Source organism: Orcinus orca, chromosome 5 (assembly GCF_937001465.1).
Source record: "Orcinus orca chromosome 5, mOrcOrc1.1, whole genome shotgun sequence".
NCBI lineage: Eukaryota > Metazoa > Chordata > Mammalia > Artiodactyla > Delphinidae > Orcinus > Orcinus orca.
In genome coordinates, this window is record NC_064563.1 from 120,145,489 (window position 1) to 120,212,297 (window position 66,809).

The 66,809-nt window shown below is 36.1% G+C and overlaps 1 protein-coding gene and 1 long non-coding RNA gene across 2 annotated transcripts; one reads left to right on the forward strand and one right to left on the reverse strand.

Annotated features, from left to right (window-relative positions):
• Window positions 1–541: 541 nt before the first annotated feature.
• HSPA13 (heat shock protein family A (Hsp70) member 13) lies at window positions 542–11,195 on the reverse strand. The gene is made up of 5 exons (XM_004280420.3): window positions 11,084–11,195; window positions 9,176–9,516; window positions 6,541–6,754; window positions 4,636–4,803; window positions 542–3,677 (listed from the first exon to the last, which is right to left on the reverse strand). Exons 1-5 carry the CDS (start codon window positions 11,106–11,108, stop codon window positions 3,010–3,012), a joined length of 1,416 nt encoding a protein of 471 aa, XP_004280468.1. The 5' UTR covers window positions 11,109–11,195; the 3' UTR covers window positions 542–3,009.
• A 119-nt stretch (window positions 11,196–11,314) lies between these two features.
• Window positions 11,315–31,557, forward strand: LOC125964551 (uncharacterized). Its single transcript, XR_007477677.1, has 3 exons — window positions 11,315–11,429; window positions 25,772–25,965; window positions 27,290–31,557. It is a non-coding gene; the product is annotated as an uncharacterized LOC125964551 (long non-coding RNA).
• Window positions 31,558–66,809: the final 35,252 nt, after the last annotated feature.

Below are 66,809 nucleotides of genomic sequence, written 5' to 3' on the forward strand. Positions count from 1 at the left end.
ATCATATATCGCTTATATGTGGAATCCAGAAAAATGATACAGATGAACATATTTGCAGAGCAGAAATAGAGACACAGACGTAGAGAACAAACATATGGACACCAAGGCGGGAAGGAGCGGTGGATGAACTGGGAAATTGGGATTGACACATATACACTACTATGTATAAAACAGATAACTAATGAGAACCTACTGTTCAGCACAGGGAACTCTACTTAATCCTCTGTGGTGACCTAAATGGGAAGGAAATCCAAGTAAGAGGGGATATATGTATATGTATAGCTGATTCACTTCACTGTACAGCAGAAACTAACAAAACATTGTAAAGCAACTATACTCCAATAAAAATTAATTTAAAAAAAGAAAAGTAAGTAGAAAAGTAAGCAATTCCAGGGACATTCAGGATGTAGGGAATTAGGTAATAGCTGCTGAGGTCACGTGCCGTGAGCATCAGATCAGCTCTATTCCCGTTTCCTTTCTTATTTACATACCTCAAATATGTACTCTGGGCATAGTCCAGAATAGAAAATGAAGGACACAATTTAAAAAACAAACTGCAAAGTGGTATTTATTTACATTAAAATGTGAAATACCTGTATACACACAAATCTAAGAGGCACAATCTGTTATGCACAATAACTATGATCTTCAGAACATGTTATACACAACAGTATCTGCTGATACATAAGTGGTTCCAGTGAAAACAGTAAATACCAAAACATTCCTGACACAAAATAAATTATTCATTCACATATTCTAATCATACAAGACAGTTAATATTTTAAAAGTTATGTACTTCAAAAAACACTAGCAAGATGTACAACCAAAATGTATTGTTTTATGAAAAATGTCTTCAGATTATTATGCATAAATGATCCCTTTCAGAATGCATTTTTACCTTTTAAATAAACTACATTGATTTCAAGACTATTTATATATAGCCCCCTAATATGATTGAAGACATTTTTTTTAAAGGTATAACTATACTATAGTTATGCTTTTCTAATATGCTAAACTAATGTCCCCCAATTCCAACACTGCCTATTTTTCAGAAACAATCAAATTATTTAAATTCCAATTTTAGAGTATGAGATTAGCTGCCCTGTTTTGCAAATTGTTTCCTCTAAGGACTGTTAACAGATTGTCCTGAACTATCTCATATACCGGAAAAATTCAAGCTTTTTAAAAAAAAGTCTTAAAATGCTTTAGGTTAAAGCTGGTTACTATCTATGGAGATTTTGATAAATTGAACACTTTTCTCTTAAAGACCTTTGCAAAAAGATATTTTTCAATTTTAAAATCTAGTAAAGATTTTTATAAAGTCCAAAAGAACACTTGAATATTTTCAGAACGCAGTGAAGGATTCCTCTTTGGCATTTCTCCATTTAGTTCTAAAATAAAACATGTCAACATTTTATATTTTTCTATTTACCTACTACAGACATTTTCTGTACACAAAAGTATTTGATTGAAATTGTTTTAACAGCAATTTCATTGCTAAGAAATTTTTCGTTTTTAGGATCTGCAAAAAACACTCAGATTTTTACTATGAGAAGCAGAAATGTTTTGATGTTGCTGAAATGAGCTTGCTTATTTCTCTTTTTCAGTGGTTGGAACTTCAACATCCTTTCAAATTCAACAATGGATAAAGCAGACATATTTTATATTAGCAAAACTGCTGACCAGAGTTTAATTTTTGAATATCGATAGGAAGTAGCCTCTATTAAGGAAAAAGAAAATCTTCAAATAATAGGGGCATCACATAAATAAAACTACTATATTTTCTTTCTTGGTTCCTGCATCTTTTCTAAAAGGAAACAAACCAAAACTACTACAAATATGGATTTGTGGACATTTTTTTCACATTGTCTTCCACATTAGATTTCCACATTATTTCCAGTATTCACAAACTTTTTGCTCTCATCACACACTAACCTTAAGGCTAAAAACAGTCCAAGTCTGATTAGTTTTAAATGATGGTAGGAAACAATAACAAGGTTTTTACAAATGAGTACAATTTTCCTCATTCAAAACTAAATACGGGTAAAAATCTCAGTAAAACTGAATCAAATGCAAGCTAAATTCTCCAGGGCTTACTGAAAATAAACAATGAAACAAAAACATAAAATAAATACTGTACCTAATTACTGCTGTTTATCAATGTCTACAAAGGTCTTAAATAACAAAACAAATTTATAGTAATGACGGCTTTATTGTGACATTAACACATTTTTAAAATGTAATTAATAATTCTCTATTGTTTTCAAACCATGCAGAATCATGGAAATCCAAGCAGAGAATGACACATAGCAGATGAAGGAACGAAAATATAAATTGGTAATGAGACATTTGAATAAATCTGTAGCTATTTTAGAAAGAGAATAAATTGATCCAGTAAATATATTTTGAAAGTCTGGAGAATGCAGGTTATAGGAATAGGACACAAAATGGGATACTGAGTTTGTGAAAGTAATTTTGTTATATATGGCAGTTACTGAATATTATATATGCAGCTTATATTAATAACACTGCTATCTCCCAGCCACTGTAAGTACCTGACATCAACACTGTCCTTCAAGTATAGTTCAAATTTAAGAGTTACATGTGATAACCAAGTAAATAAATTACCAGCTCCTGCTAATACAATTTAGTAAGAACTGGGAATCCTATAATTGGCACTAGGCAACGTTTATAGAAGACAGTTTTAAGTGCACATGGATATCTACTTCCAGAATGCAGAAAATACAGTCACCTATGCTCCTATAAGAGTTTTACCTCAATTCTTTCACTTTAGAAGTATTTGTTGAAATGGGATCTCTCCAAGATCAAGGATCAATCTGGCCACATTCAATTCTAAAACAAAATGTTCTGTAAAATTTCATATATATAAATGTTACCTTTTAGGTAAATGTGTGAGATATTTTAGAGACTTGATTTAGTGGACAGAGGTGGTCTGATAAATAGGAAGAGATCAGCAGACAAGATCTCAAATGACCATCCCTGCATAATTCAGTTGAAGTTGGTCTTTTGTAAATGCTTACTGGGAATTTCTAACGCACTGACTTGGAGAGGCCAAGAGCCTCCATCAATCCCTGCTTGGATTGCCACTCCTGTCACCACTGCCAAGTCAGGGTCTACAGACGTGTTGGGATCCTTTCCAAAGAACTCTTGAATGACTTGGCGGATTCGAGGAATTCGAGTTGAGCCCCCAACCAAAACCACCTCATCAATCTCAGTTTTTTCCAGGTGGCCTTCTTCTAGCACTTGCTGAATGGGTACTAGTATTTTCTGGAAAAGATCTTCATTAAGGGTGTCAAAGAGCTTCCGTGATATTTCTGTTTCAAATAAAACCTGACTTTCTCCATTTTTCTTTTCAGGAAGGCTAGCTCCAAACATGCTGTTCACATGGGGGCTGTCTGCTGGGGAAAGTTCGTCCTTTGGTAGTTCAGTGTCACTAATCTGAGGTTCCTTCCCGTCCTTTTTCTCCACCGTTAGTAATACCGACATCTGGGCAGTCTGATGAAGAGTCAGGTTTAATTTGACCATTTCTACAGCTTGTCTTAATCTGTGGATTTCCTCTTTCCTAGAGGGTAGGAAGCCATATGTTTGATAGATCTGTTTATATAAGTACTGAAGCAATCTTTGATTGAAGTCTTGTCCTCCAAGTTTGTTGTTTCCTAAGTTAAAAATTTAAAAAGTTTATATTATATTTATGAATATATGTGTATGTGTGTACATATATACGTGTGTCTGTGTAGTATGTATGTATAAATGATATTCTGGGAATAATAAGTCCTTATTTAATGTATTAAGATTTTATTCATACAAAGACTGATTAAAAATAACTGGATTAAAATGATTTTAATTCAAACGTGTACTATTAAAATACAGTGCACATCCGGGTTTAAATGATGTAATAGGAAGTATCTCAGTGATGTCAAATACTTTTGCAGAAAGTAAGAAATTGAGAACACTGACCGGCTTTTAAGTAGCAATTTAAAAACACTAAATGTCATTATTTTCAACAGAAGGAAGTCCTTCTTTTAATTAAAAAGTACCAGTAAGCATTTTCTTTTTTAAAAAATCCTTTTGTTTAAATGATTAAGGGCTGAAAAGTAGAAAAAATAATTTAATTAGGAAAAGAATAATGCAATATAAATGCCCACCACTGACCTTGGTTCTAAATGGAGTCCAGTTAGGCCACCTGTAACTTAAGCTCCACAGGCTTAATTCCTGAAACTAAATTAACCTTAAAAAAAAATTTAGAATGCAAAATACTATTATTAGATTTCCTAAAGATATCTATTTTGTGAAACAGATTATTAAATGAAATAAACCGATCGTCCTTCATTTTAAAATAATTTCTTTCCTTCTGTTCCCTTTACCATGGAGGTGAAAACTACTGGCTCAGTTAGCTACAAATGGCAGTATATTTATTTGACTTACAGGATGTCCAGTTATTTTTTGAGACTTAACTTTTTGCTATAAATACAATAAGTGGTGGCATAAGATTACATGTACAGAAGATTACCAAAATGAACGCAAAGAATACGGAAAAATTTTTAAATGAACACTTTACACATTAGATATGTTAACGTGCCTCAATCTCTTTAACGCTCCCTCTATTTTTCTTACCAGACATTGCTCGGGTTAAAAACATTCCTCCTTGTTTATTCAGCAATGACACATCTAGAGTTCCTCCGCCCAAATCTATCACCAAGACGTGAAAGACATCAGCTTTGTGGAGACCATAGGCCATAGCTGCTGCTGTGGGTTCATTTATTACTCTTAAGATCTTCAGTCCTATAAAATTGATTGGAGGGAAGAACAATCATGAGAGGACACTATTAAGAAATTTCTTCTCATTTAATCTTACAACACATTAGTATCTTCTCTTATGTGAACTCCACTGAGTACACAGTCACAAACCCAATAAAAATAATGACATGGGATGGGTAAATATACGTTCTTCTAAACGGGTGTCATTAAAATTATTCTAAAAGAAGATTATAGTATAAAGAAATAAAGGCCCAGATTCACGGAATACATCATTCTATTATTTATTAATACTTAATTTTTAAAAATCTCTCAGCCTCTTCTAATTTTCCTATTTTACTTGGGAATATATGAGCAAATAAACTTTAGTCATTATGCACTGTAACAAACTGCTATAGAAATGAGGTAAGCTTAGTGTGCTCTTCTTTTAAAAATGACTTTTTGATAAAAAGAACACATGAATAAACAGAGAAGAAATGATAATAAAATGAAAATTCCAGATGATAGGCTCCAATAGCTACAATGACACTTTTAAAAAGTACTTAAGATGCAAGACCCTTGAATGCAAATCTGAAATATACAGCAAAATCTGACTTCAAGGTAAAGTTAAACAGTAAATGTGCAAGCAAAAGATCAGATTTCCTTGAGCAAAACTCCTGCTTTAAGCTAACTGCCACACATAACGAGCGGCCGTGAAAGTCGTATGGCTTTATGTATCACGAGCCATAGAAACTAGTCAAACTCTGAAGAATTTATTCAAAGACCATAATACCTTTCCCTTAGCTCTCTGACTTCATCACTCACTCTGCTCTGGCCACACTGACCAACTTCCTATCTTCTTATGTACCAGCAAATTCTCATTTTATGGCTGCTACACTGGCACTCTCTCTCCTACAACACAGTTCCTCCATATATCTGCTTGGTTCACAACCTTGCTTCCTTCAAATCTGCTTAAATGTCACTTTCTCAATGAGGTCTACCTGACCACTCTCTTTAAAACCTGCAAATCCCCCTATTCTCTGATCACCCACCCTCTCCCCTTATCCTGTCTTTTTTTCTACGGCAAGTTACTTTCTGACATACATTGTATCAAGGCTCTCAACCAGAGGTCATTTTGTTCCTCTGGGGACAATTGGCATTATCTGGAGACATAAAATTATCACTACTTGGTGGGGAGAGTGCCACTACCTTCGAGTGTGTACAGGCTAGGGGTGCTTCAAAATGCCCTATAATACACAGGACAGTTCCCCACAGCAAAGAATAATCCAGCCCCAAATGTTAATAATGCTAAGTAAGAAATGCCATAATATACTTATCTTCAAGGCTGATTTTCTGTTCCCTCCAATAGAATACAAGCTCCATGAGAAAACGGATTTATCTGTTTTGTTTACCTAGGCACTTAATACTTGCTGAATGATGTTGAATGAATTTTCTCCCACCTCAGATTTTTAAAAAACATTATATTATATTCATCTTAACATTAAAAGAATTTTAGAAGAAAAAATTCCTCATTGCTAACGTGTGTCCATGTTCTTTCTTAGCCTTTCTCATACGCCTGATAGGCTGCTGTCATAATATACACATTTTACATTGTACAATGGGGCTTTCTAAATTGTTTGTAAACCTATATAAACATCCATCTGATTTATCACCATATAGTTTGTCTAGGTGCCTAGTTACGTGGTTTGCAAATGATACACATTACTACAGATTTTCAGCCTAACAAAATTTTGAGCAAAATGTAACTCAGGCAAGTGATATTACCTGCAAGGTTAGCAGCTTGAATTGTCGAATTTCTCTGTTTTAGATCAAATTCTGCTGGTACAGAAATAACAGCATTGGCAACTGGCATTCCAAGATATTCCTCTGCCATTTCCTTTAATTTCAACAACAGTCTAGAGCCAACATATTCTGGGGAAACGGTGATCGTCTCATTACTTGTCACAGAAAACTCAACCATTCCATTTTTGTTTAAAACCTGTGAATAAGATTTGCAAAGATAAAAAAATATATATATAAAACTGTGTGTGTATATATCTACATATACATACATACACATACGCTAACACACATACATATGGAATGTATTCAATCAAAACTTACCTTTAAAGGGTCATAAAATTCATTTGTTATCTAGCAAGTGCATTTACTAAGATTAGAAGTTATTAAAAGTCATACTTTAAAAGCTATAAAATGAATCCACTCCACAGTTCTCAATAAGAGCAGAAAAATAAAATTCATTACTAAGCATATAATTGAAACATAGAAGATTCTCCATATATATCTGTTAAATGAAAGAAAAGATGAATGATAAAATAGAAGGAATAACAGTGGCTAAGTCATGTTTGTGACTCAAGATCTTCTTTTTTAAAAAATTAATTTATTTCCAAAAGTAATAGATAATTGAAAGAATGTTCTGGTACATATTAACAAGAATAATTTTAGTACTTCGATATGTTCTTATCTAAGAATCAATATCACTCACATTCTTGTTTCCATGGAAACATGTATTAGCATCTGTTTCCTGCTAATGTAGTTGTACATTTGTACATTTAAAAAATTAGACTAATTCTAAAACATACTAGTTTCACCAATAGTTTGTATTAACATCAATAGTAAAAGAGAATTAGTCTGTTCTAAGAAATTATAAGAAGTTTACCCCAATCATTCAAGACTACATAATTAGTTTTCAATTAAGAAAATTTGACCTTCCAAAAAGTATTTTACCTGCCTGGGGAAAACAAAAACAAGCTATGAACACTTAAAATAAGGTCCTTAAAATAAGACCCAAATATACCAGTACCTTCAGAGTGATCATGAAACAGAAACAACAAAAAAACATGATTACTTAGAAACTTAAAACAAACAAAAAAAAAACCTTTAAAATAACTCTTGGATCAATAAGTAATGTACCCAAAGCTGTAATTTAGAGGAAACTGTATAGCTTCATATGATTTTATCATTACATAAGAAAAATTACAAATTAGTAAAGGGTCTTAAGAAAGAAGCTAAAAGAGAACAAAGAAGTAAACCTAAGAAATGCCTGGAGAGATTGTTTTTTTGCTCCTTTGAAAATGAATAAAAATTTGAGAATTTTTATGATGCGTTAATCAATAAGCAGCACTGATACCACTATTTTAAAATCTATTTATTTAGAATCTCACTTCATAATTAACCAAAAGGGTGGGGGGAACCCTACATGGAATAAACATTTAAATGTTTAAAAGAAAAAAAAAACCCAGCAAAACCTAAACCTACAAATACTTATATAAAAGCATTAGAAAAAAAAGTACAAGTGGATAGGATGGGAAAGGCCACTGTAAGCATGGTAAGAGTCCAAAAACATTTTTAAAAAATTATTAATAGATGATTTTACCACATAAAAATTTAACAGTCTTGACAGTTCAAAAATAAAATTATACGTCAGTTTTATTAAAAAAAAGGAAAACATACTGAAAACACATCACAAAGGTATTTTATAGTCATTAAGGGAACGATAAACACCCCAAAAGAAAACAGGACAAAGGGTAAGAAGTGGATCACTAAAGAAAATGAAAATGCCAATAAACACATTTTTAAAAGTCTGACCTCAACAGAAATCACAGGAATGCAAATTAATACAAGATACCATTTTTTATTTATCTATTGGCAAAGATTGAAAAACAATAACTAGTGAAGATATAGGCAGTCTAAAAAATAGGTAAGGGCACATAAACTTTTCGGTGCACAATTTGGCAATACAAATCAAAACACTTAAAAACATGCAATCATTTGGCCTATCAATTCCAGTTCTTGAATTCAAATTTAGGAAATTATCAGAGAAGTGTAAAAACATACATGTACAAGGATATTCACTGAAGCTCCAATAATAGTGGAAAACCAGGGAAAAAATAAAACTTACACTGACAGAGACTGGACAATTAATTGGCGGAACAGTCGTTTCACAAAACCATGAAAGATAATGATGTGAGCCCACTGACTAACTGTCCATGATATATTGATGAGTTTCAAACAAGTCATTACACAGCATGCCTAGTATGATCTCTTTTTATGTATATAAATATGTATACACACAAACACAGGAAGAATATCTATTTATCCATCCACCCATCTATAGGTACGTGGGGCTTCATTAGCCTACGGCTACAATGAAAGAGCTGTGCAGACATTCTGAGGATAGCAGAGTGAGGAGATGGTAATGTCCTAAGTCCTCAGTAATACTGTGGGACCACTGAATTAGCTAACCCTGGAGCTGCTGTGGGATTGTTTGTTATATGAGATAATATAACTTCCAGGCAAACTGAGTCTGTTGAAATAGAATGTTTTGTAACTTGAAGCCAAAGCATTAATTGAAACAGTATTCTGAACTAAAGTTAAAATAGATTTTGGCTTCACTTACCTTAAATGGGTATCTGCCAATTTCAGCTTCTAGCTCTTCTGGGGTAAAAATCTTGCCTATGAATCTTTTAGCGTCATATATTGTGTTCTGAGGATTTGAGTCCGCCAGCTCTAAGCTTTCATACCCCACATAAACATCGTTGTCAGTAAAGGACACCATGCTGGGTAGGCTGACGTGCCCATTTTCATCTGGAATGACCTTTACTTTTCCTGTTCCAGGAAAAAACACCCCAACTGAACAGTAGGTAGTGCCAAGGTCAATTCCAATCACCTTAGGAGTAGGCAGTGGTAAATACTGTTGCGCGAAATAGCCAGCCAACAGGAGAGTCAGAACAGCTGATCCTGAAATACAGGCAAATTACAAGTTGCGTCTTATCAAACTAGTACAATGTGCAAAATTACAACAGTAAAATCCCTTTACTATCACGCTTCCATACTAGACTAAAAATACTGTCCAAATATTTTCTTTTATAGTACTCACGATAACATTTCTCAAACATCAAGTTTTTCATAATGCAAACTGACTATAATACAATTAAAATGAAGTAACAACAAAAACAAACAAACAAAAAACCCCCTGTATGTTTGTGTGCTTCACTTATGGGTGAGTAAAGGAATAAAAAATAAAAACATTTCGATAATAATTGTGCTAATGCTGAAGGAGAAGTCATTCATCTGGAGCAAAAGCTAGAATATAATCCAATTCTTGATCAAATGATATTTAGATTTTATAGTTTTATAATTAGCTTTAGATATCATTATTAAAAAGAAACTAGCATTAAAATTTCCACAGCAAAAGCTCTGTTATTGTAAGCGTGAAACTCTTTATATCCCCTCTCTTTTTTCCTTTCAAAAGGATGAAACGGATAAACTGGATTAAAATAATTTTGGAAATTGCTTAGATATTTTTAAACGGTCACTTCATAACAGAACATAGTTAACTTTTTCTGTATTAAATACAGAAAACGGTGATATTTCGGAGGTGATATTTCGGAGAAGAATTAAAAGTGTGTAACCCTGATGATAACATAAATGGAAGCTCTTAGAAGTCAGGTTTTAGTCACGCTGCATCCCCTGCACCAATGGTTCCCAGCCAGTAGATGACTGTTCAATAAATATTAATTGCTGAAAAAGCCAAATACGAACAAACGCCACGCAGACTGTAAACATAAGTGATGGAGAAAGAAGTCAATTCGTATTTACAGCTAACCTGTTATTTGGTTTCAGGAGGCTGTGCTATACACCTGTGTCCATCCACGTTACATACAACTCAAAACACCAATTTGTAGGAGTCGGCTTTACTAATTATTAGGTCATCCTCATCAACATAATGAAATGACATCAGGTGCCAATCCCACCTTCCTCTTGCCCCTACGTACACATTTTCGGAAGCATTTCATCACCTTCTCCTCCGGAGAGGGTAATTCCTACCCGGATTGGTGGAAAGAACACTGGACTATACATCAAAGAGGTATCTGGCTCTCTCAAAATCCAGCATCCCATGAGTCTACAGTTCGGGATGCTGCTGCTGTTCCTCTCCCTTCCTCCACAAAGGGGTCTAGGGATCTAGGAGATGCACATTCTGGCAGCCTCTCAAAGGCCCCAATTCAACCAACGATTCAAAAATCGACGTTGCGTAGGAAAGAACCCTTCCCGAGGCCCAACGTCCCTGGGATGTATGCAGAGGTCGCCGCCGGCCTTACCCGGGCCTACTGCGGCTCGGGCCTTCCTAGAGGCGACCCCCAACCCGGCGTCGCGAACAGCCCCAAACCGCCTCTGAGTCACCTTTCTGGCGCCCTACCCGCTGCGCCAGCGGGATCCAGCAGATGCAACAACGACCCCAACACCCCGGCCTCCCTCAACCGCTCAGGTGCCCGCAACAGCGCAAAGGACCCTCCTGATCACTGACCTAAGATCGTCATCTCTCCGGCCATCACAGTCCCGCCGAAGAGGCTTAGGATGACTGTACCGGACGTGAGGCACCGCCCCCACGCCGCCCGGCAGCCCCGCGCTCCTCTGGGAAATGTAGTCCTGTTGCTCTGACGCGGCCCGAGAAGCTACATCTCGGACCAGAGAAAGGACTTCCTTTACCGTGAGGACGCGGGCATGAGGGCCCCCATTCAACCGCTGCCAGGGGCGCCCGAGCCGCCCTCCCACGCAACGGACTACAGAGCCAATTAGGCTGGGGTGGAGGAGCGCTAACAAGAGGGACTGGAGTTTCTAACCAAACCTGTAGCGCCTGGAGCCAACTTGAGGTAAAAACAGTGTTTTTAGCACCGCCTCGCCGCTTTGCCTTCTGGGAAGTATAGTTACGGCCTGACCCCTTCGCCTGAGGGACAGTGAGCACCATTAGGTTATTGCGTTTTAGGGTGATGTCCCTAACCAGGCCCAGGATCCAGCGTTTGTTATTTCGTTCTTTCTACCTTTTAAAGCGTTCTCGTTTGCCTGCGATCCGGATTCCAGATTGCGGGGGGGGGGGGGGGGGGTTGTCCCAAACATTCCCCCCGCCCCCGCCCCTCGCTCCAGCATCCCTAGAAGAGCCCCTGCCACAGTGCGGGCGTAGAGGGAGGCAGGGGCTGGCGACCCTGGAACTTGGATACGATCCTCACTCCTGTGCTTTCGTTTTGGAAAAAAGGAATTCGAGGAATCCTCAGTTAATGCGATTTATCCAAAGGAGCAGGGACACATTTTCCTCTATTGCTAACACTGAAGAGGGCCGTTGAAAAGAAAAACGTAAACGAAATACCTTAACTTTCTCTTGAATTAAGTTATAAGTGGCAGGAATTGTTTTCATGCACAAATCACTTAACATGCAATGGCCATTTAGGACACTTGTGAACTGTTTTTCTGGTTCTAGTCTTAAATAGACCCGAGTTTTCTCGCTTCTTGGTCCCTAGTGTACTTTATGTGTGCTCTCCACTTTCGTGTATATTTTAAATGTGTCATAATGTAAAGAATAAAAAGCATGTGTGCCTATAGTGAGTAGTGTTCACTACCATTTCCTTATGAAGAATGCATAATTCAAACACTCAGTTCCTGAATATTACTGGGTATAATGATCATGTTAACATTTATTGAGCACAGTGTTAGCCACTAGTAACAACCAGAAGGAGAGACAGAAGATAAACACATAAATGTAATTTATTATGGTGTGTAACATAATTGCAGTATGGCCATAGGGCAGAAACAGGATTGAATAAAGGCTGTATAATTTTACCTTGAAGAGAGGACTTGGTGGAAGATAATACGTCTAAGCAGTACTTTGAAGAGTAAAAGGGAGCCACGAGATGGGTTGATGGGATAATAAGAAGCAGTTGGCTGGAGGTGTTCTAGGAAGAGGGAACTGAATTACCAAGAGTGTGGAAGCAGAAGGCAATCTCATAGAAGGCTGCTGGATCATAAAGCGTGAGGTGGAAGTTTCAGAGATAGAACTAGAGGTGTAAACCAAATCAGGAGGATTAGTCATTTGTGGCAGGCACTGGTCATTGCCATTCTCCTTGCCACCCACCCCTTCCTCCTTGCTAATAGGAACAAAAATTACTGGTAAGACTATCCCAGTTGTTTCTCAGGGGTATAGTAATGTTATTAAGAACAGAAAACACCGGAGTTGGGAAATAAGGATGAGGGCAGGGATATGGAAAGAAATGTGGATATACTGATTTCTTCATTTTTCCTAGCAGGGAGTTAATAGGTATTATGTAGAATGGCGAATTTCAGAAATAGAAACGTAAGTAGATCATTTAAGTTTATGAAGGCAACTTCCTGAAGGACCAAAAACTGATAAAACTTATAGAAAAAGGAATAGGTTATTAAGAATAAGTGGGATAAAATTAAAATGTACATTTTTTCAGTTTTTCACGGAGGAGTGTCAGTATATATAATTTAAAGTTAAACTTTTAAAATCTATATAGCAAAATATATCAACAAAGGAAGCAGTAAAACCAAAAAATATATCAGATGACAGATTTAAGATCAATTTTTATTATATTTATAAATATAAATGGGCTAGACTAAAAACTGGCACATTGTCAGATTTTCTTTTTTTTTTTTTATGCAGTTGTAGCTATTTATGAGAGAATTTTTGAGTGGATAACTAAATGAAGTTCATAGCTTGAAAATATCCTAGAGGGCAAGGTGGACCTACCCCTTATTTACAGAGAGAAAAATAAAAGACCAAGAGAAGTCAAGAAAATTATGCTCTCAATTAGCATTCATTCTCTTAATAAATTAAACCCTACCTTCAATTTAGTGATTAGAGGTAGGTAATCTTTAAAAATAGTAGGCAGAGTGAAAATTGTCTAATTATATATCCCAGTAATTCACATTATTATTTCAGAAATGTGCTCCATTAGGAAACTCATTGCCAAATAATTAAAATCTTACAACATATCAATGTAATTCAGAGGACAATTGCCCTTGTTGTTGTTTAAGAAAAATTCATTCAATGGAAAATTGATCCAGTTCTCTGCACATTCATTAAAAGAGTAAGCGTATTGAAATTACAACTTACTGTGCATTACATTTTTAGACTGTATGAAACACTATAATATTTGAACATAAAAAATTATTCCTTTGTTAAAATTATGCCATAACAGGACAAATCTCATTTAATGAACCGGAATATGTGTACTTTTTTTTCTTTTACTAGAGTGTTATGGCTTCATATATTTCTATCTTCTGGGGACTGAACATTTATTACATGAAGATTTTTCATGTAGAGGTATAGTAAGTAATAAATTTGGTTTGTAACTAAAAAGCTGATGCCAGTGTTGTTTTTTCAAAGAATCTATTACACTTCAGAATCTTTGATAAATGTATTTGCTATTTAGTTTGAAAATATCTTTTATTTTGGATATTGCCTATACGTTTCCAATGAATTTAAATGGAAATATATATTACATATGTCCCCAAAAAGTAACATATTGTCTTTTAAAAATATATTTCTGATCAAAGCAAAACATAATAAAAACTTAAAGGCATAAGAAGGCATTAATACTTCTTACATGATCAACAATATATATCCCAAACAATAAACCAGACAAAACTTAGAATTATTACCAGTAAAACTGAGAATGAAATAAGTATACCCATTTACAACTATTATAGAGCATTGCTCTGGAGTTAACAGCCAGTGCAAGAGAATAAAATAGAAGTATAAATTTGGAGAAAGAATAAAGAAGAAAATGTATGATTCTTTTCTAATATAATTATTGTCTTAATTCAGACAACTGTAACAAAATGCCACAGACTGGGTAGCTCATAAACAACAGAAATTTACTTCTCACAGTTCTGGAGACTGTGAAGTCCAAGATCAAGGCACTGGCTGATTTGATGTCCGGGAAGAACCTGCTTTCTGGTTCATAGAAAGCTGTCTTGTCTTTGTGTCTTCACAGAGTGGAAGGGACAAGGGAACTCTCTGGAGTCTCTTTGATAAGGGTACTAACCCCATTCAGGAGGGTTCCACCCTCAAGATCCAGTCACCTCCTAAGGTCCCACCTTATAACACCATCACACTGGGGATTAAGTTTTAATATATGTATGGTAGGGGCACAAACAAACATTCAGTCTATAGCAATTATATACATGGCAAAATTAGCACACCAAAAATATCTGAGAAACAATAAGAATTGAATAAGGGGCTCCTTTAATAATATTGTGCACAAATAATTTTCCTATATGCAAACAATAACCAGTTAGAAAAATATGGCAGGAAAGATCCTGTTTAATGTAGAAACAAAAAGGTAAAACCCATAGAATTAAATTTAAAAATAAAAGGAGAAACTTTCAAACTCCCCTAAGACTAGAACAATATATTTAAGTAAATGAAAGATAAAACCTTCTTGGATAGGAAAACTCAATAAATTTATTATAGAAAATTTTAAACATACATAAAATAAATTAATTACATGTACTTTATCCAGATTCAATAATTATCAACTAGTGACTAATCATGTTTCGTATCTATTTCCACCCATTTCCCAATCCATATTAGTTTGAAACTAGTAGAAAATAGATATATTTTTTATCTTTAAATATTTCAATAAATATATTTAAAAATTAATAATTTGCAAATACACACACATTGTCAAACCCAAATATTAAAAATAATTCTCTACTATTAAGAATCTAGTTAGTACTCAAATTTCCAATTGCTCCATAAATATTATATCGTTTTCCAGTTTGGTCCATTGACTTAGAATTCAAATAAAGTCTACAACTTGCAGTTTTAAAAAAATTGTCCTCCAAGGTTTTGTATAGTCTGAATTTTGCTGATTACATCTCTATGGTATAAACATGTTTGTTCCTTTTGTGTATCCAGTAAAGATTGTTAGTTGGATATGGTGGTTTGATCGAATTTAGGTTCTTTTTTGTTTTGTTCTTGCAAGACTATTTTGTCTTTGGTCATGTGTTTTTCTATTGGAAGGCAAATAATACTTGGTTGTCTCCCTTTTAGTTGATGATTAATGCCCAAGCTCATTAATTTATTAAGCATTGCAAAACAATGATATTCTATTTTTCCTTCTTTGTTAGGTGGAATATATTTATAAGCAAGAACTTCTCTCATTTACTATTTGATTACCTAGTGGCATAGTTTATGTAAAAAGGCAAGATTAACGCTTGATTTGTTCTCTTTACTTTCTACTTTTAAAAATAATCAGTTAGCTTACTTGCATCCTCCAGTGGTGACCAGTTAATTTGTTGTTATTGTTATTGTTGTTGTGTGGTGGTATATGTTCCAATCTATTTTAATTATTATCCTTTTAATACTTAGATTTTCTTAACTTTGGCCAGTGGCAGCCTCTTCAAAATTCACTGTTAAGTGCTTTTACCACAACCCTAGTAGGCTTTACTTATTTCCTTGCTACTTGCTCTGAAAAGATGCCTCAGGATCCCCTTATTCTTTTTTTTGACTCATATTTATTATTAGCCATACCTCCAAGGATCCCTGCTTGGATTTGGTATTTAGAGACCATAATTTGTGAGATAGGGAGTTACTATTTTAAAGATGCAGTTCTCCTTATATTTTTAATTTCAATGAAATATCAAATACAATGCCAGAAGGATATTTTATAACTTGACAAAATGACAATAAAACTCATTTGGAATATTTAGGAATAAGAATTTAATGAGAAAGCCCTTTCACATGTTAAAATAAATGACAAAGCTACAAAAATCAAAACAACTTTATACTATAGAGGAAATAGAAAATAGACCAAAGAAGAAAGTGGCATTTCCTTTAAAATGAGGAGAAAGGGAGAGATGGGTTATCCAATAAGTTTTATTGGAACAATTGGTTATGTCGTTAACCACAGAGATATTTTACTTTAACATCAAAATAAATTCCAGATGGATGAAAGATTTAATTCAAAAAGTATAGGTGGTTTTATTCATTAACTTGGGATTTGAAGAGGTATTTCAAATTAAAACTTAAAACCCAGAAATTGTGAAGCAAAACTATACAAAAAAAGAGAAATTTCATTATATAGAATTTTAAATTATTCATATATAAATATATATGAAGTCAAAAGACAAATGACAAGCTGAGGAAATATTAAACATACATGAGATGCAAGAGAGATTAACTTCCTTACTTTACAGAGAGCTCCTCTAAATATAAATATTTACAACCTAATTAAAATATCATAAAAGTTATTAATAACCGATTAATAGAAAGAAAATAAAAATGCAAGTGCAGAGTCCACACCAGAGAATCAGTGTCTCCTTAAATTTTGCACTCTGGTTATGGCCCTGTGACAAAGTAGACTCCGAAGCAAGAAGTATTATTAGATGTAAAAAGGAATATTTCATGATAATAAAGGATAACAGCAATCTTAAATTTGCATTTGCCTAAAAAAAGAGCTTTGAAATATATAAAGCTAAAATTGACATAGCTTTAAAAACACATACAGGAAAAACAGTAAAACCCAGAACCATAGATGGACATTTTAGCATACCACTCTCAGTAACAGAACATGACATTATCATCATATGACATTTCTCTGTGTGTCTCAGTGTATCTTTAGTTGGCCATTTTCTTATAAGGACATCAGTAATATTGGATTGAGAAACCACTCTACTCCATTGTGACCTCATTTTACCTAATTACATGCGCAACAATCCTAACTTTCAAATAAGGTCACACTCTGAGGTACTGAAGGTTAGGACTTCAGCATATCTTTTTTTGGGAGGGGGACACAATTCAACTTATAACAGACAGCAAAAAGTCATGTTACTCTTTTGATTTATATTTATTTAAATGTGATTAGAGTTTCTTTCCATTTACCACTCCTATCCTTGAACTATTGCTATGTTATATTTTGTACATAGAGTATGTTATTAATCCCACAAGGCATACTTATTATTACTTTTAAATCATAAATATGCATTTGATTTAACTTTAACTTTTATAGTGTTCATTTCTTTCATCTTTGACTATTTTCTTTCAACTTGAAAATATTCCTTTCATGGGCTTCCCTGGTGGCGCAGTGGTTGAGAGTCCGCCTGCCGATGCAGGGGACACAGGTTCATGCCCTGGTCTGGGAAGATCCCACATGCCGCGGAGCGGCTGGGCCTGTGGGCTATGGCCGCTGGGCCTGTGTGTCCGGAGCCTGTGCTCCACAATGGGAGAGACCACAACGGTGAGAGGCCTGCGTACCACAAAAAAAAAAAAAAAAAAAAGAAAATATTCCTTTCATGTTTCTTATAGTGCTGGTTCACTGGTAACACATTCTTTCAGGTTTTTTAAGGAGGGGCTGAAAACATTGTTAATTCACCTTCATTTTTGAAGAATATTTTCATTGGATATAGGATTTAGTTGGCAGTTTTAATTTTTTCTTTCAGTGCTTTAAAGATGTCATTCCATTACTTTTGTCTTTTATTTATTTTGGAAAGTCAGTCATAAATCTCATTCTTACTTCTGGAAGGTGATGTGTCTTTTTTTCTCTGCCTGATTAAAAATGTTCTTTTTCTCTATAATTTGAGCATTTTAACTGTGTTTTTCGATATACAGTTTCTTTGTATTTATCCTTCTTGGGGTTGGCAGAGATTCTTGGATCTCTGGTTGATGTCTGCCATCAGGTTTGGAAAAATTAGCAACCATATCTTTTCAAATATTGTGTTCATCCCTTTTCTCTTCTTCTGAGATTCCAATTACACATATATTCATGTCCTGCATTATTTATTGTCCTATAGTCTAGTATGCAGTTCCATTTTTTCCAAGTTGTTTCTTTGTGTACTTCTGTTTGAATATTCTATTTTTATGCTCACTAATAATGTCTTTATCGTGTCAATCTGCTATTTACTGTGTCTAGTCTGCTGTTAAACACATTCCATGAGTCCTTAAACTCATATATGTATTTTTTTTCAGTTTTAGAATGTCTCATTTAATTTTTATGTTGATTCTAATTATATACTGAAAATCTTTTATTCTTTCCAATTTACTTTATTTACAATTATTCTTGTTATTTATTTTAAAGGTCTCATCTGTTTATTCCAATGACATGATGGAGGGTGGAGAATCTCCTTATATCATCTTGTTTCTTTTTCTTTTCAGTTACATTCTCCTGCTTCTTCAGATATCTCATATTTATTTTAGCATGCCAAAAACCATAGAGAGAGAGGTTGATCTTATTTTCCCTCAGTCAGTATTTGCTCTTCTCTGTTACACACATAGACTGAGGGCAAATTACTTCTGTTCAATTGGAAATTTAGCGTGATGGGTGCTGAATTGTAGGTTAAGATAAATTTAGTACTTCTTGGGTTTCATATATTTCAAGTAGAGACATTTCTTTTGTTTTCACAGGCCCCTCCCTGTAGAAGAGCTTTGTCTCCTAAGCATTGCAAGAAAGCAAGAGTTTTTTGCACCACCCCAACACTCATATTCCATTTCCAGTGACTACCCAAAGCTCTGCTAGTTTCTCTTTCTCCTAGTAGAGTTTCTCTACGTAAGTCTTAACTAGATCTTCAAATCACAGATTTGACAAATGCTCCTAATGAAGCTAATCACTGCTAATCTCATCTTGCCTAAGAAGAGATATTCCATCTCTGGAGATAGTTTGTCCATTCCTTTTTGCTTCCTCACTGCTCTGGTGTCTTTATAAATTTGACTTATGGATGCATGCATTTTTCCCTTGTTTGTTAGCATGGTCAGGGGGGAGTTATAGCTTGCACCTATATTCTGCATTCTACTCAGTGGTTTAAATAGATACTTTAGCTTTTTTAAGTCTAATTGATTAGTCATGGCTGGTATGAATACTGTGACGAAAAGGATTTTGACATCACATTCAGACTCTTGGGGAATGAGGGCCATAATTAATTAACAATTTCTACCATGGGTTTGGATATGGGAGTGTGGCACATATGCTAGTCCTGTGTCTAACTGCACTATTACTGTGTGCTACAAACTTTGGCGGGTGGTGGATGTGCCCAAGACAAAGAAAGATAAAGACGGAAAGAGGCATGTACATTATAGACTATGAATGGAGCCTCCATGGGAGAAGGGGCTTTGTTGTCTTGTTCTCCATTGTATTCCCAGTTTCTGAAACAGTGAGTGCTAAATACATTGGGGCTGCTTAAAATATATTAAGTGAGTGAATAAGTAAGAGAAGTAAATATGGAGTGGATATAATTGGATGTAGGTGAGACCCTTTCCTGAATTTTGGGGACCCAGCTGCTTGCAGACTATGATCATGTCTGGCTCATCTTAGTATTTCCACAGCATGCCATACATGGTGATTAGATGCTTTTGAATGAGTGATTGAATGTGTATTGGAGCAGGTTATCATATATATTTTTAGTGTTGCTAAAATAATTGGATTTATCCATTCATTACATGAACTTTTACTGATTGCCTATCTGTTGTCAAATTCTACATATACTGAGGACAGCTTTTACTTAAAGTAATAACAATATGAAAATTTATACAAACAATAAGATAATATCTTAAATTTCTTTTTCACTAAATGCTACATAAACAGTGTATTCAACAACCTGTTAAAATAATTTTAGTCTTTTATCTTGTTTAATGAGCATTAGTGTCTTCTGCCACAAAGCTAGTCGTTCAAAGATTATATTACCTTGAACTTGAAGATCAAAACAAATGACTCTACTCATGAGAGATAAATCACTTCTTTCTGAAAAGCCATTTATTAATGATGAATTTGTATATAAATATGTATTATTTAAGTTCTCTTTAAGTTATAACAGTCTATGATTTGCTAAACAATTTATTTCAATGATGAATAAAACAAAATAATAATATTTATCATTTATTTAATTCTATAATAACTGCTTTATATGTATTATAAGCTGTATTTCTTTTTTTTTTTTTTTTTTTTTTTTGCGGTACGTGGGCCTCTCACTGTTGTGGCCTCCCCCATTGTGGAGCACAGGCTCCGGACGCACAGGCTCAGTGGCCATGGCTCACGAGCCCAGCCGCTCCGCGGCATGTGGGATCTTCCCGGAACGGGGCAAGAACCTGTGTCCCCTGCATCGGCAGGCGGACTCTCAACCACTGTGCCACCAGGGAAGCCCTATAAGCTGTATTTCTAAAAATGGATTTTGGGATAGGTTAATAATTTTTTACAGACAGGTAGCTAAGATTTAGAGATTTAGCTAAGGCAGAATTTGAAACCAGGTCTGTCTTATTAAAAGCAAACAAAGAAACTATCTTCTTGTCTTAGTCAGCTTGGGCTGCCATTACAGAATAGACTGGGTGGCTTAAACAACAGAAATTTATTTTCCCATAGTGGTTCTGGAGGCTGTAATATCCATGATCAAGATGCCAGCCAATTCAGCTCCTGATGAGAGTTCTCTTCCTGGCTTGCAGATGGTTGCCTTCTCACTGTATCCTCACATGGTTGAGAGAGAGAGAGAGAGAGAGAGAGAGAGAGAGAGAGATCTCTTTTCTTCCGTTTAAGACCACAGTCCTTTCAGATTAGGGCCCCATCCTTCTAACCTCGTTTAATCTTACTTACTTCCTAAGTACCCTATCTCTAGATACAGTCACATTGGGGGTTAGGGCTTCAACATAAGATTTTAATGGGAGTTCTTCAACACTATAATAGGCAATTTTGTAATTAGTACTATTTATAATTTTTAAATAAGGATGAAATGATTTAATATCTTGAGCTTTTTTCAGTTATTTTATTCGTCTTCTGGGTGTAATTTGCTTTGTGACCTACAATTAATAACTCCATGAATAACTCTCTGGCAAATAGTAATATTTGTTGAATGAATGAATGAATTCTATCTCCTAAGAACAAGTTTATGGTCATACAGATTTGTGTTCTTGTATGATTTTCAATTTTTTCTCTCCAAAGTATAAGTTATACATTATTTTTAATGCAAATGACACTCTGTAATTATTCTTCCTAGTAGCTCTAGAATTCAGGGAATGGTTATAAACCTAAACTATCTTTGGTTTCCTAAATTTAATTATGCCTTACAATATGGCACTTCAACAGTCTAATCCTCTTTGCCACCTTCATTGTTCCTCAGCCCATCAAAAGAGTATGTAGCCACAGCAAGATCATTATATTTTAGATATGGTTTTGGAGCACATGAATAAAACTGTCCCAATGATTAAAAATTATTTTATATAGCTGGAACATTCCATGGGGAGTTAATATGGATTCTAGAATATGGCAGCGTGTATCAATTTTCAGGTGGTTTTCTCTTTTTCAACAAAGAAAGCCTTAAGAAACATGGCGTTTTTCAAAGTATTTATTTGTTTTCCATAACAAAAAGTTTTGGCCTTAAATTTTTATCTGACATAAAGAAGAAGTTCAAGAGAAGTGCAAAATAAAATAGCTTTCTAGGCTTAACTACATACAGGCTGAAGACAGAGGAGAGAAGGGGAGGGATGTAAAATGTTCAGAATCTCTAGGTCCTATTCAAATGGTCTGACTTAAATATTTTAACAACAACCTATCTGAGATTTTAGTGATAAGTGTTGAAAGGTTTGGCTAATTTTTACCAGATTGTCTGTACTAAGTATATCAAGATACTCTTTTGGTTGAGATTGGGATGAAATCTATAAACTTGAAACAGAATAGCATATGTTGCCTGGTAGAACAGGAATAACTCTGGGCCAGCTATTAGAAGAGAGTTCCAGTGCCAGCTCTGTGACACTGATTACATCTCTTCAACAGAGATGGCCTTGGAGATTCATTTTTCTTCTAAAATGTTGTAACTGATTTCTCTCCCTCCCTTTTCCCACCTTTCTTCCCTCCCTTCTTTCCTTCCTTCCTTCCTTCCTTCCTTCCTTCCTTCCTTCCTTCCTTCCTTCCTTCCTTCCCTCCTTCCTTCCTTCCATAAATATTTATTTTACACCTACCATTTCTTGCAGTAAGGAACCAGAGTGAAAGAATTTCTGAGCTCAAGGAGCTTATAACTTAGTTGGAGAAGCCCACATATTTAACAACTACTTGCTAAAATAGTCATACAATTTTGTGTGATAACTGCTTCAGAGAAAGATTTACCTTAATGGAGAGGGGACTTTTTGGATAATATTTTATGTCTTTATTTCCCAACAGTTATTTCCATGTATTAAAGGGAAGCATTCAGCCTTTTTTTTTTTTTTTACTGTAATGAAATAGAGATTTAATTGCTAATGGGCCAAAATTTCTATAAAGAAGATAATACTGATAATGCAGTCTACTTAGGACTCTTTTAGACTAACTTTAGGACTATTTTAAATATATTTTTAAACAAAATTAGCTGTACTTTCCTAAAATTTTTCTTTTGCAGTATTCTAGGAAATAGGTTTAAACTTATTTCAGTGCCATTTCAAATGTTGGCAATGAGTTGTTTTATTCATGAAGATGATGAGCTCAGAGGATTAGGTGAAATATACTGTTGCTCTAGATTTCTCATTTTTTATGTGAAATTTTTTTCATAAATTTTAGGCCAGCTGAAAACATTTTCTTTATATAGCTTGTTGTAAAAAATTTAAACAATGCAGTAGTATGTAAAATTAGAAAACTTTTCTCCTTTGAAAAATCCAACTTTCCCATATGGTGTGTTTCCTTGAATTTTTTTTTTTCTGCAGACATACATAACATAACTATACATATTTTAAAATAGAAATGTGCTCATATGATATATATTATTCTGTAATTTTGCATATTTTCCTTAATAATATATAGTAAATATCTTTCCACATTGTTATGCAAAATTCTGTTCCAATCTAATAGCTATGTAATTCTCCACTACACTAATGTACTGTAATTTATTTAAGCAATCAGATATGTACTTGGGTACTATTGGACACTTGTGTTATATCTAGCTTTTTGCTCTTATAATTCTGCACTGAAATCTTTCTGCATCTGTCTTTCCTTCTTCTATAATTATTTCTGTGTATCACTTATTAGGAGTTAAAAACTTTAATTTTGAATAGGTATTTTGATAAGTATTGCTAATTTGTCCTCCAAAAATCTGTACAAATTTATACTCCTGTATATAAATGTGTATGTGTAGCTGCCCCTCCCTTCCTTCTGGCCAGTGCTGCATATTATCAATACTTGCTAATCTCATAGGATTTGCTAATCTCATTACAGTAACTGTAATCTTACAGTTACTTTATTTTTGCATTTATATGTTTATTAGTGATGTTAAAAAATCTTTGTTAATGTTTATATTTCATTTATATTTTATTTTGTTCATATCCTTCATTCATTAGTTGGTCATTTTTATTTATTATTTTGTGGATACTTCTTATTAATATTCATATCAAAATTCTCATTTATATGCTGTAGTAGTTTTTCCCAGTATGTTGTTTGTTTTTTATTCTGTTTATGCCATCTTTTGTCATGTTGAAGTTTTAAATTTTTATATAGTCAAGTGTTTTCTTTTATGGCTTCTAAGGTTGGTGTCATTCATTGAAAGAACTTCCCAAATTAAGATTTGAATAATGCTCCCACATTTTATTCTTATATATTTTTGTTTTATATTCAAATCTTAAAGTTAACAGAAATTTATTATAACATATATTGTGAGATTGATTTCCAATTCTATTCCTAAATATACAGGCAATTGTTTAAATAATAGTTACCAAGTAGGCTGTTCTGTTCCTCACTGGTTTGAAATGATTCATTTATAGTGTTCAAAACTTCCATATGCTCATGAGTCTTTGCTTGACTATTGTGTTTCATTAATCCAATTATCGGGGTCAGTAACATACTGTTTTAATCACTGAAGCTTTATCATAAATATTTTTATCTGATTGGATAAGTGTATATTTATTACTCACTTTTGACAATTTCTTGCCCCTTTTCATTGACTTACTTTTCCACATGGATTGAAGAATCAACTTAGTTCTTTTTTCTCTAAAAAATTCTAATAGGATTTTGATTAAAACTTTAATCTTTTGTATTGGTTTGAGGAGAATTGACATCTTTCCAGCAATGAGATTTTCTATCTAGGAATAAGATGTATTTCCGTATTTAATGAGGACTTCTATGTCCAGTGGTACAGTTTTAATTTCCTCAAATAGGTTTTACACATTCCCTGTTAAGTTTATTCAAAGGTCATCTGTAGCCTTTGTTGGTATTATTATGCAATCTTTGTTAGAATTACACTGTCAATTAAAACTATTAGACTACTGATTTTTTGATACATTTAATCAGTTTAATTCTCATTTGATTTATTTCTGATTTTCTAAGTAGCTATCATCTTTAAATAATGATAATTCATTACTGTTGTGGAGTGAGAAAATAGTGAAGGAGTTCCCTGCAAGTGTGGGGAAGCATTTTTCTTTTTATTTATACTGTATGGAGCAGTGCTATATGGGGATACTATTCCACTTTTTCTTTGGCTTTGAGAACCATGTTAGGAACCTGTTTAACTTTGTCCAAAATGGAGTCCTCACTGGTTGTAGCCTTCATTCATTAGACAGACAAGCTAGTACCTCCAGAGTATTATAAAGGCATGTTTTACTCCTAAATTTTTCCAATTACCCTGGGAGTTGCTTACTCCCAGGCCTGCTCTTGTTTCCAACCTCTGCTGATGGGTTTCTTCCTAGCACTGGTTCAGAAAGTTGGTGCAGCTTCGCTCTGGATACTACATTCTTTTCCTGTTGAATTTTTGATTTTTTTTTTCTTTCTTTTCATGCTCTTCTTATCTCAGTGCTTTATTTTTTATGATTCTTGTATAATATTTGGTACACAAAATTATGTATATAATCTATGTATAAATTGTGAAGCAAAATAATAAAATGTACACTGATGAATCCCCCTCCTACCTTAAGAACTTTACCCATGCCATTCCAAATACCACTGAATCTACCAATGTGTTTCTTTCCTATCTTTTCCTATTCCTGCCTTCCTCTTAGAAATAAATTTTGTGTTACCCATTTCCTTTCTTTAAAAATTATCAATATGATGCATACCAAAACAGTACATTATTTAGTTTTAGTTTTGAGCTGTGTAAAACATTTGGCCACATGTTGGCATCAGTTAGGGTTTGCTCGGGGAAGCAGAACCCATATGAGTGATATAGAATTAGGTATTTATCGTAGGAGTTAGAATTTAGGCAATTATAGAACCAAATACGCAGTCTCCATAGGTCTCTTTTTTTTTTTTTTTTTTGCTCCCCTCAGTTTGAAGTCAGCTAGGACTGGGTCTGTAAGTGAAGCTGTACATGAAGTGGGAGAGACCAAGGACAAACTGGAAACATATTTGCCTTCCATGGCCTCCAGTCTTGATGAGGCAGATGACCTGCAGGATAAGATGACTCTCTTGACCCTGGAGCTGAACCACAGCCAGAATCAGAGAAGCTGAACAAGACCTGGAGGTATCTGGGTGGGGAGCTGTTGGCCTGGCTGCTGTCCTTTGCCAAGATCAGTCACAATGTTTGTGAACTGCAACTGCACATGAATGATACTGATATTCTGGGAGTTAAAAATTTCACCTTCCAAATCTCAGATAAATTTCTCTTGTAGCAACCTAACTAAAAAGCACAGAGACAGGGGGACTCTAGGGCACATAGTTTCAAATTAGTTGAATCGACCTAATGAAAAATTATCCACTTTTATAGATTTCTGTAACTTTTTTCTCTATTTACTTTCTGAGCTATTTTTTTGTAGTTATATATCCTTAATTTTATTGGTATATAATAGCTCATTATGTGAAGAAACCTCACAACTTATCCATTCTGCTGTTTTATGGACATTTCATTTGTTTCCAGTTATAATTGTCGTTATGAAGAATGCTGCCGTAGACATTCTCCTGATGTAATTATAAAAGCATTTCCCAATGGTTTAGAAATAGGAGAATGTAGAATACATGAATATTTGGCTTTATAAAATAAATCCAAATTGTTTGTTAGAGTGGTTTTACCAAATTTATACTCATAGCCATGCCATACAGAGTTTTAATTGAACCACATGGTTGCCAACACTTGGCTTTATCATACTCGTTAATATTATCTACTCTGATAAAAGTAGAGTGATATCTCTTTGTGATATTTATTTGCATTTTCCTGATTGTTAATGAGATTGAGTTCTTTACATGTTTTTAACACTATATTTTGCAGTTTTTAGTACTAATATATGTTGCAAATATTTCTATGGCCTATCTTTAGCTTACCTTTATAATGTTTTTTAATGACATAAACTTTAAGTATATAATGTGGTCAATTTTATCAGTCTTTTATGATTAATACCATTTATATCTTGTTTAAAAACACCTAACCTACTCTGAGGTCATTAATATATCCTCCTATACTCTGTTAGCTTTGAGATTGGGTCTTTAATCAAATTGGAATTGATTTGTGTGTGGTTTGTGGTAAGGATCCCATACTCTTTTTTTTTCAGATTTATAACTATTAGCTGAATATTATTTATTGAAGAGTCCATAATTTCTATGTTTTGCATGGCCATCTCTATTATACATCAGATTTCAATATTTATAGGTCTGTTTCTGAGCTATTTTATTTTACCAGTCAATTGATCTAATATCATTTTTATTATTATAGTATTATAATAGATCATGCTATTTATCAGGGCAAATACCTTTGCTTTATTCCTTTTCTTCAAGAGTGTGTTGGCTATTTTTCTTCCATTTATTTTTTATACAAATATTAGAAAAAAAGTCTAGTTTCCATTTCTGTATTCAAGGAACTTAGAAGCCCCCATTCTGTCCTACAACAAGTAAAAAGCTGAACAGACTGAAAAATCAACTCTTCTAGGATCCATAAGAGAGGTGGGTAAATGGTTGGAGAAAAATATACCATGCTAACACTAGTCAAAAGAAAGCAAGACTAGCTATATTAATTTTGTGCAGAGCAAACTTTAAAGTAAGGAACATTAGGGATGCCCTCTTTAGAGGGCATTGCCTATTGATAAAGCAGTCAATCCTTGTAGAAGAAATAACAATCCTTAACATATATGTTCCCAACAACAGAGTGTCAAAATACATGAGGCAAAAACTGCCTTTATCAGAAATAGATCCAGTAGGTAGAAAAATCAGTAGGGACATAGTTGAACTCAATAATCCATCAATCCATTGGATATAACTGACATCTACAGACCATTTCATCAAAAAATAGTAGATTACACATTCTTTGCAAGCACATATGGAACATTCACTGAGACAGACCACATTCTGGGCTATATTTGTTAACATGACTTAACAAATTTAAAAGAATAGAAATCATACAATATCTGCTCTCAGACCACAGTGGAAGTCATAATAATAGAAAGATGACTGGAAAATTCCAAAATATGTACAGAATCAAACAATGTACTTTTAAATAACACATGGATAAGAGAAGAAATCTCAAGAGAAATTTAAAATATTTTGGACTAGATGAAAATAAAAACACAATTCATCAAAATTTGTGAGATGCAACAAAAGTAGTGCTTTGAATGAAATTTATAGCACTGAACGCATACATTAGAAAGAAGAAAGATGGAAAATAAAAAGTCTAAGTTTTTACTGTAAGAAACTAGAAAAAGGTCAAATTAAATTCAAAGTATGCAAATAAAAGAAATAACAAGAATTAGAGCAGAAATCAATGAAATTGAAAACAAGAAATCAACAGTGAGAAAAAATGAAACCAGAAGCTGGCTCTTTGAAAATCAACAAAATCAATAAGCCTCTAGCCAGGCTAATTAAGAAAAAAAAGTGAAAGAGAGGATACAGATTACTAATATCAGAAATCAAAAAGGAGACATTACTGTACTCCCAATGAACATTAAAAGGTTAATAAAGGAATACTATGAACAGTTCAATGCCCATAAATTTTATAACCTACATGAAATAGGCCAATTTATTGAAAGATACAATCTGCCAAAACTCACACAAGAAGAAATAATCTGGACAGATGTATATTTATTGAAATAATTGAATCAATAATTAATAACTTTCCAAAACTGGAAACAACAGGCCCAGATGGGTTCACTGGTGAATTCTGTCAAACATTTAAGGAAGAAATTATGCCAGTTCTCTACAATCTCTTTCAGAGTATACAACAGAGGAAATACTTCTAACCCATTCTATGAGGCCAACATTACTGTAATACCAAAACCAGACAAAGACATTACAAGAAAAGAAAAATACAAACCAATATCTCTCATGAACATAGATGCAAAAATTCTCAGTAAAATATTAGCAAATCAAATCCATGGCCAATTGGGATTTATCCCAGGTATGCAAGGCTAATTCAACATTCAAAAATCAATTAGTGTAATTCATCACATCAACAGGCTAAAAGCAAAAACAAAAACACATGGTCATATCAATAGATACAGAAAAAGCATTTGACAGAAGCCAAAAACCATTCATGATAAAAACTCTTAGTAAACTAGGAATGGAAGGAAACTTGCTCAAATTGATTAAAAAATATCTGTAAAAACCTTTAGCTAACACCATACTTAATAGTGAGAAACTTGAATCTTTCCTACTAAGATCAAGTACAAGGCAAGGTTGTCCCCTCTCATCACTCATTTTGACATCGTATTGGAAGTCCTAGCCAATAAGAAAAGAAAAAGAAATAAAAGTTATACAGGCTGGGAAGGAAAAAACAAAACTCTCTTTCTTTGTGGTTGACATAATTGTCTATGTATAAAATGCAAAAGAGTTAACAATAACATCAAAAACTCCTAGAACTAATAAGTGATTCGCAAGTTTTCAGGATTCAAGGTTAATAGACAAAAGTCAATTACTTTTTTATATATCAGCAATGAACAAGTGGAATTTGAAATTTAAAACAATAACATTTGCCTTAGCACTCAGAATATGAAATTTTTAGGTATAAATCTAACAAAATGTGTACAAGATCTGTGTAAAGAAAACTACAAAATCCTGATGAATGAAATCAAAGAACTAAATAAATAGATACTCTATACATGGCTAGGAAGACTCGATATTGTAAAGATATCAGTTCTTCCCAACTTGATCTATAGACTCAATGAAATCCCAATCAAACTCCCAGAAAGTTATTTTTGAATATCAACAAACTGATTCTAAAGTTTAAATGGAGAGGTGAAAGACCCAGAATAGCCAAAACAATATTAAAGGAGAAGAACAAGTTTGGTTAACTGACACTACCTGATTTCAAGACTTACTATAAAGCTGTAGTACTGAAGACAGTGTGATATTGGTAAAAGAATAGACAAATTAATGGAACAGAATAGAGAGCTCAGAAATAGGTCCAGGTAAATATAATCAGCTGATCCTTGTCAAAGGAGCAAAGTCAATACAATGGAGTAAAGGTGGTCTTTTCAGCAAATGGTGCTGGAACAACTGGACATCCACATGTGAAAAATTGAATATAGACACAGATTTGACATCTTTCACAAAATTAACTCCAAATGGATCATAGACCTAAGTGTAAAACACAAAACTGTAGAACTAGAAGATAACATGGGAGAAAACCTAGATGACCTCGGGTATGATGATGACTTTTTAGATACAACACCAAAGACATGATCCATGAAAGAAGTAATTGTTAAGTTGGACTTCATTAAAATTAAAAACTTCTGTTCTGCAAAAGACAATGTCAGAGAAGACAAGCCACGGACTAGGAGAAAATATTTGCAAAAGACATCTGATAAATGAGTATTATCCAAAACATACAAAGACAGTAAAACTTAACAATAAGAAAACAAACAACCACATTAATACATGGGCCAAAGGCCTTGACACCTGAACAAGAAGATATACAGATGCCAAATGTTCACGTGAAAAGATGCTTTACATCATGTGTCATCAGGGAAATGCACATTTAACAAACATGAGATACCACTACACACTTATTAAAATGGCCCAAAACCAGAACACTGACAACACCAAATCCTGGTGGGGATGCGGACAACAGGAACTCAAATTAATTGCTAGTGGGAATGCAAAATGGTACAGTCATTTTGCACAATAGTTCTGCAGTTTCTTACAAAATTAAACATACCCATATGATTGAGCAGTCGTGCTCACTGATATTTACCTAAAGGAGATGAAAACTTAGGTCCACACAGAAACCTGCATGTGATTGTTTATAACAGCTTCCTTCATAATTAACAAAATTTGGAAGCAACCAAGATGTCCTTAGGTAGGTGACTGTATAAATAAACTGTGGTACAGCCAGACAATGGAATATTATTTAGTGCTAAAAAGAAAGGAGCTATCAGGCCATGAATAGACATGGAGGAAACTTAAATGCATATTACTAAGTGAAAGCAGCCAATCTGAAAAGGCTACATACTATATGGTTCCAACTATATGACATTCTAAAAAATACAAAACTATGAAGATAGTAAAAGGATAGTAAAAAGATCAGTGGTTTCTAGGGGTTAGAGTGGCGTCAAGTCAAGGGATGAAAAGGCAAAGAACAGAGGACTTTTAGGGCAGTGGAACTATTCCATATGATACAATAATGATGTATACATGTCCTTATACATTTATCCAAACCTGTAGAATGTGCAAAACCGAGAGTGAACCCTAAGGTAAACTGTGGACTTTGGATGATTATGATGTGTTAATGTAGGTCCATCAGTCGTAGCCACTCTCGTGGGAGATGTTGATAATGGAGGAGGCTATACATGTGCAGGGAAGGAGGTATATGGGAAATTCCTGTATCTTCCCCCCAGTTTTGCTGTGAGCCCAAAACTGCTCTAAAAACTTGTCTTTTTTTTTTTTTTTTATTAAAAAAAAGCACTTGGGTGATCCACTTTGATCAGAACAGTGGATCTGGGACCATTTTAGTCCTGTCCAAGGACCTTAGCTAAATCCACGAGTCTCAGATTCATTTTCTCTGTCTTGCTACTAGCAAGGATTTGGAGTGATGATTTTTGCATTTGCCCTTAGGGCATCTCTGCCTCCTGAGGATTCTTTTTTGGCTTTCCTTTTGAATTTCAGCAAGCTTTTTAAAATATATATATATTTTAGTCACTTAGAGATTTTCCTTAAATTTTCAGCAGCATGCAATAAAAATAATTTCTTATTGAAGCTCTTTTTTTTTTCCGTAGTGAGAGGACTCTAATGTGTCTAATATACAATTCTTCCAGAAGTGCAAGTCCTCCAGATTTCTTATGTTGCAACCTTAAAAACTCTGAGCTAAAAATGGCATAATTTAAATTGACTGATGACCCCCGGAAAGGCAATTTTTACTTGTGAGTTAGGGCCAGTGAAAGTGACCACACACCTTAACTTCTGCCATTAAAATCAATTGACCTGGACCCATATCCTGTTTCTCTATTGTACATTATTACCGAAGTTGGAAAGAACTGTGTACCTAGATAGCTGAGAACTCTTAACCACCTTTCTCTCTTATTTAAAAACTATAAACCAGAGATTATTTGCTCTCCAGATGGGGTTATATGAATCAATAATAGTGAAAAGCCATGCCAAAATGAGAAGGATAGTCAAGAAAATCTCAATATCAGTAGTTTAAGAACTTTAAAAAACAGTCCAGAATGTAGATATGCCTGGATGATATCCCCAAAACTAAGAAGTCTCTGAAACAAAGAAACAAAACCAGAAGATTATTTTGTTAACCTCTTATTCAATATCAGGCTTCATTATGACTCTCAGATACTTCAAATTAATTTTAAAACTATGAATTGAAAGTCTGCCACTTGAGTTCTTAGCCAGACCTTGCTATCAATACTCATGCTTTCCACGATCATGGCAGTAGCAGTTCACTAACATTTTGGCATGCTATAATTTGGATGTAGTTTGAAGTGACCTTTAACTTTGACATTTAGTTCTATGGGGATGAAGTGGGAAAGGAGTCATTTCAATGTTTCAAGCAGTATCCTCACCAGAGAGACTGGGTAGAAGCATGCTGAGAGCACAAGCTTTGAAGCCAGACAGACCTGACTTCACATCCCAATACACAATCCGAGGGAAGTTCTAGACCCTGTTAGCCTCAGACAACCCAGCTGGAAAAATGATCACAGTTCCTTCTTTGCAGGGCTGTGGTGAAAATGAAGTGAAATAATATGTATATTATACTTGACATATAATAGGCATTCAGTAATAGCATATACTGTATTCCCTATTATAATTATTATGTACTTACTTGTCTTGGACAAATCTACATTTTCCTAATGAGGATTAGATAATAAGAGGAGAATGATAATTATTCTTTCCTCTTAAGCAATATTTGTCCTTTAATCAAGGAGTGGAGCAAAGGAGGTAGAAGAGGGTGAGCATGGGGATCTCATTTACTAGGTTGGTCATCAATATGAATCACATTTATTGCTCAACTGTCTTCCTCATTTATTATTGGCATAGACATCAAGTAAATAATTTAAGCACCATATAGAATGTATGAAGTTATATATGAACTGCTTTCCCTGTAGTTGAAGTTCGAATCCAAATATTATTAGCAAAGTAACTCAAGCAGAGCCAATCTATTTTAGACCACTTATGGTGAAGGTTGCTGCCCAACTAATCTTCCCTAAACAGTGAATTTATCAAGTCACTCTCTTTGAATTTATCAAAACTCATCTTTCTTACGTCCTGATTCACCAAATCTAAACTTTCCGCCAAGCTTGAAAGCTTGAATCTCCCTATACGGGCCACTCACTTTCAAGCCAAGTATTTCTTGCTATTCCCTTACCCTACTCTCTGCTTTAGGGTGACCTACTCCCTGCCCACAAACAGATTCTGACCAGGCTTTGCTCCCTCCCCATTGCTCATGTTCTCTTTGCCTGATGCAACGTTCACTAAGACTTCTGCCTTCTCAGATCCAGACCAGTATTCACATGCCCTTTCATTGCTTTTCCATTATGAGCATTTCCCAAACTAGTCTCTAACAATCCCCAAACTTGTGCAGGAACTTTTACATGACTTAATTTAGCTCATAATTTAATGCTGACTTTTGTTGACAATACTATTTCATGTGAAATAAAGTGGTCTATCCAATCAGAATATGGGGTCCTTGAAAATAGATTGTCTTATAGTCCTGCATCTCTTACAATCCTAAGTATAGTATTGAACACAGAGGCTTGATACATGTTAACTGATGAACTATTTGATTATAATCAGCATTTTTATATTTGCCCACATTGTGACTTTAGCCATGGATAATATCTAACATACTGAGTTAATTTATGGTACAAGCAAATTAAGATTCTGCTTACAATTCTTGGTTTTTGAAATATTTTTTAAATCTCAGGGTTCAAAGCATGAAATTTGAGGGTGCTAAAGAATATGCAAATTATATTTTGTTACCCAAAGGTATATTTATAGTATCTTAATTAACCTAAACTATTTAAGAAAAAGGGCTATATTTCCACTGAGTCAAAGTGCTCTTGGGACAGGAGTCCCAATTTATCAGTCACAATCAGCTGATTAATGCTTATGTCTGATGACTTTTAGATACTTCTGTAGTTGATACATCTATCTTGAGAATTTTATAGCAGTGGGAGAAAATAAATCAGTTTCTTTTACTGCCTTATAATACTATAAGATAAACTTTTAATATTTTTACATAATCATGGCTTACATTCATTTTCTAAGACAGAATCCTAATTTAATGTCTTCGATATATTTGTTTTATACTTTTTTATCTTTTTCATTAACCATACTATTATTATGTACTTTCAAAAAAGAAAACTAGTTATTTTACTCGAGTTGTATGGTATACTATAACTTTTAGTAGGATATTATTATACATTACACAAAGCAGGCTTAATGTACTTAAAGGTGTCTTGCTAGCCCAGATTTTGTTCCCAGATTCGAGGAAAAATGCACTCCATTTATTTAATTATTATCTTTTTAATATGAATCTCTCACCGTGTTCATGCTGTGAAATTTTAATGGTCTAGAGATGATCTGGCGAACAAGTTACAGAGTGAAAGAACAAATGGTATTTTGAAGGTTTGAACAGTGAAATATATAGTGACCAGCAGGTGTCTCTGTTACACAATGTAGTTGAGATTCTGGAGGCTTTTCTAACATCGACCCTATTTTACATCTAACTAAATTCTCTTCAATTTTTACATTTAAATTTCCTCTCTTCTTCCACACCACTTAAAGAAATCCTTACTCCTTATATGGTTCATCATGGCTCTGCTTTTTATTTTCCTTAAGATGCTGTATCCAAAATTCATTTTTTAGTGCCCAACTTCTGCCTTCTTTCTTTAAGTTTATCTTGTACCATTTTTTAGAATGAGCATTGGATTAAGATCTTTAGAAGCCCTCAACACTAAAAAGATTGTAAAATCACATCTTCACATATGTAACGAAATCAAAATATAGTAAACTGTAAAGTAATGGTAAGGAAGTTTGACAAAGTTGCTCTTTTTATTTTTATTTATTTTAATAGTTTAACATCTTTATTGGAGTATAATTGCTTTACAATGATGTGTTAGTTTCTGTTTTATAACAAAGTGAATCAGCTATACATATATCCCCATATCTCTTCCCTCTTGCCTCTCCCTCCCTCCCACCCTCCCTATCCCACCCCTCTAGGTGGTCACAGAGCACCTAGCTGATCTCCCTGTGCTACGAGGCTGCTTCCCACTAGCTATCTATTTTACATTTGGTAGTATATATATGTCCATGCCACTCTCTCACTTCGTCCCAGCTTGCCCTTCCCCCTCCCCATGTCCTCAAGTCCATTCTCTAGTAGGTCTGTGTCTTTATTCCCATCCTGCCCCTAGGTTCTTCATAACCATTTTCTTTCTTTTTTTTTTTTTTAGATTCCATATATATGTGTTAGTATACAGTATTTATTTTTCTCTTTCTGACTTACTTCACTCTGTATGACAGACTCTAGGTCCATCCACCTCACTACAAATAACGCAATTTTGTTTGTTTATGGCTGAGTAATATTCCATTGTATATATATGCCACATCTTCTTTATCCATTCATCTGTCGATGGACACGTAGGTTGCTTCCATGTCCTGGCTATTGTAAATGGAGCTGCAATGAACATTGTGGTACATGACTTTTTTTGAATTATGGTTTTCTCAGAGTATATGCCCAGTATTGGGGTTGGTGGGTCATATGGTAGTTCTATTTTTAGTTTTTTAAGGAACATTCATACTGTTCTCCATAGTGGCTGTATCAATTTACATTCCCACCAACAGTGCAAGAGGGTTTCCTTTTCTCCACACCTTCTCCAGCATTTATAGTTTGTAGACTTTTTGATGATGGCCATTCTGACTGGTGTGAGGTGATACCTCATTGTAGTTTTGATTTGCATTTCTCTAATGATGAGTGAAGTTGAGCATCCTTTCATGTGTTTGTTGGCCATCTGTATATCTTCTTTGGAGAAATGTCTATTTAGGTGTTCTGCCCATTTTTGGATTGGGTTGTTTGGTTTTTTTGATATTGAGCTGCATGAGCTGCTTGTAAATTTTGGAGATTAATCCTTTGTCAGTTGCTTCATTTGCAAATATTTTCTTCCAGTCTGAGGGTTGTCTTTTTGTCTTGTTTATGGTTTCCTTTGCTGTGCAAAAGCTTTTAAATTTTATTAGGTCCCATTTGTTTATTTTTATTTTTATTTCCATTTCTCCAGGAGGTGGGTCAAAAAGGATCTTGCTGTGATTTATGTCATAGAGTGTTCTGCCTATGATTTCCTCTAAGAGTTTTATAGTGTCTGGCCTTACATTTAGGTCTTTAATCCATTCTGAGTTTATTTTTGTGTGTGGTGTTAGGGAGTGTTCTAATTTCATTCTTTTATATGTAGCTGTCCAGTTTTCCCAGCACCACTTATTGAAGAGGCTGTCTTTTCTCCATTGTATGTTCTTGCCTCCTTTATCAAAATTAAGGTGACCAGGGCTTCCCTGGTGGTGCAGTGGTTGAGAGTCTGCCTGTCGATGCAGGAGACACGGGTTAGTGCCCCAGTCCAGAAGGATCCCACATGCCGCGGAGCGGCTGGGCCCGTGAGCCATGGCCACTGGGCCTGCGCGTCCGGAGCCTGTGCTCCGCAATGGGAGAGGCTGCAGCAGTGAGAGGCCCACATACTGCAAATAAATAAATAAGGTGACCATATGTGCGTGGGTTTATCTCTGGGCTCTCTATCCTGTTCCATTCATCTATATTTCTGTTTTTATGCCAGTACCATACTGTCTTGCTTACTCTAGCTTTGTAGTATAGTCTGAAGTCAGGGAGCCTGATTCCTGCAGCTCTGTTTTTCTTTCTCAAGATTACTTTGGCTATTCTGGGTCTTTTGTGTTTCCATACAAATTGTGAAATTTTTGTTTTAGTTCTGTGAAAAATGCCATTGGTAGTTTGATAGGGATTGTATTGAATCTGTAGATTGCTTTGTAGATTATGCAAAAGGCCTCAGCCAGGAGTTTTCATTGATCAGACAAACAGGATTGGATAAAGGGTGTCAAGGGAGAGCCAAATGAAAGCAGAGGAGGTGTGAATGTGTGCACCTAGACATTGCCAAAGAGAGTGTAATTTGTACATTCTTACAAATAAAAATCTAGCATTTATCAATAATTTATTATGTGCTAAATTTTGTATGTATTCCCTCATTTTTCCTCACTGTAGCCCTAATCAGTGCTATGATGAATCTCATGCTAAAGTGAATAAGCTCAGGCTTAGAGATAAGTTTCAAAAGTTTCTGCAATAAGAGATTGGCTAGCATTCTTAACCTCTATGCTGTATTTTTAGAAGGTAGCTTGACACTATGTATTTTCTTATTTAAAATTTTGCATCCCCTTGTCTTAGCACTTCTAAGATACAAAGTCATAAGAATGGATAAGTGCAAAATATATCTACAAGGTTTTTATTAGGGACTTTTATAATATTGAAATTCTTAATGTTATAGAATCAGTTTTCCACAAAAGTTTGTTTCCCATGAGGCTTCTTGGGCATCTCCAGAAGAATGGGAAGCTGATTTGATGAGGATCAAGTTATCAAGAAGGAAGAGGAAGGAAGCAGTTACTGTCCTGTAGCTAGCAGATCTGGTCCAGATGCCATCACAACTCTAGCAGACATTACCACTGTTGGGATGAACAAACTCTAGCATTTTCTTTCTGTACTTAATTCAAAATTCCAGGTTCTATGTCCCAGGAGACGACCTCCAACTGACCAGATTTAGGTCACATACCAATGCCTGGCTATTGAACCAGGAGAGATAATTTCTCTCTTTTGGCATCTGGAATAGAAGACAAGTCTCCTAGAATTTTTCTCCCCGAAGACTTAAAACACTGGAAAACAGTTACTTTACTAGTTGGAAATTAGGATGCTACTGGGGAGAGGGAATGAAGCTGGGAAGACTAAAAATAAGAAAGTGACAAATGAACATAGACTACTTTAAAATGGAAATATCCAGCAATGGAGGATTAATGGATTAATTATATCAATCTAATAGAATACAAATGAACAATTAAAAATGAAGTTGTGAAAGACTGTTTCTTGACATTGGGCAATAATCATGATATACTGATAAATTAAAGTTAAAATTAAAACAATATGTAATGTATTAATCCTTTCTTGTAAAAACACATACAGAGTCACAAATATGCATTCCTTTATGTGGAATTCGGAAACACTAATTCTTAGTTAGTGGAACTAAGTACTTTCCTAAAATTGCCCGGCAGCTTTTTCTTCTTCTTAACAGTTTGTACTTCCTTTTCTCATGACTTCTTTACTAGGTCTCCCATCACTTATCAGTTCCAGTTAATCTTTAGAATCTTTAGTGGAGAGAAGAGTGCTCTGTGTGTGTGTGTGTGTGTGTGTGTGTGTGTGTGTGTGTATGATATCTTCTAGAAATGTAACTTTTCCCTCCCCGTTGTCGTTTGTTTTATGTGTTTATATGCCTGTGTAAATAGGTGCAGAGGCTGATTTAAGCCATGTGGACTGTGCCAGGAAATTGTTTGAGAATCACTGAATAAGAATGAGCATTGGGCTTCCCTGGTGGCGCAGTGGTTGAGAGTCCACCTGCCGATGCAGGGGACACGGGTTCGTGCCCCAGTCCTGGAAGATCCCACATGCCGTGGAGCGGCTGGGCCCGTGAGCCATGGCCGCTGAGCCTGCGCGTCCGGAGCCTGTGCTCCGCAATGGGAGAGGCCACAACAGTGAGAGGCCCGCGTACCGCAAAAAAAAAAAAAAAAAAAGAATGAGCATTATCTGATTTGAAATAATTGGAAAATCTGGGTGGTTCTAATTTCTTTGCTTATTTCATGAATTTACCTTATTTTCTCTATGAGGGAGAAGTAATCATACTATTTATTGAATTTATAGGAGCAGTGAGAAAATGAATAAGAACACTTGTAACATGTGTTAAGTATTTTAGGCAAATTTTACTACAAAAGCATTAGATAGCAATGATAAATTTCCACTTATAAAGATTACTAATTTTCCAGCATCTAATTTATAGCCATTTCTTTGAAATATCATCTCATCTTGAAAACACATCTGAGAAGAGCTTGAGACACAATCTGACAATGCATGTGGGATCATGCTGATGTTTGTCAAATGGTTCTTCTAAGGCAGTCTAGACTATTAACCACTGCAATGCCTCATCATCTAGATGTCACCCCCACTGTGCTGACCTGTGACTTGTAGTTGTCTAGGTGTCTCATTAGTGTAAAGAATTGTTTGGAGTAAATGTAATTTTGAGCCTTCTTGCTCTCCCTGGTCAGCGGAGAATGATCTAATTCACACAGGCTTCCTTAGTGCACTATAACTTGTTCCAGAAGTTACAGCTGAGCATCTTTTGAAGTTAGAGTATAATGTTAATGAGGTTAGGGATATGGACTTTATAGTCCATTTAGCTTTGTTGTGTTCCTCTCCCCAGTGCCTTAACTCCATATAATAATTTGACAGTTACATAATGTAGGGGAAGTGAGTTGAAGTTTGCCTATGGATTAGCAGAAATCAAGTACCTATAATAGAAAAAGGAAGCAAGATGCACATTACCGGGACTTCCCTGGTGGTACAGTGGTAAGAATCCACCTGCCAATGCAGGGGACACGGCTTCGAGCCCTGGTCTGGGAAGATCCCACATGCCGCAGCACAACTGAGCCCGTGCGCCACAACTACTGAGCCTGCGCTCTAGAGCCAGTGAGCCACAGCTACTGAAGTCTGCACATCTGGAGCCTGTGCTCCACAACAAAAGAAGCCACCGCAATGAGAAGCCCACACACCCCAACAAAGAGTAGCCCCCACTCTCCATAACTAGAGAAAGCCCGTGGACAGCAATGCAGCCAAAAATAAATGAATAAATAAATAAATTTAGAAAAAAAGATGCACATTATCTTCCTTACGTGAAGCTCGAAGCATTTTATGAAACAAGCTATTCAATAATTTGAAAAAAATTGCTTTTCTTGAAAAATGTAATGACTAAGAATGGCAATTTAAACAATTTAGTAGGTTGTTAGAGCATATTAGAAAAGATTTAAGGATCAAAAATCTTGGAGTACTTGAGATCTCCTTTGGGCTGTACATTCCTTTGTCTGCCTGGAAGCAAAACAGAGTCAACCACCCCAGAAAAATTGTTCCCTCCTCCTTTATAATTCTGATTTCATACCTTCCCTAATAACACACTTTAGGAAAATAATTTTCAAAATGATTTTCACTCATTTTTGCATGTATATTTCCAATAGTATTTTCAGTTTATTTTTTTTAAAATGTCATTTTTAGGAACATGGTAAAATGAAATCACAGAACACATATGTTATATACTTGAAAGCAATTAAATAGATTAAGCAGGGCACTGAACTAATAATGTGTAACTATATGTTTCTGTTTCATCTGCATAAATTAATATGTATGTAAATGTATTAAAATAATGAGTCCAATATTTGTACCACCTTGATGTGAATGTAATTTTGGGACAAAACACATTTTGAACACTTTTCTATTTTACATAATTTGGAACATACTTTGTAGATAATTTCCACAATTCTTGTTCTTTTCCTCCATGTAAAATCCCTTCTCAAAGTTATAATAGTCTGTATTTCAATGTGGAAATAGGGAATTAATAGGTGTACCTCTTAAATTTCCATATGTAACAATTAAGGAAGATGCTTCCAGAAGGTCTTCTGATTAAAACAAATATGTGATTCTCCTCCTTTCGCAAACATGGATAAAATAATTTGTAACTGCACAAATGAGTTCAAAAGAAGAAAGGGAAATGCCAAGGTGCATCAAAAATGAAGAGGCAACTGATCTCTGGAGCGCTAAATGCATTAATTCACCATGCAGTTTATGGAGATCTCAGTTCTGGTAGTAACCAAGGTGCTGAATTTTAAGATTCATATGGCGGCTGGACATGAGGCCTGGGATCTTATGGGCCTTTGAAGCCAAGATCTATACAAAAGCCAAAATCCTTGAAGAGCTATGCTATTGAGAGAGATAATACACTAAGGGGAAAAAAAATCCATATCCAGCAACAAGGGAGCTTTCTCTAAGACCTGAGTGAAAATAAAAGTGAAACACAGCGATGGTGGTCTTTTCTGAGAAATCAAAATCCCTAGTTCTTCATTTTACAAGTTGAAGAGTCAAATTTATACTTTATTGCTGACCCTGAAACACCAAAATGAGAGATTAACATAAAACTTGACCCTAGGATGGGGACACTCTTGAATCTCTTGCAGAAGCCTTTGCAAAATCACACTGGAATTAGACTACATAATCAAGGTCACAGAAATCCACTCAAAGATGACAAAACACAGGAGATGACAAACAGGAGGAGCAGAATCTCTAGAACTTTGTATAATAGAACAATCTGAAAAGACTGAAAAGAAAATCTTGAAGGCATAACAAGAAATTGAAACAATAAGAAAAATATTGTTTTAAAAGGAACCAAACAGAACTTTTGGAGAAAAATGCCTCACTTGTTTATAATAATAACAGATAGGTAAAAGAAACAATTTGCTAAAAGAATATAACAATCTTGAACTTGTACGCGCTGAGAATATAGCCTCAAAATACATGTATTTATGTCCATTTTTGTTTCAAATATAATGAGGAATTTTAAACCCCATTCAGTTAATAATATATTAAGCCAATGAAATATTAATAAGACTGTAGAAGACTTGAGCATTTCAGTTAACCTTCTTAACCCATGGACTTTTATAGTACCCAATGTTTATAAAATATATGTTCTATTCAAGAAAACATGGATGTACCAAAATTAATTATATTCTCATTGTGAAAAAAGCCTCAAAGATGCAAGTACATCATTATTATGCAGACAATATCCCCTGACCAGGTAAACATGTAAAAATAATAAGGTAAATAAAAATGAATATCCTTAATACAAAAATATAATCAAAATTGCTTATACATTAGTAACTTAGCACAATACATTTCTAAATTATTCATGGGCCAAAGTAGAAATACAAATGTAAATTAGAAAGTATTTAGTACTAGATAACGATGAACACATTATATAACAAAACTTAGCAGATACTGCTGAAGCAGTAAAAGAAATGTATAAACTTAAATTCATTTGAAGAGAAGTTATGGTGATAAATAATGATTGAGGCATTCAACTAAAGAAGTTAGAGAAAGAATAAAAATAGAAAGCAGCCTCGTAGCATATAATAAAGGTTAGAAAATTAGTGAAATGAAATAGAAATGAATAATAAAGGTCATCAAAAGTCATACACCGAGTTCTTAGATCCGTGCAGGTTTGTTTATATGTGTTCTAACATTTTCTTCTTTTCTCTTTTTGGCCTATCTCTGACATTGTTTAAATTACAACACATTATTATAAAAGCTATTGCAAGCAAGACAAAGAAAGCATTACCAAATCAGTAGAACAAGGATGGACTATCAAACGGTACTGTAATATTTCCATAGCTATACCTATGTAAATATATAAAACTAGACACCTGTTACCACGTACAAAAATACATTCCAAGTACATTATATACTAAATATAGAAAACTAAACATTTTTAAAGATCATGTCTTTATGTTATTGGAGTAGGTACTTTTGTAAACAAGACAAACAGAAACTTTAAAGGAGTAACAAGTAAACATATTCAAATGTGTTCAACATCATTGAGGAAATGCAAACATAAAAACCACAACGACACAGCTCTGTTCTCCCACTAGAGTGTCTAGAATTAAAAGCACTGACATACCAACTACTGAGATTGGTGTGGAATATTTGGAACACTCATACACTGCTGGTGGGAGTGTAAATTGAGGTAACTACTTTGTAAAACTTGTTAGTTTCTGCCAATTCTAAACAGATGCTTACCCTGTGATCAAGCAAATCCACACATTCAATAATATTCGCAGCACTTTTATTCATAGTTCCAGTGTTCCCATCACTAGAAACAACCCAGATGGCCACCAGCATGAGAATGAATGAATTATGGTAAAGAATGAACCACTGCTACTCACAACATGGATGAATCTCACAAACAAAATGCCGAGCAAAAGAAACCAGATACAGGAGTAGACATTGTATGTTTCTATTAGTATGACATTTAACAGCAGGCAAAACTGATCGGTCATGATATGTTTACAGAAAGAATTCACAGGGATAAGACACTAGTAAGCCTACCAGGCTGCTGAAAATGTTCTATACCTTCAGTAGTGTGGTGGATACCCAAGTATACAGACAGGTAAAAATTCATAGATCTGTACACTTAAGATTTGTACACTTTAATGCCACTTTATACCTCAAGAAAAAAATAAAAACCAAAATCACTTATCAATTGGATTCACTAAAAAAGTGAAAATACAAGTGACAAAAGGGTGACAATATTTGCAACTATGTAACCAAAAAGGATTGGTGTCCAAGCTCTATAAAGAACTTCTAAAAATTAATAAAACAGAAGAAAAGCACAAACAATTCAGGAACAAATAGGCAAAATACACAAATGGGAATTATTAGCCAGTGACCATCAAGCTGATGAGCTGTTCAAGCTAACTAATATTTAGGGAAATGCAAATTAAATCAAAGTGAAATATTTCACACCTATCAGATGGGCAAAAATAATCTGTCAGGTAACACAAGTTTTGGCAAGGCCTCAGTTTCTAGGAGCTCTGAGGGATTTCTCCTGGGTGTACATACTGATATTCTTGGGAAAGCAATTTGGCAATTCTAGGAAAATGAAAGATGTGCATAGCATTGAACCAGTAATTTTATATCTCTGTCAGTAACCTAGAAGCATCTTCTCAAATATTCACACACACACAATAAACAATTCAAGAATAGATTATTTATAAAAGAGAAAAGGTGGAAAAACCTGTCATCCAATAGTGATATAAATAAACTTTGCGCTCTACTTATACAATTTCTTGATTAAAATAAATGAATGTATCAAACTATATCAACATGTAAATTTGTCACAAATGAGTTAAAAGTAAGATATAGTGTGATACCACTTATGTAAAATTTAAAACACACAAGTGAGAGTTTATATTGTTAATATACATATACATATGTAATACAATTACAAAAAATATTCGTGAGAATAATACACACCAAGGTCAGGATAGTGGATGATGAATTGAAGGGGGTAGAATTTTTACTGTGTCTATAATTTTCTATTAAAAAAAAAACCTAAAACAAATAGGCCAAATGTTCTAATCTGTTATATTTTGTATGAGGAATATAGTCTCTCTATACTTTGGAGTTACTTCATAATTTAAAATTTTAATTAATCAAAAAGAAATGAGACTAGGCTATGCCTTGAGTTTTCTGTGAATTAACTTCTGTTTGACTTGTTCACATATTCTCACACAATTTTATAAAACATGAGAGAATATTAGTATAGGTAATTTTCCATGTCCTGTCATTTGTTTTTAGACCTTTTAATCCTAGAATGGTTTCTTCTTCTAGGGATGATGTAGTAACTGGGGCCAGGATCATCTGATAGCTTTGCTCATTCACCTGTTGCCCCTGGGCTGGCAAGACTCCAGCAGCGGAGTCTCCTCATGCATCTGTCTCTCTGCGTTCTCTCTTTGTTTCTCTCCAGCACAGTGGCTTCAGAGAAGTAGGAATTCTTACAGCGTCCAGAGCTCCAAGGCCATGTTCCAAGAGAGAGCCAGTTGGAAGTTTTATCTGTTTTCATGATCGAGACTTAAAATTCATGTAGCATCACTGTTGATTCTGTTATTTAAAAGAGTCACCAAGGTCAGTGTGTATCCAAGGGGAGGAGATTTAGACTTTACCTCTTGACGAGAACACTGTCAAAGAACTTGCTGGCATGTTTTAAAATCACCAGAACCAGAGTTTGAACTGTGCTAATTTTATCTTATGAGGTAAAGCCTTTACCCAAGAATCCACTGGTTTGGAGAAAGACATCAAGTAGCGCCCTGTACTTCTGACAGCAGCCTCGTGGCCATTCTCACAAATAATTCTACCAATAGTCTGCTTTTCTGTAATACATTAAAGAGGAAAGGTGCTGATTCTCAAATTCCTCAAAACTCTCTCTCTCCTCATCTAAGCCTATAGCACTCCCCAGGGACTTTTTCCCATCAGCGCAAAGCTGTTTCCACTCTGTCTGGACTGGGGATAAAGTTTTTACAATAAAAATCTTGTTTTTTCATATTTTGCTTTTTCATCAAGCTTTAACATAAATTATTGGTGTCACTCATTATTGTACTGAACACTTTTTGGCTCCTTGTTATTCAGCATACCTGACACATTGGTCTCTGGAGGGCACTTGCTTTCTCCAAAGCCAATGACAAATGAAAGAACATAAATATCAGAGCCATTGTCATCGTACTGCATAGAAAATTGTGCCTCAAACATTGCTCCTCCTAAATGAAAACAGACTAAATACAGCTGACTTCAAAGTATGGCGGTGTGCACCCGTCCTTAGGTGCGTGCTGAAGACACTATTTCTTTCTCCTACTGTCCCTTTAAACTGCTCAGTGAAATAGTTCTATTTTTTACCCCATCTGCTATCTCAGACTTATCTCCTAACTTTTCTATTCTTTCCGATGATAAAAGAACTCTGATCACTTTCAAACAAAAAAACCCTCTCGCTTTAGTGATAGATTCAATCCATTGTATTCATATGAATTCTTCATTTATAGCTAAATAACCTCTCTCAGCTCTGGCCTGCTACAGCTGGGAAGCCACATGTGGAAGAGGTAAGGACTCTGTTATTGGATTTTTCTCCCCTTTCCTGCTTTGAGCTTTGGTTCCTCCCGGCTTGTCTTTTGCTCTTCAAGGTTGGGAGGATGTATGAAAGAAGTCGAGGAGGAGAAATACATGCGTACATTTCACTTTTCAGGTTTGAAGACACTACTGTTACTATCTTCCTCCTTTTATTCATTTCACTTTTCTCATTCTCAAATCTTCCTGACCTTTGTACACACTCAGAAATTTCAGCTTGAGTAATTTGTAAAATGAAGGGTTTAAGGAAGTAGAACTTCTAGGCCCTGTGGACATGGTGCTCTCTAAGCACCTGGGAGTTTAGATAAACACAAAAGAGAAAAGAAAGCACAGGGTAAATGGGTTTTGATCACTGCGATATTAGGTTCTTGAGAAAAAGAATGATAACGGATCACTAGAGGAAAGGAAGCACGAGGCATGAAGAGTGGAGCTTGAACAGGTGGACGCAGGGCACTGAAGCTGTGCACGCTGCCTGAACCCACAATCTTCTGCTTTCAAGCAGCTCAGGACTCCCTCAGTCACTGCCATAGTCCAGTCAGGCTTCTGCTTATTTTCTCTTTCACGCAAGAGAAAAGATCATGGAATATGATGAGAATTCATAATTGCGAAGTTTTATACGATGCCTAAGCTTAATTTAATGAGGAACAAAATACTTGTTACATAATTTTTACACAATTAGAAGCAAGGCTTAAGTGCAAATTTCCCAAGAACAATTACGATGATTAAAGCCATTCACAGTCAAGTGTCAACGATTAATATAAAATCAGTCTTTGGAATGATGGTAGAAGGAGAGAAAGACCACTGGATTTCCGATGGATGGTAGAGGACAACATCCAACATCTAGGTGGGAAAATGGCACACAGATGTTTAAGGAGACCAACACTGGCTCTTTTTACCACAACTGCCTTTGGATAAGTAAAAGCTTTTTCTGCAATACATACATTTTACATGGGTCATGTCCCAAATGTTCTGTCTCAAAGTACACAGAAAAGGACTTAAAAGGGACAGGGGGAGCCAGATTCCCTGTGGACAGTAATTCTGATTCCGAAGAACACATGCAGTTGCTCAACCACACTGCTGGATTGAGAAATGAGGTCTTGAGAATTTCCAAAGAAGTGCTTTCAAGATAATAGAGCTTTGCAGTGTTCCATCGCCTTCAGGGGAACAGCAGGATGGATGGCTTTCCCTCTAAATGGACTAAACCTCTAAAACCTAACAATGACGGAACTGAGGCTTTGGAGTTGTTTTAGGGAAACACCATGAAAAATAAAATTCCTGTCACAGTTCACATCACTTCAGGATTGACATTACTTGCTTGTATTTGTTTTTTATTTAGTTTTGGCGATGTTGGTAAATGTCACTTGAGGGATCAAGTCTTCATAACAGGAGAAAAAAGTAGAGAAGTAAAGCAACTACGTGGAAAATTTGGCCAGATTTGCAGCTCATGCACTCATTAGCACAAGCATTTCTTTCAAGAAGCTGGTAAGCCACTGACAGTGCTAAGAAACTGCTTTTGATATAACTTCTGAAATAATTCATTCTTTACCTTGGATTCTTTCACCTCCAGAATTTTCATGATTATTGGCTTCCTATCATTTGTGGTTTCATAAAGGAATTTCAAAAATTGCAGGTGTTGCAGCTCATTTAAACTTCTTTTTTTCACCTTCGAGCCAGGCCTCTTCTAACATTTACTTACCTTATGGAAAAGCCAAACTTTAGTCTATCACTAGACACAAAATTTAAGGGATATTGTTTGTGTTTTGTGCTCACTCACCTCTGTTGTGAGCACTGCTTTCAGTGATTCTGTTGCCTCAGTCTGCTCTGGCTCCTACATCCTGGCATCAATTCTCTCTTGGATGCCATTCCAAAGTAGTTTTTTTTTTTTTTCCCACTCAATAAATAGATATGGAAAATGGTGGTATTCTTATGTTTAGCATGAGGTGAGAATGTTTATATTTGATTTGAGGACCCCACAATAGAATTTTGAAGCAAAGATAGATAGTGGTAGAAGTGGCAGGTGAAATTATATGGAGCCCTACCTGATGCCCCTTTCAACAAATACACCATAAAAATCCTCATCCTCTTATTAGTCAGATTGAAGGGGAAACCCTCTTCACTATTTCTTTGTCTGGATGTCACTTGTGGTTATCTAAAAAGACGAGGAGATTCTCATCCTTCATTTAAGATAAGACTACAGCTATAAGAATTGAAAAGAACTAGAAGATGGTTATAGTATATTAACAAATCAATCATTTGGAATAAATGGCCAAACATGATAAGTAGGAGGTCTCCCAGAATCATCCGGATAACATCTTCAAGATTCCACTTCTTGTTATGATGACTTGGCCTCATCTATTTGAGACTATCACCAAAGGAAGGAAACAGGCATGAGAATGATTGTAGTACAGTAAATCAAATTCTTTGTCACCGAAAATCAGTAAGGGTAGAATTATGGTGATACATTTATTTAGCTGATAATATAAAAGACAGAGTGAGTTTCATTAAGATAGAATTTTGAAAGGTGTTCTGCTTCTTTGGTTTTTGCTTTCTTTGGACAATAGAATAGTGATTCTAATAGCTAGCAAAGATCTACCTGATCTGGGTTCCCTAGAAAGATAATTGTAAGACTTTACAAGATAATCAAAACTTTTTTTGTGAATAACTGAGCCTACACTTTCTTTACACATAGTATTGTATTACACACAAAATTTTACTGTCACTTAGAGCTTTTAATCCTTAAAAAACTTTCCTTTACCCACTCCCATTCCCCTTCAATTCCATTTCACTGTAATCTCTGTAAATTATTTTGTGATTATATCCTTCCAGATTTTTTATTCAATGGCTTTCTTTTTATTCTCTCCAGCCTTTTCTTAGCATTTAACAGGATATTCAGGACGTATTTCCAGGTTATCCACCTCATTCTTTTTAATGACTGCATAGTATTCCATTCTAAAGACATATTATGATTTGTTTAATTACTCCCTGTTGGATTAAGTTGCTTTCAGTGTTTTGCTATTGTAAACAAATTTTTGACAGGATATTCTTGCTGTTTTTTTTAAAATTGTATTAATATATTTTTGGGGGGGGGTATAGTTGCTTTACAATGCTGTGTTAGTCTCTGCTGTACAATGAAGTGAATCAGCTATATGTGTATATATCCACACCTTCTTGGACCATCCTCTCACCCCCCTCATCTCACCCATCTATGTCACCACAGAGCACCAAGCTGAGCTCCCTGTGCTATACAGCAGGTTCCCGCTAGCTATCTGTTTTACGTATGGTAGTGTAGCAACTGATGAGGGATTAATTTCCAAAATTTACAGGCAGCTCACGCAGCTCAATATCACAAAAATAAACAACCCTATCAAAAAATGGGGAGAAGACCTAAATAGACATTTCTCCAAAGAAGACATACAGATGGCCAAGAAGCACATGAAAAGATGCTCAACATCACTAATCATTAGAGAAATGCAGATCAAAACTACAATTAGGTATCACCTCACACCTGTCAAAATGGCCATAATCAAAAAATCTACGAACAATAAATGCTGGAGAGGGTGTAGAGAAAAGGGAACCCTCTTGCACTGTTGGTGGGAATGTAAATTGACACAGCCACTATGGAGAACAGTATGGAGGTTCCTTGCTATAATTTTTAAAGGATAGATTCTTAGAAGTATGATCACTGGGTTACAGAGTATGCACGTTTTTAACAATTTATACTCCCATCAACAATATAGGAGAGTCTTTGTTTCTCCACCTTTAAATCAACCTTAAACTTTTTTAATTTTGCAAAGCTGATAGATGAAGAATGGTATCTGACTTATTTTGACTTGTTTCCATTATAAAAAAAATCTATATTTTTTCTAGGATGATTACAATTCTGTTTTTTCCCATTTACATCTTAAATGATCTCTCATTTATTATGGTACAAGTGTGATATAATGATTCAACTATTCTTTTTCATATGACAGCTAAGTGCCTTAATACTATGAATTGAATAAAACATCCTTTCTCCACTGATGTGAAATGCAAAATTTATCATATATAGGTTCCAATATATACTTGTGTTATTTCTGCACTCTATTCTAGTCCACTAACCTAATTCTCAATTCTTGTATGCATATGAGACTTTATAATAATAAGGAAATACATTTTAATAGCTGGTGAGCCACATCCCTTCTCATTATTCTTTTCAAAATTTTCTTATTTTTTGTATCCACTTGTCAGATTTCAAAGAGAAAAAAAGTCAAACTTATGTTTGGAATACTATTAAATTTATCTAATAATATAAATCCTTTATATCTGAATAGGGTTAAGGCTTCCCATCTGGGAAAATGGTATGTTTGTTCCTGTATGTTCTTTAGTAAGACTATATAGGTTTCTTCTTATAATTTTTATTACTTTCTTATTAAATCCATACTTAGGCATTTATAAATTTTGTTGCTAATATAAATTTGATGTCTTCCCCCATTTTATTTTCCAAATTAATTTTTTATTCATAAAGGAAAACTGTTAATTTTTGTTTTTTCTCACATAGAGCCACTTTATAGAACTCAATTGTTAGTTTTAAAATTATTTTAGGGCTTCCCTGGTGGGGAAGAGTCCACCTGCCAATGCAGGGGACACGGGTTCGTGCTCCGGTCCAGGAAGATCCTACATGCTGCGGAGCAGCTGGGCCCGTGAGCCATGGCCGCTGAGCCTGCGCGTCCGGAGCCTGTGCTGCGCAATGGGAGAGGCCACAGCAGTGAGAGGCCCGCGTACGGCAAAAAAAAAAAAAAAAAAAAAATTATTTTAGCACAGTAAAGGAGACCATATTTACAAATCATATATCTGAGAAGGGGGTAAGATCCAAAATATATTTTAAAAAAACCTATATAACATAATAGCAAAAAACAAAGAAACAAAACCCCAAACAAACAAGCAATCTAATGAAAACATGGGCAGAGGATCTGAATAGACATTTTTCCAAAGAAGACATACAGATGGCCAACAACTATACGAAAACGTGCTCAACATCACGAATCTTCAGGGAGATGCAAATCGAAACCACAGTAAAATATTGTCTCACACCTGTTAGAATGGCTATTATAAAAAAGACAAGAGGGCTTCCCTGGTGGCGCAGTGGTTGGGAGTTCACCTGCCAATGCAGGGGACATGGGTTTGAGTCCTGGTCCGGGAGGATCCCACATGCTGCGGAGCAGCTAGGCCCGTGTGCCACGGCTGCTGAGCCTGTGCTCTATAGCCCGCGAGCCACAGCTACTGAGCCCACGTGCTACAACTACTGAAGGCCATGTGCCTGGGGCCTGTGCTCTACAACAAGAGAAGCCACTGCAGTGAGACGCCTGTGCACTGAAAAGAAGAGTGGCCCCCGCTCACTGCAACTAGAGAGGGCCCGTGTGCAGTGGCGAGGACCCAATGCAGCCAAAAAAAAAAAAAAAGACTAGAAATAACAAGTGTTGGCAAGAATGTGGAGAAAAAGTAACCCTCATGTACTATTGGTAGGAAGGTAAACTGGTGCAGCCACTATGGAAAATAGTATGGAGGTTCCTTAAAAAATTGAGCTACCATACAATCTAGCAATTCGATTTCCGGGTATTTATCTGAAGGAAATGAAAACACTAACTTGAAAAGAGATATGCACCTCCATGTTCTCTGCAACGTTATTTATAATAACCAAGACATGGAAGTGCCCATTAACGGATGAGTGGATAAAGAAAATGTGATATATATGTGTATATGTCGCACAATGGAATATTATTCAGCTATAAAAAAGAATGAAATCTTGTCATTTGTGACAACATGGATGGACCTTGGGGGTTATGCTAAGTAACATAAGTCAGACATATCACATGGTGTCATCACTTATACATGGAATTTAAAAATACAAAACTGAACTCATAGATACAGAGAACAGATTGGTGGTTGCCAGAGGAGGGAGGGTAGGGGTGGTCAAAATGGGTGAAGGTGGCCAAAAGGTACAAACTTTCATTTATGAAATAAAGTCCTGAGAGATAATGCACAGCATGGTGACAACCGTTAACAATACTGTGTTTTATATTTGAAAGTTGCTAAGAAAGTGGATCTTAAAAGTTCTTATCACAAGAAAAAAAAAATTTAAAATTTAACCATGAGTGATGATGATGGTTAACTAGACTCTGTGGTGATCATTTCATAATATGTACAAATATCATATCATTATGTTGTACACCTGAAACTAATATTATATGTCAATTATATTTCAGATAGCTGTGATGATAATTGATTGGAAGGGAAAGAATGGAGTTGTGACAATAACTCAGGCCAGAGATGTTGGTGGCCTGCAATAAAGGGGTTGTATTGGATACAGAGAGAACTAGGTTTATGATCCTAGTTAAAACTTGAGACTTTGATATCTCCTTTACTCTTGCTACCAACATGCAATCAGTCATGAAATCTGATAGGTTCCAACCTTTATAATTTCTCATACACGACACTATCTCTAAAAATAAAAAGTTTTTTAAAATAATAATAGTTTAGTTATTTATTTTGGATTCCCTAGATATAAATTTACATCATCTGCAAAAAATAATAATTTTATCTTTTTTCCAAAATTTAATGAATTAGCAAATTCTTTTCTGAAATTTGTTGCATAGGCGAAACTCTCCAAATTATTGGTGCCCCTCATTCTTACCTATCTTGCTCTGGCTTTATTGGGGATGCTTTTAGTATATGACCCTTTAATATTTTCTGTTAGTTTCTAATAAATACTACTTATGATATTTAGGAAATTGTCTTTTTCTATTTTCATATTAGAAGCATTTTTTAAAAATGAGAAAAATATCTGCCACATTTTATCAAGTTTTCTCTGTGAGGAACTAGTAGCGATCCTACATCAGCTGAGGAAATACCTCTGGCTTGGCCTGGATTCTTCTGTGTGCCTTGTATTTCTCTTGTCCCACGTGATCTTCACTGGAATATCTGCTACTTACATTTTTATCATTATCTTTTGCTGTATGCATATGTATTTAATCAGAGTACACAATGCACTGAATCATTCCCAATGGATTTTTAGAATATCTGATTTTGTCCAAAATCTCACTGAATGTCTGAAGCCATGTGATACTCTGACTCTCTTCTCTCATGCTTCAATCATCCGTTTGGATATATGTTCTCTTTGGCAACTCTGTTCTCTCTGTGGTAGTAGCAACCTCAGTGGCAACAGGAGAGAGGGAAATTTTACATCTTCTTTGGCAGGAATAAATACTTCCTGCCTGGAGTCCAAAATGAGAATAAGTTGCCCACTGTGCAGAAACATGGAAGTCATGATATTCCCGATGAAACATCTTTAAATAGTCTCCCGGCAGTCATGTTTTGGGTGTTACTGTTTACAATACCGTAGGGGTTACATTTCCATGAGATTTTGAATAATTTAGCAATAAAAAACGAATTGTTCATTCTGTAATGTCTATTTTATTTTGCACTGTTTACACTTCAGCATTTTAATAGCATTGAGGGATGGTGTCCAGGTTATTTGCATCTTTATTTCTGTCATTCATGGAAAAAAAAGAAAGAATGGAAGTGACTTGGGCAAGTCAAGCAAGTTGGCATTGTGGATGATTACAGTTATGAACCTCAAGTTACTTCTTAAAAATGGGGCTTTTTTGCACTCAAATGAAACTGGATAATTGACGTGTCGCTGTGTATTTTCTTTTGTAACAATAGATCCTACCAGCAAGAACTTTAATGCATCATATTTTATCCTTTGCTTGCTATGTAAAATGGTTCTAAATTTACCATCTATCTTCCCTTGACCTTTTACTGTGCTATTTGTTTTTCTCAAAACTAAGATTTCCCCATCTTCTCAACCCTTTATTTACTAAACTTTTTTTTTTAAACCCCAAATATTTTATTCAAAGTAAATTGTAGTTAATATGTCAGACAAAAACAAATACCTTCATATGCATGGACGACATTTTTCAACTTTTATTTTGATCTAATTTTAGATTTATGGAAGAGTCACAAAAATGTAGACATTTCCTGTATTAAACTTTTAAATTTGGTAGCCGTTCTCTGAATTTCTTCCAATTTCTTGGTGTATTTTAACAAAGAAAACCCAGAACCCTGAATGGTGAGGGCTTTTAAATGCCAAGTAGGGCAGAAAAATTACCTCATTTGTTTTCACATGTGATACTTTTATTAACAGCAGTCCAATTCAGTGTTTATTTTTCTGGCAAGAATATTAATTATTGACTCATCCATTCTATTCCTTTCCTTATAACCTTGAGGGCAACACACAATGAACAGAAAATGAAACTTAAAGCATGGAGCAGAGATTGGGGGTCAAGGGAACATGGCATTATGGTTTCTCAAAATTAGCTTAGCTTTTGTGATATTTGCTAGGCAAATAAACTTTGGGTATTAAATCGACAATATATTGACAATTATACAAAACTCAAATGCCACCCTGCATCTATCTGACACAGCACTGATGTAAGTAGGATCCCATTAAACATTACTGTTGCTGATGTTATAACTTTGATTTAGTTCCTGCAGATAGTTTTCTAGCTTTTATTTTTACACTTCCAACTAATCGCCTCCTGTTAGCATTTTAGTTTTATTCCAGATACAAGTCTATACTTCCTGACCATAAATATGAATTTGAGGATATTTTATAGCACTTCACAGTTTGTAAAAATAACTTTCATGTATATGATCTTACTTGATCCCACACCTTTTGGGGGTGGACAGAAAATAAATTCTTAGCTCCATTTTACAAAGGGAAGACCAAGGTTCAGATTCCTAAGAAGCTGTCTAAGGAGTTAGCACATGTGGCTAATTACATGGATACTGATTACTAGAACTTGGGCTAGTGCACAAGTCCTTTGACTCCTGGCCCATTGCTTGTTCAAGTATACAACTCTACCAGAAAAGGTTAGCATTATTTTAACTCTGCTTTATCACTGAGCTTAGACTATGCCCACAGCGTATCAATGGCAGTACTCAAACGCAGGTGGAATGAATACTGGTTACAGAAGTTAAGAAGGAAAGAATAAAAAACTAAGTCAAGAGATGAGGTAGAGAGTAATGTCACGCAAATTGTCTCTGGACACTCAGTGGTACTGTTGTCATAGGTCACCAATCCAAATTTTGTTTTTAAATCTATCAGCCATTTAGTACTGATTCTGTAAATTATGCCAACGAGGACGTATATGGTTATCAGTTACTCATGTAACTAATATTCCCAGTGTGTGTGTGTGTGTGTGATTTGTGCTTGTGTTTGTAATAATAACAGAATTAATTATTGCTACAACAACTCTTTCACTCTAAACCCTAGACCTCAGAAATCATTTCTTTTCCTTTCTCGGAGGCCCTGCACCTTGCTGCCTCCATGAGAGCTATTCCCTCCCCTGGAACAGACTCGGCACAGTTCTGCAACTAAGCTCTTGCCATGTGTCTTCATTGCTAAATGATAAACTGCCCAGCCTCGCCCCCCCCATAGTCTTTCCATTTACCTTGTCAGTACAGATGTTGCAAACTTGGGATCAAAAGGAAAGTCATGACTCGTATCACGTATCATTATTATTTTTGAAAGTGTTTATAGAGAGCTAAATCCAAAATGTCAAATGCTGAGATTTCCTGGAAGTAAATAGTAAAAATGCAGTAACATAAACTCTAGGTGTTTTAACTTTTCTCGCATTTCTGTTTGACTTCTGATCCTATGGTGATTCTGTCAGAATATTCTAGAATTGTCAATGCATCTAACCCATTTCTTTAGTACTAGCATTCTAGCACTGAGTAAGTTATAATTATGGGACACGGTAGTGTAAGGCAGAGACTCACCCTCCTTGTGCTGTTCTGGCTTCCATTTCTGGCTCACTGCCACTCTCTCCTATGGCAAAGACCCAGAAGCCTGGGAACAGGAGAAATACACTATCAGTTCTCATCACACCTACCTGGCTTTTTGCCACTCTCAGGTGAGAGCACCTGAAAAATAACAGCCAGGTAAACTGCCATTTTATTGACTTGTGGAAAAGGAGAAAGCCAAATGGGCTTAATATACCTGATTTAAACTGAATTCAGGTCAATGCATCACATATGTTTGAGAGCACACTCTGTGACTGGAAGAAAGCGCACAGAAATAAATAGGAGTTTGTTTCAGATGAGGCAGATGCTTACAATATATTGTGATAAGGGGACTATTCGTTCTATGGACAAATAAGCAATAGTTCTGGGGAGGCATTTATCACCCCAATGAGAGGCACTCATCCATTCACATTAGACCTCTCAGCTCCTTTCCTATCTCTGAAGGTGGCAATGGACTCCAAGTGCTCTGTGCAGCTCCATAGGGGTCACTAGAACAAGCCACGAGAAGTGGTGGACTGTTCTAACAGTCTTGTACTCTTGGAGTGGCTGACAGCCAAGGGCATTAAAGGTATTACAGCTCTAACTCTCTTAAGTTGTGACTTGGCAGGGGACCATTTTACTAGTTAGTAGGAAGATGCACCACACAAATACATTTTTTTTATTATCAGTAGCAAACCTGCATTGAAAGCTGTCATGACAATAAGGCATCCTTGCAGACCAGGGAACACAGTAAATAGATGGAAACGTATCGAGATGATATTGTAGTATTGAATTACAACAGGGATAATAGCATTGACTCATCCCAGAAGGATATTGTAAATAATGACCAATTCATTGTTGCAGAAACTTTGAAAATAAATCAGTGAAAATCAAGAAGACAGATCTGGATGACTCAATGAATCTGTTTTTTTAGAAAGGCCTACTGAGTCCTCTATGGCCAGGGTTAATGGTATTATTTGTAGTTCTGTTTGGTAGAAGCTCTGAGGAAAATTATCACACTATGGTGACCAGAGTATGGACTTTTCCAAAGTACCTATGCTTTCTTCTTTGCTCATTACTGAAACCTTAAAAACAACAAGGCTGACAAGTAGAAAGACACCTATAGAAACCTCAGGGGAAAAACATACCCTTTAATATTTATTTTGACTGAGGAAACAACCAGAGGTCTCCGGTGATGAGGTAAGGGTGGGGTCTATTGGTTTAGAAGAGTGACCAGGAGAGATCTATTTTTCTGTCTGCTGCATAGCACTTTTGTAATATGTATTTTCCTTTTCTTAAGAGGCAAATAGCACTCATTGGCTTCTCTGACCCTCCATCTCTCTTGTCATTCCTGTAGTCACATTGAGAGAATGACAGCTTTACAAAAGGTCAAGTATTTGTCATGTAAGAAAACCGCATTACTCTTTCTCAGAATTAATGATTTCAAGATACAAAGGCAAAAAGTTAGGTTACCACAATCCTTCAATTAGTTTATTTGTTTGAATCATAAGGAATGTACCCACTTTATGGATGTTTGAATTACTTACGTGGAAGTAAATCTTTAATGAAAGTTTTCATCCTCTGTCATCTCTTTGATTCCTTAATGGGCATTCAGAAATCTAAGCAGTTCTCCCCCTGCTTGGCGTTGTTTTCAGGATATGGTGAAGTTATGAGGCAGTTCCAAACCAGTGAAAAATAACGGTATCTTCAAAGACGTGTGCATCTAAGGGAAGGTTATGATTCAAAATTAACAAGTTATTACCCCTAAATTTTCTTCAACTCCCAACCGGTATAAAGATACTTTCTGGGCAATTTAGAATGACTGCAAATCATTTTGAAATGCTTATTCTTATATCTATCTTTGTAATAATAATAGCCTACATACACTGAATGCTTCCTATGTGCACCTGACATGCATTATCTTATTGAATGCTTACCATGAACCTGTGCAGTGGATCCTTTTTTACCCCTCATTTTAAAAGGAAGTCAGCCATCCCTTCACCTCACACTTACATCATCACCAGCCCTATTGACTTTACCCCCAGAGTACAGCTCAAACTCTCCACTTAGCTCCATATCCAGGGTTAACCTGCTAGTTCCAGGCACTATCATCCCTCACTTAGCTTCCTGCAATAACAGTTCTTTCCATTCTGGCTCCCATCCAACCTACATAGTAGCCAGAATTATCTTTTAAAAATGCATATTGATTCACATTGCTCCTCCCTGTAAAATCCTGGTCTGTGAAGTTCTGTGGAAGCTGACCCCTCACACCTGGCCTGTTCTGAGTCCACCTGCTTCTCCAGCTCGTCTTTACCACCTTCTCCTAGCTCATGCCATCCAGGCTCATGACAGTCTTTCTCTTCTAGAACATGCATACTTGTCTCACCTTCAAATGTGTTGTTTCTACCCAGGCTGCCTGAAGCACTCCTTCAGAATCTGCCTGGCTACTCCTACTCATCACTTAGGTCTCTGTTGAAACATTGCCCTCATAGTTTCCTCAACTCATCCATCTAAAATAGGTTCTTCTGTTCTCATAGCAATGTTATAGCTATACATATATATATGTATCTACATCTCTCGCTCATAGCAGTTTTTATATCTATATCTGTTTATATCTGTGTCATAGCCACTGTCATTCATCTATATGGATAGATTTTGTCTCAAACCCTTGCTGATTTTTATGTAGACCTAGACCTGTGATTTTTCACTGTAAATCCAGAATCACTTAACATTTGTTAAAAACAAAGCAAAACATTTTGGAAGTGCTTCTTAAGATTTGGAAGCCTTTCTCCTTGGCTTGTAGACGACTGTGTTCTCCCTGTGTCTTCACAAGGTCTTTCCTCTGCAAGTGTCTGTGTCCTATAAGGACACCAGTCATATTGGACTAGGGTCCACCCTAATGGCCTCATTTTTATTTAGTTATCTCTTTAAAGCCCCTATCTCCAAATACAGTCACATATGATGTCAACATAAAAATTTTTGGTGCGAGGAGGCACAATTCAGTCCATAACACATAAATAGTGAATTAAGGTGTCTGAGGTTCAAACAATGGGCTTTCTGACTCCAAAGTCCAAATTTTTCTACCATACCAAATCTGCCTCTATGTCATTAATTCTCTTTTCCACTACCTGTAATCCCTCTTATTAAACTCTACTTCTCACCATCCCAGGGTGCTGCTCCTTGCTAGTAAGATTTTGAGGAAATTAAAGTCCTTCTTCTGTTGAGAATATGGAGTGAGTGAGCTATAAGAAAAAGAGTCAGCAGTCAGGAAGTAAAATGTTTAAAATATAGATTAAGGAGGTTGTACAATTATGTGTAGTCTGAAAAAAAGACAATTATTGAATGAATATGGATTTTTTGCAAATAACTACAAGATTAATTGACATTATTCTCAACTCATGGGAACTAGTTTCAGGAGAAAATAATAGAAATCCCTAGCTCCAGTCATTGTTTTGTTTGCTCTTCGCCATAATCTTGTTAGGTAAACAGAGTTCCTTTATTTTTTATCATTGTAGAGAATAAGGAGTTGAAGCTCAAAGAATTTGTGTAACTTGCCCAAGTGGTAGAACTAAGACTCCACCCACTTCTTTTGATTCACAGTGCAGTAATCGTTTGCTGTACTGGCTGCCTTCCTATTCAGTGTACCCACAGGATACTGTGTGAAGTTCTGTACGTAACTTGTAGATTCACCACAGGATATGCTATCAAAGAACTTCCTTTGTGAAAGATCAAACTATCTACTCCTCACCCTCTCCACCTTGCCCCTCCAGCCCTGGAAGCCCAATGGCATGCAAACGGATACGCATATCCACACTCACAAAGCCATATCTTATACTTATGGGAGTGCATTTTCTGAATGTGGAACTTACCCAAAGGGGAGTGGGCACTAACTGCTACACAGTATGATTGAGAAGTTCAGAAGCTCACATCTGCCTTCAGATACGTCTGCCAAGACGCTATACTTCCTCCTCTTAACTGATTCTAACACCTCATCTATAAGAAGAGCTAAAATTGGTAAAAAAAAAACAAACAAAATGTCTCAACTGTCACTATAACAACTGTTTTTCACTAGTGAGTTATGAAATAAATTTTGTGGGTCAAGACCAGCATTTCAGATATGAAGTACAATAAAATAAAATCGAAGATAGCAGAGTGCACTGCATGAAATGAGAGAAAATATAGTTTCATGAAAATTTTGTTTCCATTTTTTTTCCTCTGTGTGTGTGCAAGCCCACATACTGGATCCTTATGAAAAATGTATTTCTTGATAGATGGCAGTGAAAAAAGTGAGAAACATTTCTTTAAAAAAAACACCCAGCTCCCCATACTTTTGAATTTAGGATTCTTTTGATAATATGATAAAAGTGTGGTCCCTTTCCCAAGATGAATGCACACACATTCCTATACCTATGTTTTTGGTACCATTTTAAAGGACCTATAGGCTATATGAATCTTACCTACTTATCTCACGTTAAGAACACTTGCTCTAGCTAAAATGCTTTTCCTGGAAAGGGGAGAAATGACCCCTTGAGATTTCTTCTGGGCCATTTTATTCAACGTTTCTGTATGTTAGCCTGAATACCTTTAGAATTTTAGAGCTAAGAACCTAGCCTAAAGAGGATGAGAGAATTTATTCAACACTTAGTTCATAATTTTTACTGAATAAAATAAATCTAGCAGTATAAGGGTTTTCAAGCCATACCATACCAGCTCCACTGAGCTTAAATTCCAAAAGGGGAGAGAGGCAATAAGCAACCGAATAAGATGATTTTTTAGATAGGGTTAAGTTATAAAGGATACGATAGAAACAACTGGAAAGGAGGGGGATAGATTAAGGAAGGCAGTTTATTTTGAGGTGGGGATCAGAGAATGTGTCTCTTTTATTAACTTGGATTGCTATACAAATGTTTGTGGTCATGCCTCCCCTGTCATATTACACCTAACAGAGTACTTCACAATATTTCAAAGCACTTCATGAATATTTATTGACTGGTAATTTTATTTAATTTTTTAAGGATAGATGGAGAAAATATCATGTCTAAGAGTATAGATTCTGGCATCAGACTGCTTGAACTTGAATCCTTGCTCTGCCCTTTACTAGCAACGTGGTTATGGGCAAGTTACTTAATCTCATAAACTAGTTTCTTCAGGCTTATCTCTAAAATTGGGCAAATAGTATTCCCTACACAATTAGCCTGTTATGAGGATTAAATAGGTTAACAAATGTAAAGAGCTTGTATATTATGTTTTCTGATGTTCACCTCAGTACTTCGTGCTTTTGAAAAACAACCATTTTGTGATATCTCACAATTTTGTGGGTCAGGAACATGGGCAGATCTCAGTGAGGTAATTCTTCTGCGTTATTCTGCTGACTCATCAGCTGAAGTCACTTGGTGGTTTCTAGCTGGTGGATGAGCTAGTCAGGAAAAGTGCAGGAGCGGGGAGTGAGGGTTCCAAGTGGCTTCTTCACTCACATGTATGTCATGTGGTGGGATGAGTGGAAGTCTGGACCCATAGAACAGAGCTCCTATGTTATGTCTTTAGACTTAGTCTTGCAGGATAATTAGATTTCTTATGTGGAGGCTCAGGGCTCCCAGAGAGAGTGTTCTAAGAAAGAGGAAACAGCACCTGATGTCTCCTTAGAGCCTGGGTCCAGAAACTAACACAGATGCTTTTGCCATATTCAAGTAGTCAAAGTTATCAAAGAACCAACTCAGATTCAGGAAGGAGTTATAGAGCCCACCTTTCCAGATATGTCACAGAATTTGTAGCCATCTTTAACCTGCCACACCATGCATAGCACCTGGAAAGTACTAGATAAGTCTAAGCTATAATTATTATATCCCCTTACGCCTTTCAAAAAGTGTGGTTATATGTTCATTTCAGGTTGTCGTAGCAAAATCGAACTTTAGCCTTGCTTTTTCTTTACCTTTTCAGACTTCTTAAAATAGTAGGTGGCAGCTGGAGTTTTAAAAACTGGTGCACCCTACACAGACCACTGAGCATTAACTGTGGGAATTTCCCCCCCGCCCCGCCCCGTGACAGCACTGGTTTTTATTTATGCCACAAGTCACATAGAGCTCAGTTTCAGTTTGTTCACTGTAGCCAATAATCCCACTAATATCACCACACAGTTGTGTGTTTCCTCTGAGAGGCCAAGGACTTAGAAAAAAAGGTGCTATCTAAGTACATTAAAATTCATTAGTAAACAATCAGATTTTCCTGGATGCATCCACTGCTGGGCTGAACCTCAGGCTCTTCCTTCTCTTCCACAGCAACACCAACGAAATCTTCCGTATGAAAAGGACAGAAATAAAAACACACATAAAAAGTTGGCCACGTCCACATTTTAAAATTTCTTGTAAAAGACTGATGATTGTGAGGCAGTAATCTAAACAGACATTTCCTGTAATCACTTACGCCCCATAACGAATCAGCAGCTCAATGGGGGTTGTGCATTCTTATCTGCTGGTTTGGCTATCTAACTTGAGTCTTTTTGTTTTGTCCAACTCTGCCTATCCTGCCTTCCTTTTTATTTATTTTTTTCCAGATTTAATACTTTCCTGAGGTACATAAATGCTCTTTTTGGTTTTGGAAGCTCAAGGTCAATTTAAAGGCAAGTCCCCGGAGAAGTGAGCATTTGTGACTGGGTCATCTATTTCCCTGAATCTGTTACAGCTTTTGAGATATGTGTAAGGAGGAGAAAACAGATAAGCAAAATTGGTTTTTGAGACGAGGGGCACCTACAAATGGAGCACTATTGACCATGAAAATGTAGCATAACGGTATTTATTTGGAGAAAAGATCCATTTGATCATTGCATCCTCTGTCTTGAAACCAAAATGTTTATGTCCTGCTTTTATTAAAAATTTCATCATAATGTAAGCCATCCCCACCCCCTTCAAGCCACACCTCAACCCACGCAGTCCCGGTTCGGTCTATTAAATGAATTCCATTTTGAGGTCATTATTTTCCCCAAGTTTCCCAGAATTACCACTCCTCCCTCTGCAAACTGTTTTAATTTGTGTTGCAAGGCTGTTTTCAGAAGGGATATTTGCTAGCAGGAGTATTGATTCTGTAATGGAGTTGCAGTTCAACTGTGACAAGAAGACTGATTTTTTTTTCTTTTTAAGGGTCATCAAGATATTTACACTCCAGAGGATAAAATTTGTACATAAAATCACCTGATTTTGCTCGTGCCCTTTCTTTTTCCTGCTTAGGCAATACACTTGCCTTAGCGCTTTGCTCGAAGTTTACACGTTTGCACCTTTGAATTACTTTCAAAAAGAAGGCCATCATTGCCTCTTTGGAAACGAAAAATTGCCTTCTAACAAGTGGGAAGTCGATATTCCCCAGAGACCACCAGTCTCCTCATGTGTGACATTATTCCCATTAGCATGCTGGGACTCTTACAGATTTTACTTGAAGCACAGTCTGGTGGAGGGAGCGCTAATTAGGAACCAGGAAGACTGTTGATACTCTCTCCTGCTCTCCACTAGCTACTTAAATTGGACCTGTACTTAACCTTTACAAGCATCCTCTTCCTCTGCCATTTAAAGCAAGAATGTGGAGCCATGTGATCTTATGGGTCCGTTTTAGTTCAAAAGGCAGAAGCATAACAAGCTTAAAATACTTAGCTTTGTTACGAATTTAGACTGGACAGTGTCAAATGAAGTACTTTAAATCTTTTTTTTTTCTGTTTTACTGTACTCCTTAATGTTGATTTAAATAACTAATTTATTTCATCTAAGATTTTTAACGAAAAGCTGGTCCTATCCACCTTGCTTCTGCTGATGGGCTACTCAGAGAACCTCGCACAGGGTGTGAATATGGGAAGTACTGAGCTGATTTCCAAGGCTCAGTCACCTTTGCTCCACATGGCAGCGTTTCCATCAGACTGATGTTCACAGTTCTATTTCTGGCAGCAAGCTGCTTGGCCACAGGGCTTGTACAATTTCTCTTTTTTTCTCAACACAGCACTTTCCCAGTTCATGTAAACTCTGTGTTAATTATTTTGGCTGTTAGCTGAGAAAGAAGAAAAGCTCACATTTGCTAAATCAAGAATGACGAAGTGGATTCAAAAGTGCTCTTTCTACAAAATGGTTTACACTCCGGAGCTAATGCAGACCCTCTTTGTTTCAGTTTGTTGCACGCAAATATCGATTAATCATTTTTCTTTATTAGCTTATGTCCCCTTGGTAGTATAATGCATTTGATGTTCCTTCTGTCTTCCAGGAGAGCGGGATGCTATAAACCCAGGCTGACACTGTCAGCAAAAGGATTTCAGCAGTTTCTAGAGGTGGGGAAACAGATAATTAATGTTAGTCTCCTCTACTAAAAAATATAAATGCCAGAGAGGGATGGTGTTTTTCTTTTCCATATCCTGTAAAACTTTGTGTTGTGAATAAGTGGCCTACAGGGAAGCAGGAGACGCTGGTGAAATCATCCAGTTCAAGATTCTGATTCTTCCGTTAGTTCCACACTGCTCCCTAAACAAAGTTTTCTGTGTCCTCTAAAGAAGGACCAGAGGCCAATTATAAAATGTGCACAGCTGTCAGAGAAGCGTAAGTGTCTAGGCAAAGGAGAGTATTTGCATGAGGTCTTTCCCTCTGACTACCTAAAGAATGTGTATTTTTAGGTGCAAAGGAGAGAATTAAGCTGCCTCTTTAGGTCCTAGTTGATAAGCATAGTTTTAACAGTCAGAACTCTGTGGCTCCAAGTATGGAAAAGAATTGAGTTAGTTTACATATGGAAGAAGATGTGCTTCACAGGACTAGAAGCTGGGGTGTTATAAAGACTGGGGACATATCTCTGTGCATCTGTTTTCTTTTCTCATGTTTCACACAGACTTGTTATTTGGTCAGCACCGTGGGGAATATAAATACCTCACAGCTCCTAGGATCCTGCTGTCTTAAAGCAAACAAACACCAACAACAGAAAATAGACCTTGCTAAACTGAGAGTCTTTCAGTCCCAACTCCAAAATAAGGAGAGGGCAGTATTTTTTTGTCTCAGCTCACGTCGAATGAATATTGTCCCTTGAATTACCTGTGGTAAGGGGGTTCTATAAGGAAACCCATATTTAGCTGTTGGGAATGTACTAACTCTTCACCTCCACACCACTCTGTGTCAAGGAAGCCACTCAAGTATAATTGACTAAAGACTATTGACCATTGTCAAGGACCTGAACTTTTGTACTCAAACCAATGAAAATAAAACTCGATGTATGTCCTTGATTGATGTGCTTATCAAGAGGGGCTTTTCCTTTGTGGCAAAAAAAGAAAGTAAGGTCCAAAGCTGAAGAGAAGACATACTTCTATTACTTTTTTTTTTTTTTTTTTAAATTTTAGGCACTATTCATTGACTTTCCACTGTGGAAAAGGAGACTTTTGTTCTCTTTGACACCCAACTTCTCCACCTAGCTCCGGCACCCCCACAGCGCTCTCAAAAAACACATTTCCTATCCCTGCCATATAGTTATATTTTTGGATAGAACAATAATGACTGTTTTTATTATTATGAACATGTATTCACACATGTTCATTTCACAGTAATGAACAACGCCAGAATTCCAGTGGCTTTTGCTCATGCAAAGTCCACTCCAGGATTAAGTGACTCTCCTGGGCAGTTGTCCTTTATGCACTGGCCCAGCAGTCCACAATGTTCTCATTTTGTGGCTGTACCAGCTCAGTTTACAATCTAAGGCAAAGGAGAGAGAATGGAGTAGAAAATCCAGGGGCGAACTAGGGCACCTACCAGGCACCAGTGGGGGACCACAGACACCTAAGGGGACAGGAGGAACCCCCAGCAACCGGGTAGGACATGGGGCATGGGGAGAGTGAGGGGGGAGGAGAAGTGGAAGCGGGACAGGACTGGTGCCCCTGAGGGGTGGCTGGAGGAGGGGAAGGGATCCCACGCCCGAAGGGGGAAACTGGGGGACCATTGGGAGGGCAGAGGATCAAAAGGGAGCGTGGCCAGGTTTCCCTGCCCACTTCCCTGCTGAGATGCCGGGCCTGATCCTCTGCCCAGCTAGGCCTCCTCCAGCCATATGGGTCCTGAGGGAGTGGGAGGGAGGGAAGGGGGAGCAAAAGTAAAGGCTGGACCTCCAGGACCGGCACCCCTCAGGGACAGCTGGGGGAGGGGAGGAGTTCCTACACCCAGCGGGACCACCCACGGTTAGGGGTCAAGCAGGGATGGGGGAGACCCTGTGGGAGATGGGGTGGGGGGACGTGGACGAATGGAAGGGAAAGCGACCAGCGATTACCCTGTCCACTTAGGCACCGGGGAGCCTGTTGAGCTCCCGGGCCTAATTCTCTGCCCTCAGAGCCTCCCTCCTACCGCACAGAGCCTAAACCCTGCCCCTACACCACCCCCCAGGGCCCCACCTTTACAAGCGGAAAGCCCCTCTGAGACCCCCTCCAACCGCGCTAGGCCTAAACCCCATCCACACACCCTCACCCAGGTCCTCACCTCCAAACTCCTGAACTCCACACTCCAGAGGCCCCCATTTGTCATGCTGCGTCTCTGCTTCTGGACAGGTCCTAAGCAGAGGCCCCGCCCCAAGTTTGAAGGTCGCTGCCTAGGCCCCGCCCCCAAGTCCTGTCCTGGCTGAGTGGGTCCTGAGCCTAGGCCCTGCCTCACACTCGAACATCATGCCGCCACCCCCTTAGGTCCCACCCCACCCTAAACCCCACCCCTGCCTAAGTTCCATCTCTGCCTAAACTCTGCCCCCATGGCCAAGGATTTTTTTTTTCTTTTTTCCTCTTTTAGATTGGGGTTCTGTTTAGCCTTGTTGTTGATTCATTTATAGTTTTATTTTTTCTAATCTTTTATTTTTCTAATTTTATTTTATTCTTTATGCTTTGTTATTGTTCTGCTCCTTTTGGCTTGTTCCCCGCCACCCTTTTTTTTTTTCTGTAGTGGTTTTGTTTTACTTTGTTGCAGTTGTTTCAATTATATTTTAATTTATCCTAGCATATTTTTTATCTTTCAAATTTTATTTTGTTTTTTATTCTTTGTTATTGTACTGCTCCTTTTTTTTTTTTTTTTTTTTTTGCCTCATCACATGGTTTGCAGGATCTTGGTTCCCAGGCTGGAGGTCAGGCCCAAGCTCCCGTGGTGGGAGCTCTGAGTCCAAACTGCTGGACTAACAGAAAACCTCAGACCCCAGGGAATATTAATTGGAGTGAGGCCACTCAGAGGTCCTCATCTTGGCACAAGGACCTGGCTCTATCCACTGCCTGCAAACTCCAGCACTGGACACCTCAGACCAAACAACCAGTAACACAGGAATACAGTCCCACCCATCAAAAAAAA

Coding starts and splice junctions, on each gene's coding strand:
- HSPA13 (XM_004280420.3), bottom strand. CDS start 11,108: ATGGCCGGAGAGATGACGATCTTAG. Junction 9,517..11,083: donor CGGAGAGATGACGATCTTAG/GTCAGTGATCAG, acceptor CCTGTATTTCAG/GATCAGCTGTTCTGACTCTC. Junction 6,755..9,175: donor TTGGCAGATACCCATTTAAG/GTAAGTGAAGCC, acceptor TCTTATTCACAG/GTTTTAAACAAAAATGGAAT.